This window comes from Chionomys nivalis, chromosome 1 (genome assembly GCF_950005125.1).
Source record: "Chionomys nivalis chromosome 1, mChiNiv1.1, whole genome shotgun sequence".
Classification (NCBI taxonomy): Eukaryota; Metazoa; Chordata; class Mammalia; order Rodentia; family Cricetidae; genus Chionomys; species Chionomys nivalis.
In genome coordinates, this window is record NC_080086.1 from 27,938,301 (window position 1) to 28,010,389 (window position 72,089).

Below are 72,089 nucleotides of genomic sequence, written 5' to 3' on the forward strand. Positions count from 1 at the left end.
GCCCAGGGCTGATTTCTACCAGGTCTTCCTGACCCCTCTGGGCATTAGCACTGCTTGGATTGTTTTCCTAATGTATGTACAATGTGAATTTGCTGCAGGGAGATGTCTTGCCCAGTATGGATGCTCCAAATGCAAAGGCTCAGAGTTCTGTGCATCCAAAAGACACTGTGCAAGCTGGGTGTTACAGTGCACACTGGTGACCCAGGTACTGGTAAGCCCAAGTCAGGAGGGTCTTGAATTTAAGGGCAAATTGAGCTGCAGAGCAAGACCGGGTTTCAACAACAACAACAACAACAACAACAAATGGAATAAATATTGCATAAGTATATATTGTCTTATAGTCTTCTATTTTTTCCTAAATTCCATGAAAGTTAATGAGTGTTACTAGTATCTTTTGACATTTATAGTACTCTCCTGATTGTTGACAGTTGATGGAGGAAGGTCATTGGTTAATAAAGAAACTGCTTGGCCTGATAGGTTAGAACATAGGTGGGTAGAGTAAACAGAACAGAATGCTGGGAGGAAGAGGAAGTGAGGCAGACGCCATTCCTCTCCTCTCCTGAGCCAGACGCCATGCCTCTTCTGATGTGATGAAGCAAGCCGCCAGGTCAGACATGCTGAATCTTTCCCAGTAAGACTGGTGCTACACAGATTACTAAATATGGGTTAGACAAGATGTGAGAGTTAGCCAAGAAGAGGATAGAGCTAATGGGCCAAGCAGTGCTTAAAAGAATACAATTTGTGTGTTGTTATTTCAGGGCATAAGCTAGCCAGGCAGACACGTGTTCACACGTGAATTTATGCTAACAAGAATAGGGAGCAAGGGAGGTAAGAAAGACCTTTGAATGAATTGCAGCAGTGACCTGGAGATTAGGGTTGGAATTTACAGACCTACCCACGGATTTCCAGAAAAACTCCAGAAGATATCAATTCTGGGATAAGACTTTATCTGCCTTCAAAAGGTAGGTGTACAACAACACACAGAAGTTTGTGTCCTGGACTCTGCCACACCCTAACCGTTCCTGACCGGTCCTGCATACTTCCCCAACTAACTCATCATCTTTAAGAAGTGTAATAAACTGCTAAGTGAAGAGTTCCTTGTCAGTTCTGTGAGAATGGTGGCAGATTCTCAAAGGCAGGGATTAAATTCTCTATTGCTGGGGTTAATGGTATGCACTACCATGTTCAGCTGTGATTAGCATTTCTATACAAATCTGGTATCTTGCTCTAGCAGTGGCATTGCAAGCCTTTAATCCTAGCACTCTGGAGACAGAGGCAGGTGGATCTCTGTGAGTTCAAGGCAGCCTGGTCTACAGAGTGAGTTCCATGACAGCCGGGGCTACACAGAGGAACCCTGCCTCAACAAACCAAAATAAAGTAAAATAACTAAGCTTTCATCCATTCTTGTCATTTTCTCCATCTTTCAGTTCAGTCAACGCCCTAACAGAGTTCCAAACTTTCTACTTCCCTAACTTCCCCCTTCTTTGCTCTTAATACAAGCAGAAATCATTCAACTCTCTTAATCACTAATTTGATGAAGTTTTCCTCAGGTTTAAAATCTGTAAAGACATTGTGGTAAAGATACACATCTTCACTCAGAGCACTTGGGAGACAGACAAAGGGAGATCACTACAAGATCCAGGCCAACCTTATCTACATAGTGAGTCTGAGGCCGGCCAGGGCTACACAGTGAGACCTTCTCTCAAAAACAACAACAGAACAAAAACAAAAGAAGAAAAAGTCAAAAGCAATCCACACCAAATATCCAAACAAACAACAAATCTCCCAAACTGTAAAGCCTCGCCATCATCCTTAAGGTGTGGATAACATCACACAGCAGTCTATATATCATATCCACATTATTTTTATCACACATTCAAAATGTGAGACTATCTACCCTAAAGCCCTAAGCTCAGGGTCTGCGGAAATGGCTCAGTCTTTAAGAGTACTGCCATCTTTTGCAAAGACCTGGGTTCGATTCTCTACACCTACGTGGTGGCTCACAATCATCCATGATCCCAGTTCCAGGAGATCCAACAGGCCTTTACAGGTTGCACATAAAGATATGGTGGCAAAAATTCATACTCATAAAGGAAAACTAAATAAACCTAAATATTTAAAAAGAGAGTGGTATAGGAGGGTCTTCTGTCTATGCGTTGCTTTCATTGGTTGAATAAAGAAAACTGCCTTGGCCTTTTGATAGGGCAGCCCTTAGGTGGACATAGTAGACAGAACAGAATTCTGGGAGGAAGAAGGAAGTGTGGCAGATGCCATGATTCTCCTGCCCCTCTCCGAGATGGATGCTGGTTAGACTCATGCCAGTAAGCCACAGTCAAGTGGCGATACACATTAATAGAAATGGGTTAATCAGGATGTGAGACTTAGTCAGTAAGAGGCTAGAGCTAATGCGCCAGGCAATGTTTAAATAAATACAGTTTCTGTGTAATTATTTTGGGTATAAGCTAGCCGGGTGGTACTGAACAAAGGGCCTGCGCTCCTCTCAGGCGTCCGGGACACAGCCTGCCGCTGCTCTCCTTACTACAAGAGAGTTCTAAGCTTTCTCTTCCATCTAAGCTCTTATCCATGCTTCTATTCCATCCTTAATTTCCTGGCTAATTTGCTTCAGTCCCACAGCACACCCTTAGTTCCCTGGCTTAATGCCACCTAGATAGTTTATAGTAATCTCTTCTCTCCTCCCATTACTTCTTCTAAGTTTCATATGGACAAATAATATTGAATTCCTATTTTTTCTCCCCTGCCCTTTCTTCTTAACATCTAAGTCTCATAGAGACAAAAATAACATTGAATTCCTTCCCCCCTTTTTTAGATAAGATTTTCCCACTGTTTAGGTTGTGTTTTTGTTTACCATTGGTTTTAAAAGAAGCTGCTTTGGCCTATCACTTGGCAGAATATAGGTAAGGGGGAAAAACTAAACAGAATGCAATGATAAAGAAGACTGAGCCAGGAGATGCCATGTAGCTACTGAAGAAGAAATATGCCAAAACCTTACACAAAAGCCACAGTCTTGTGGGGATACACAGATTAATAGAAATGGGTTAATTAAAGATGTAAGGCTAGCTAGATATATGCCTGAACCGTTGGCCAAACAATGATATAGTTAATATGGTTTCCATGTGATTATTTGGGTCTGGGTGGCCAGGAAATAAAAGTACAGTTTTTGTTTACAGATGTACAAATCTTTTGGTTTTTTGTTTGTTTGTTTTGTCATGCGACAGGGTTTCTCTGTGTAACATTCCTAACAGTCCTGGAACTAGCTTTGTAGACCAGGCTGGTCTCAAACTCACAACGGTCAGCGTGCTTCCACCTCCTGAGTGCTGGGATTAAAGGCATGTGGCACCATTGCCCAGCAGAGATACACAGCTTTAATCTCAGTTTATGAGAGGCAGAGGCAAGCATTTCTCTATGAGATCCAGGACAGCAGTGGGTCCACAGTGAATATCAGGCCAGCCAGGGCTAAAGATAACTTGTCTTAAAAACAAAAGCAAACCAGAACAAAAAGAAAAAAAAAACAAAAAAATGCAAGTCAAACCAAAATCAACAAACAAACAACAGCAACAACAAACTCCTGAACTGGAAAGGCTCACATTATTGTTAAGGTGTGGATAAAATCCCCCAGGAGTCCATAAGTCATATCCATAACGTTTTTATCAAACATTCAAAATTTGACACGATCTATCCTAAGCCCTCATCTCAGCGGCTACATAGGTGGCTCAGTCATTAAGAGTACTGGTTGCTTATGGAATGACCTGGGTTCAATTTTCTACACCCATGTGGTGGCTCACAACTATCCATGATCCCAGTTCCAGGGGATCCAACAGACCTGCAAAGGATGAACATACAGGTGTGGAGGCAAAACTTAATAGTCATAAAACAAAAATAAATAAGCCTAAATATTTAAAAAAGAGGGTTCTAAGCTTTCTCTTCCACATAAACTCTCACCTCTGCTTCCATGCCAACCCTAATTTCCCGGCTAATCTGTTCTCTCAAGGGACACTAGGTTGGCCTTGAACTCACAGGTAATTTGGTGACTCTGCTTGGATTAAAATGTTGACCAAGTGCTGCTGACCGTGAATTCCTGATATATCCCCCCCCACCCCTCTGCTTCTCCAGTGCTTACAGGGATGAATCACCTAACCTCACTAAACCTCAATCTCCCCTTCTCCCTGTGCTGGGAACTGAAGCCTGAGCAGTGTTAGTGCTGTGACTGCTGAGTCTCATCCTAGCCCAGGGCTGATTTCTACCAGGTCTTCCTGACTCCTCTGGGCATTAGTACTGCTTGGATTGTTTTCCTAATGTACGTACAATGTGAATTTGCTGCAGAGAGGCATCTTGCTCAGTGTGGATGCTCCAAACACAAGAGCTCAGAGTTCCTTTCACCCAAAAGACACTGTGCAAGCTGGGTGTGAGAGTGCACACTGGTGACCTCAGACCTGCTACGGCCAAGTCAGAAAGATCTTGAATTGAAGACATATGGGGCTGAAAAGCAAGACTGGGTTTCGATAAACAAACAAACAAAACGCGGAATAAAAACGCTATAATAAATATATAATGTGTTGTACTTATGCCTAAATGCCGTGGAAGTTTCCAAGTGTCACTGGTATCTTTTGTCATTTGTAGAACACTCATGACCTTTGACAGTGTTCACACACGAATTCACGCTAATGAGCCTAGGGAGCATGTGAGGTAAAAAAGACCTTTGAATGAATTGCAGCTGTGACCTGGAGATTAGGGTTGGAATTTTATACACACTGGTTCACGGAAAAACTTGGAAAGATATCAATTCATTGTTAATACTGTATCTGCCTTCCAAGAAGCAGTGGGTTCTGTGCCTGGACTCTATCGTACCCCAGCCTGCCCTGAGAACCTCAGACCAACTCATCATCTTTAAAAGAAGTGCAATAAACTGGTAACTAAGACTTCTTTGTCAGTTCTGTGAGAGTGGTGGCAGGTTCTCAAATGCAGGGATTGAATTCTCAAATGCTGGGATTAAAGGTGTACACTGCCATGTCCAGCTGTGCTTCCCTTTTGTACACAAATCTGGTATCTTGCATCAGCAGTGGTGGCCCACACCTTTAATTTTAGTTCTTGTGTGGCAGAGGCAGGTGGATCTCTGTGAGTTCGAGGTCAGCCTGGTCTACAGAGTGAGTTCCAAGACAGTCAGGGCTACACCGAGAAATCCTGCCTCAACAAACCAAAATAAAATAAAATAACTTCACAATCATGCATCCTTGTCGTTTTCCCCATCCTTCAGTTCAGTCAATGCCCGAACAGAGTTCCAAACCTTCTTTCTCCTTCCTGTTCTTCCCCCAGCTTTACTCCTACTACGAAGCAGAATTTGTTCAACTTTTTTAGCACTAATTTAGTTAAGTTACCCTCTGGTTTAAAATCAGTGAGGAAAAAAAAATCAGTGAGGAAAGGTAGCTATCGAGGAACACATCTTTATCATAGCACTTGGGAGGCAGAAGCAGGCAGATTCCTGTAAGATCTAGGCTTGCTTGGTATACATAATGAGTTTTAGGCCAGCCAGGGCTACACATCGCTCTCAAAAACAGAACAAAAACAAAAACAAACAACAAAAACAAAAAAATAAAAATAAAAAAGCAAGCCAAACCAAAAATCAAAACAACCAAGCAAACAACAAAATCTTTCAAACAGTAAAGCTTCACCCTTATCCTTAAAGTATGGATAAAATCTTTCAGCAGTCCATATATTATAGCCACAATATTTTTATCTCACATTCAAAATTTGAAATTATCTATCCTAAGGCTCTAAAGTCAGGGGCTGCAGAGATGGCTCAGCCATTGAGGTTCTGACTGCTTTTTGGAATGACCTGGGTTCGACTCTCTACACCCACATGGTGGCTCACAGCCATCCGTGATCCCATTTTCTGGAATCCAACAGACCTGCACATGATGCACATACAGGCATGGAGGCAAAAAAATTATTTTCATAAAGTAAAATAAATAAATCTCATAAACTCTCATCTTTGCTTCCACACCATCCTTAATTTCCCGGCTTATCTGCCTCGTTCCACCAGAGCACCCTCAGTTCCCTGGCTTAATGTCACCCAGATGACTTATCGAAATCTTTCTCTCCTCCCCTTTCTTCTAAGCGTCTAAATCTCATATAGACAAAAATAACATTGAATTCCTTTTCTTTTTAAAGATAAGATTGTCACTGTTTAGGGCAGATCTTTGTTAACCTGGACTCTGTGGAGACCAGGCTGGCCTTGAACTCACGGATACACAGCTGCCTTTGCTTGGACTAAAGGGCTGGCAACCAAGTCCTGCTCACCTTGATTCCTGATATATTACACACACACACACACACACACACACACACACACACACACTCCTCTGCTTCTCCAGTTTTGCAGGAATGAATCACCTGACCTCACTAAATCTCAACATCTCCTTATCAGGGGTCCTGAACTTTAGAAATTCCTCACCCCCACCTTCGCAACTATAAAAACTCAACCCCAACTGAGCTCGGGGCTCTCTGATCACCCCAATATGATGGACACATGGAGAGTCCAAGTTTGCTAACTTTTGTAGGAATAAAGGCTCTTTGCTTTTACATATAGGTCTTGGTCTCCTAGTTGGGTGGGGGATCTCCATGATCTGGGCATAACATTATGACTGCTGATTCTCATGTTAGCCAGGGATAATTCCTACCCAGTTAATCCAAGTTAGTACCTCTTGGATTATTTTCCTTAAAGTCTCTGTACAATGTGAATTGACTACAAAGAGGTATGTTGCCCAGTGTGGGCGCTCTAAGCACAAGAGTTCAGAGTTCCATGCACCCAAAAGACACTGTGCCAGCTGGGGGTGAGAATGCACACTGGAGACCCCAGACCTGGCAGGGTCAAGTCAGGATGATCTTGAATTCAGGGGCAGATGGGGCTGCAAAGCAAGCCTGGGACCGAAACAAAAAACTAACAAACAAAAACAAAACCAAACCATTGAACAAATATGGTATAATAGGTTTGTTTTGTCTTGTTTTTATGTCTAAACTCCTTGGCCATTCATGAGTGTTGCTAGTATCTTCTGTCATTTATAACACTCTCCTGATCTTTCACAATGTTCACACCTGAATTTATGATAATGAGATTCGGGTGCATGTGAGGTAAGAAAGACCTTTGAATGAATTGCAGCAATGACTTGGAGATTAGGTTCACGCTAATCTCCTACTGATTAGATCCACCCATTGTTTTCCAGGAAAGTGGGATGGTCTAGAAAAACTCGGGAATATATAAATTCCTGGATAGTAAGCACTGTGTCTGCCTTCAAAGAGGTTGGTGCGCACCAACACGCAGAAGGTTCTGTTCCCAGGACTCTGCCAGAGCCCAGCCTTCCCTGCGTACCTCCTGTACCTCCCGATCCAACTTACTGTCTTTGAGAGCGCTGCAATAAACTGGTAAGTGAAGTATAATAAACTGGGAAGCCGCGTGTAATAAACTGGGAAGCAAAGACTTCTTTGTAAAACCTGAGAATGGTGTCAAATTCTCAAAGGCAGGGATGAAATTCTCAAATGCTGGGACTAAAGGTGTGCACTGCCATGCCCAGCTGTGATTAGCTTTATACAAATATGGTGTCTTGTCCGGGCAGTGGTGGTGCATGTCTTTAATTCCAGCACTTGGGAGTCAGAGGCAGGTAGATCTTTGAGTTCGAGGCCAGCCTGGACTACTCAACAAGTTTCAAGACAGGTTCCAAAGTTACACAGAGAAACCATGCCTTGAAAAACCAAAGAAAAGCAAACAAACAAACAAAAAATCCGAATCTGGTACCTTGCAACAATAACATTGAGTTAGCGCTACGTAGCATGACAGATGATTAAGAAGACGACTACAGAACGGCCATAGGATGACCGTGGAGTCCGGTATAGACCTAACGGGGCTGCAGGAGGACTTGTGCAGAATCAGTCATAAACGGTTATTTCTTCAACGTTGCCTGGTGTATGAGGAATCTCCCCCTCCCTTCCCCTTTCTCCCCTTCTTTTTTGTTGTTTTGTTTAAAATATGTTTTTTTTCTTTTTTACATTTATCGTCTGTGATTGGAGGGATCGAAAGATAACCCATGCGACTTATTTTTCTCTTGGTCCTCCATCCTCTACCTTTCTTTTCTGGGACTCCTCTTTGTGCTGGGATTTCGTCAGGCACCACCGCACCCAGTGTAAAAGGAGGTCCTGAAATTCTCTCCTGGAAGGAGCAGTCTGTCTGTCTGTCAGGAGTCCTTAGCAATTCTCTTCAAGGAGTCCCGGCTCTGGTAGGCAGGCTTCCCTGCTTTACAGCAGCGTTTCCCAGACTTGAGCAGCCCGTCTGAATCCCCCAAGGGCATGACAAACACAGATCTTGCCAGATAACCAGTTAAAAGAATCTCAGGGAAAGAGAAATGGGAGGGCGGGGGGCCCGACGACAAAGTCTCAAGTAGTGTAATCTTTGAGAAATCATTTTTATCTGAGACCAGCTGTACCTTCCTGCCACGCGTCGGTAAACACTTTCAGATTAGTGGCTTCCGTCTCCCTTGAGGCAGGTACTTTTGATGATTATCTATTTTGTCTTTTTAGGAAATTTCAAGATACATAATCGTATTAGAGGGGTTTTCTCCATTACTAATTCTCCTATTAGCCTCACAGACGGAGAAAAAAATCTCAGGAGAAATAGTATAATCTTTCACATGGTCTGTTCTTTTGTCTCGCCTTAATTTTGAAACCTGCCTCGCCACTTTCCCTTTTTTAGCCTCAGCTCATGAGCACCACCATATGGACAGAAGCGGTAGCGCTCTTCTTTCAGATTTAAAGATTTCATTTTGATCTCCATGTGTTTGTGTGAATGTATTACCAGGTGTGTACAGTTGTGAGCTGGCCAACAGGGGTGCTGGGTACTGAACTCAGGTTTTCTGTAAGAACAGGAAATGCTCTTAATCCCCAACCAGCTCTAGTCCACCCCTCCACCCGTATTGGAGTTTGAATTTGAGAGCTCTGTAACTCTGAGCTCTGTACCAGCTCCTCCTCCCCTCTTACGTAGTCTAGGCTGGCCTGGGCCGTGCTGTAAGGCTGAAGCCGACCTTGAATTTCTGATTCTCTTGACTCTACCCTTTACTGGTGTGCGCCATCGCTAGTGCTACCGTGCTAGGGACGTGCTCAGGGCCTGAATGCCAAATAGCTATCCTACCGAATGAACTACACCCTTCTGTCTTTATTTATTTTTTAAATTTTGAGACGATGGTTTTGCTCACTTGGTCAGGCAGGCTTTGACTTCACTCTGTAACTCAGACAAGCCTTGAATTTTTGGTCCTCTTGCCTTAGCCTCCTGGGTAGCTCGGATTACAAGCCTTCGCAGGCTTGTTTCTGGACCCAAAGGCTTTTCTGGTTTTATCCGTAATCTCAATACAGTGAACTTTCTATTAGGGCTTTCTCTGCCTCTCTGCTTTTTTGAGACAGGGTTTCTCTGTGTGTAGTCCTGGCTGTTCTGGTACTCACCTTGTAGACCAGGCTGGCGTCGAATTCGCAGAGAGCCTCCTGCCTCTGCCTCCCAAGTGCTGGGATTAAAGGCGTGCGCCACCATCGCCTGGCCCTGTCTGTTTTTATTTTATGGACTTCATTTTTTTTCTCCCTTCTGCTTCTCCCCTCCCCCCAAGAACTTTTTAATTAAAGAAAGAAGAAAAATTAAAAGCTGAAGAAATAATTCGAAGCAGACTCTGATTGGACTGTCCTTTTGCGAGATTAAATTCCTGGTCAGGGCAAGAGGAGCTTGCAGAAGTTATTGCCTAGCTCGCGGATTTGTTGGGAGATTGATAGATGGCAGGCAGTTCGAATTTGGGACTCCAGTAAAGGAAGCAGAGCCAGGGTCAGGCAGCAGGAAGGGAGGAGGTGTCTGGAAGAAAGAGCCAGTCAGGACAGCTTAGGCAGGGGTGGGGAAAGCATCGCCTGTGTGTGCAGCCGGCAAAGACCTTTCTGCCTTTCTGCAGACATTGTGTCTTTGTGAGCTGACTGCAGAGGCCTTGTGTGGGCAACGTGTATTCGAATGTATGTGTTGTTTCTTTCCGATCATGGGTCTGGGTGAACTGCTGACTGCAAGAATCAGGAATGGGTTGCTGAAAAGATTTTACAGTCAGAGAGCTTGTCTGTGGTTCTGTGGTATGTGTGACTGGCTTTTTGCCAAATGTGCTGTTTCTGGTTCCAGCTCTCTCTGAAAGTTTAGTGGACAGCTAACAGATTAAGCCAAGACACAACAAAGTCAGGATTTAGAAGAAAATACAGGGGCAAAGTGAGGTGGAAATAGAATCTGGTACAGAAGAAAGGAGAGGAGACAGAAAGGGGGGAGGGGAAGCAGAAGATAAATATTTAAGTTTCTTCCATAGGAAGGAAAGAAGTTTCTGAGTGAGAGGGGTAATGAAAACCAGCACACACTTCAGATATGGGTGCCGGACAACCCAGTTTTCCTAGTCCTGGGGGTATCTCCCATTTCTGGGCATGCTTATCTTGAAATGTGGGTGTAATGTGAATATTTAGGTTCCACCAGTATGCTCAGAGTTCTTAGGGGTTTCAAGGCTGTTGCTGGTGATGGGATAGAAGAGTGATTGAACCCAATTGATTCCTGATCTGGGATTCACGCAAAAGGACAGAGGACTGTTTTGGTGATGAAAAGAACGTCTGAGGTGCACGGCTAATTTCAAAAGCAGAGATTCTGAGATGTCACCACATTCCAAGAGCTGACATTAGTGCTAATTTACTTAAATTTAGTAGGGGCCATCCATACCCGGAAGGAGACCTGTAAAAAGGCGGTCTAACCGTGGACAGGTAACCACAGGAAGTGAGGGTGGAAGAGAGAAGTCCTTTCTTTTTCAGACAGGGTTTCGCTGATGTAGACCAATCTGGCTTCGAACTCACAGATTCACCTGCCTCTCCATCTCAAGTGCTAGAAATAAAGGCAGGCACTACCACTATAATGCCCAGCTAGCTATTAAGTTGTTGTTGTTTTCTGAGACAGGGTTTTTCTTTTTTCTTTTTTTTTTTTTGTTTTCGAGACAGGGTTTCTCTGTAGCTTTGGAGCCTGCCCTGGAGCTAGCTCTTGAAGACCAGGCTGGCCTCTAACTCACAGAGATCCACCTGCCTCTGCCTCCCTAGTGCTGGGATTAAAGACGTGTGCTACCAATACCTGGTTGAGACAGGGTTTTTCTAGGTAGCCCTGGAACTCACTTGTAGACCAGGATGGTCTTGAACTCATAGAGATCCACCTGACTTTGCCTCCAGAGTGCTGGGATTAAAGGCAGGTACTGCCACTGCCTGGCCCGATTTATATCCTTTTCTTTCTTTCTTTTCTTTCTTTTTTTTTTTTTTTTTTTTTTTTTTTTTTTTTTTTTTGGTGTTTTGAGACAGGGTTTCTCTGTAACTTTGGTGCCTGTCCTGGAACTAGCTCTGTAGACCAGGCTGGTCTCGATTTCACAGAGATCCACCTGCCTCTGCCTCCCCAGTGCTGGGATTAAAGGCGTGCGCCACCACTGCCCAGCTCCGATTTATATTCTTAATTACAAATTTCATCTATTGTGGTGTCTTCCCAGCACTTTGTTCCTGTCAGTTTTAAACTTCCGAAACTAGAAATCACTACAGTGACACACTCAAGATGACTCGCACTGTTCCTCGTCTGCCTGTCTCTTTTGTTCAGCCATCGCTGCCTAACTCCTTTCCTTGTCTCCTGAGGTCTGGATTAGCTGGTTAATTCTTCCACTTTTTTCTTCCTCTTTTTTCATCAAAAAATCAGCCTTCTGTAGGTTTGTCTTTCTCTCATTGCTTTCTTGGTGTCTCTGTGTCTGGCAGACTGAATGCAGAGGCAGGGAACAGGCCTGGGAGGCAGAAGGGGAGATTCTGCTTCAACTCTTTCTCCCACCAACCTACAGAGGCTGACTTAAAGTGGTCTGTACATCCCCTCTTTCAGCACACAGTCTTCCATGCAGGGTCTCTCCACGCCCCCCACTTAAATCCCACCCTTCCCCCATTTATCTTCTGACATCATTCTCCACCAGCTGTGACAGTCGGGGACACTGACCTACTTTCGGCCTGTCTGTCAGACACTAAATCCTGGTTTTTCTACTCAGCTGGCTTTTCTGCTGAACCCTTTAGGTCCCCCATGTACCAGCGAGTCCCCCAACACCTTGAACTATTTTATGGTGCAGGAAAATAATAGCTTTTACTTTTCATATCAGAAGAGCAAAAACCGTAATGATAAACAAAAGCTTCTATGGCTTTAGCAGATCCATTTATGACTTAAGTGGGTTTATTTATCATTCATCAAAACAGAATCTATGCATATCTGAGGATTCAAGCACCTATTAATATTATTTTGTTGAATCTTTGTAGGTTTTGCTTGGCTAGTGGACTCTTAGGTCTGTGGCAAATTTGAACATACACCACTATTTTTCAAATTTTTAAATGCCATTGAAGAAATATGCCCAAACAGTAAGCACAGATGAGACAAACTCAAGAAGTGAAAAAACCTGAAGACATCAAGTCTTTAGTCTCTAGATGGATGATGAGGGGAATTGGAATAAACTAGAACAAAATTTGGCTCTGCCACTTACAGCTGTGTGACTTTGGACACGATACTTAACATCTCTGTGTCTTGGGTTGTTTATTTACAGAAAGAAGATACTGAAATCCAGCAGGGTTGTTGGGAGACCTAAAAGGGCTTAATGTCTATTAAATTTTTTTTTTTTTTTTTAGAAATGACCCCAGGGACAGGGATAACTACACATTCCAAATATTTCTGCGGTCCTTTTTGACACGCCTAAGTGTGCAGGAGCCTGTATCTTGTGTGTTTAGCTGTTGAGAGAAGCTTTTGGAGGCAGAAGTCAGCTAGCAATTCTCCACTGATTTTCTTTCCTTTCTTTTGGAAACAGTCTCCTTGGCCCAGGCTGCCTTCAAACAAACTTGCTTAAGATGACCTAACCCTTCCAGCCTCCGTATCCCAAGAACTGAGATTCTGTGGGCATTTGTCACCAGAGCATATTACCAACCGAGCTCCATCCTCACCTCCCCCTCACCGATTTACTTTCATTTTCTGTGTATGTGTTTAGATGCATGTACCTGCACTGCATGTATGTATGTATGTTTGTGTAGCGCACGTGTGGGTGGCTCATTCTGAGGGAGCCCTTCAAACGTAGTTCCAGACAATTTTAAGCCGCTGTGTGGGTGCTGGCAATCAAACCCTGGTTTTCTGGAAGAGCAAGTGGTGCTCTTAAACACGGAGGCTCGGACACTCTTGGGGCTCTTGCTTTGGACTCTCTTGCGACTGACTCTTGCCTTGGTTTTTTGAGTCTGGAGATTATAGGCATGTGACACCTCACTGGCTAATCCTATTTAATTTTACTACATTTAGTGTGTGTTTTCCTCTTTCTTGAGATAGGGTATCATGCAGTGTAGGCTAGCCACCATTTGATAGGCAGTTGAGGAGGTCCTTGAACTCTCTCTCCAAGCCCGGTTTTCCTCATTTTTCCTTGATATTTTGTCTGGCTTTGTATTTGCCTGTTTAGGATAAAACTCAGACTGAAAGAGAAGAGAAGCCAAGAAAAGGGGTTGTTCAGGGATTCTGGAGCTGATGAAAGAACCGGGTGACCAATAGTACAATGGTTTTTTTTTGAAGCCAAGAGAATAGAAACAATTTAGGAGCAAAATGAGGAGGTAGAGCAGCAGCGAGAAGTTGGGCACAACTTTAGTCCCAATACTAGGGGGAGGTAAATGCACGTGGATCTACATATAAGACCTTCTCTCAAAAAGAGAAAGGAAGGCCGGGCGGTGGTGGCACATGCCTTTAATCCCAGCACTTGGGAGGTGGAGGCAGGTGGATTTCTGTGGGTTCGAAACCAGCCTGGCCTACAGAGTGAGTTCCAGGACAGGCTCCAAAACTACAGGGTGTCTTGAAATACCAAAATAAATAAATAAGAATAAATAAGTAAATAATATCCTTTTATTATATATATATATATATATATATATATATATATGCATGTATGTATACGTATATGACAAAGCAAACCCAAACAATTGCGGTGGTGCCAAGCCTTTAGGATGCTTGAATTAATTAAATTTGCATGTTTATTAGTCATTCAGGGTGCTGCTGGGTTAGGGTGACATCTGCAATAGCTGTTATGTAGTTCGAGTATAATCACTTCTGTAGTTGAAGCCCATTGGTAAATTGTCTCCCAGGTCAACCTGGTTTTCTTTTTTTTTTTGTTTTAATTAATTTATTTATTATGTATACAATATTCTGTCTGTGTGTATGCCTGCAGGTCAGAAGAGGGCACCAGACCTCATTACAGATGGTTGTGAGCCATCCTGTGGTGGCTGGGAATTGAACTCGGGACCTTTAGAAGAGCAGGCAATGCTCTTAACCACTGAGCCATCTCTCCAGCCCCAACCTGGTTTTCTTGTACCAAGTGGGGAGACACCCTTTCCTCCCCCTTCCCACTTTTAGTTGGCATTACCCTTGCTAGGAGAGAACATGTTGCCTCTTCAAATTTCTTTAACCCATTGTTTCCCTCAAGTCTTCCAAAATGGATTTATTTGAAAATACCCCAGATGAACAAGCAGTCAAGAGAGCAAGATGATCACCAGGGTTTTAATCTCATTGTCTCACCTTTTAGCTGGGGGAGGGGCTAACACTATTTACTCAACCTTATGAGGTTGCTGGAGGCTACAGTGAGTTTATAAATGTTGAGGGCTTTAAATATACAGCGTTTTGGAGATGGTTATCTAGCTCTCTTCAGGAACTTCCATGTGCACACAATCACTTGGCGTGGCTATTAAAAAATGCAGACTTGGGAATAGTTTTAGAAGCTTTATTGGCTCAGGTCGGAAACCACATAGCGTGCTTTTTAAGCAAGCATCCCAGGTGATATGATTCCTCGGGAGCTGGCGGGGGCGGGGGAGGAATCTCACAACCAGAGGCGATTAAAGGGGGCTCGCCCCGCTAACATGTCCGTCCTTTCAACCACATTCTGTGATTCTGCCACTACGGGAGCTTTCGTTCTTTTCCCGACCCTGGCTCCCTTTGTGTCTGCTCTGAGCGTTACGTGGGCACAGTTAGAGAGAGGCAGAGAGTTTAATGTGTAGAAATGCAGTGCAGCCAAAGGAGGAGGGGAGTGGGTGGGGAAGGCTTGACCAGTGTTTAGCTGTTCTAGCCGGCTGACTCTGGCAGTGGAAGCCGCGGGGAGAAGTAGATTCAGCCGCTCCTTGTCGGCCGGTGGAGGTGCTGACACAAGACACCAGCCCCTTTTCTCTAGACACATAAATTTTGCAGTCAGATGCACCTAAAAGAGCACCCTGTTTGGTGCGGCGAGCACCCTGAGATCCAGCGATTGTATGCTACTTTACAGTTCTCCTTTGCTGTTTTGAGTGCTTCATTTTTAATCAAATCCCAGCTTGTTTCCCCATCTTGAACCCCAGAAGATGCGCAACAGATGGTGCCTACAGGGTACTTTAAAGAATTTTACTAGCTAGAAAGAAAGAAAACCCGCAAATTTTACTGTTGCTGGGTGGGTGTCTTGTGCTTTTTGGGGAGGTAGGGTAGGGTGATATCAGTAGACACCTAAGCTGAGAAGTAGATTCAAGAGTTACCAGGATCTAGTGGTCGTCCGTGCCTGTAATCCTTCCCCTTTACAGAGAGTTCCAGACCGGCCTAGGCAAGACCTTGTTCCCCTCAAGCCAAGCCCAACCCAAAATAAAGTCAAAGGACTGGTTGGGGTTCAGACAAATCTTATTTGATATTGAAGAGAATCAAAGAGGTCCAACTCTATGGGTAATATCTTTGAGATGAACTCAAAATTCATCTTTTCCTCTGACCAAGCATTTCCAAACTTAACTCTTTATTGAGCTATTAAATCCAACTGGATAGAGAGAGCACTTATTGGATTCATACCCAAAGACACTCATTTGAATATAATTATCTGTACAGCTGTCACACATCTAAAAATATTCCTCTTTGCTATTCCGCTATTTTGGAATCAACTTGAATAATAGCCAATATTTACTAAGCTCTTGCTATGCTTGAGTTATGTTAAACTGCATTAAGTTTGGGTAACTTCATTAATCCTCATAATTTAATAAATCAGTGCTAATAAGATATTTAACTTATTGATGCAAAAAAAAATTGAGGTTTGTGGAGGTTAATAAGCAAAGGTCTGGTGTAGCTAGTAAACAAAGCTGGGGTTCTGACTCCAGGGTTGTAGCATTACCTACATAGTATGCCTTTCCAGACATTCAGCTGACCTCTAACCTTCAGAACAATATTAATTCACCAGAGAATAACGAGCTGGGAGGCTGGAGACGGTTGCTCAGCAGTGAAGAGCACAGTTCAGTTCCCAGCACCCACATGATGGCTCACAACACCTGCAAACAGGACTGCAGGTGGCACACAGACATACAGACAAAAAATCCATGCAAATGAAGGAATAGTTCAAATTTTAAAAAAGTCGAGAGGTGGTGGCACACACTTTTAATCCCAGCACTCCGGAGGCAAACGCAGGTAGATCTCTGAGTTGAGGCTAGCCTGGTCTACAGAGTGAGTTCCAGGACAGCCAGGATAACACAGAGAAACTCTGTCTTGAAAAAAACCAAACCAAACCAAACCAAACCAAACCAAACCAAACCAAACCAAACCAAAACCTAGTGGGCATATAATGAAGCCAAGACTAACTACCCAAAATATTTATAATAAAGCACTTTTTTTTCTTTTTTTCTCCTCCCCAAAAAAGGGTTTCTCTGTGTAGCTTTGGAGCCTGTCTTGGAACTCACTCGATAAACCAGGTTGGCCTCTGATGCAGAGATCCGCCTGCCTCTGCCTCACAAGTGCTGGGATTAAAGGTGTGCGCCACCACTGCCAGGCTAATAAAGCGCATCTTAAAGGAGATGTGAGACATAGCGGTCTAAGCAAACCGACCGTGAAGCCTCAGCGATGTGACTGAGTCCTGTATGGCCATTCTCATGGTTTCCCATAATGGCACGGGGGAGATTCCAGCACCATTACTTATTCAGAAAAGTGCAATGATTATTTGTTCATCCAAGTACCTCGGCAGTTTAAAACACGCCATATCCTTAGACAGACCCGAGGCAGGGTCTTCTTGAGTTATCTCTGAAATCCCATAAGGAAGCTCTAGCAACCCAGTTTAAGAGCTGACTGTTGTAAAGCTGGGTACCAGCGTGTTTGAAGTGTTGATTCCATTACGCTTAAGGCATAACCGGGAACTGAAAATGGCCCTATTAACACTGGGTCTTTGCTTGTGATTTACTTATGACAGTGACTATTCTGCTTGTCTTATCTGCCCCTTAGGATTTTTATGAGCATAAAATAACCTATTTTGCTGTTCAGATACGATTAAGGAAAAGTTCCTTATCAAAACCAATGCTGTACACATTCAGATACTGTGCAGGGGGTGGCAGTGTGGTGGATAATAGAGGGCATTTTTAAACTGCAAGTGGCCAGGGAGTTGATTGAATACCTACAGCTCAGCTTCCCCTGCACAGCCTACTTTTTCTGGAAGGTGTACGGTTACTATCAACTGGATTGAGTTACAGTAGGAGGAACAAGCTATTCATGTTTTGTGCAACCTTTCTCTCTGCCAATTTCTCTCTCTCTCTCTCTCTCTCTCTCTCTCTCTGTGTGTGTGTGTGTATGTGTGTGTACATGATCCACGCAATCCCACGTGTATGTGCGTGCTTGCTAGATTTTCATTATGATCAAGTTTCCCTTTATTACAAAATGCTTTAAGAAAGCATGGTTGGGGTGGTATTTTGTATGTGCTTTAACAAATAAAGCTTTCTGTTGGGCAGTAGTGGCTCACGCCTTTAATCCCAGCACTCGGGAGGCAGAGGCGGGTGGATCTCTGAGTCTGAGGCCAACCTAGTTTATAGAGTGAGTTCCAGGACAGGCTCCAAAGCTACAGAGAACCCCTGTCTTGAAAAAACAACAAAACAAAACAAAAGAAAAAAAAATAAAGCTTGCCTGAAGAGAAGGGTGCAGAACTAGCCGCACTCGTTAGCTATAGAGACCAGGCAGCAGTGGCACACGTTTATCATGGCAGCACTTGGGAGATGGAGGCAAAAGATCTCTGAGTTCAAAGTCACCCCGAGTTACAGGAAATTGATCCTGTTTATTTAAAAGATAAACAGAGCCAGGCAGTGTTGCTTCACACCTTTAATCCCGGTACTTGGGGACTCAGAGGCCTTTAATCCCAGTTCCGAGGAGGCAGAAACAGGGAGGGATATGGCTGGGCGGAGAGAGGAATATAAGGTGGGAGGAGACAGGAGCACGTGGCGTTCAGACTGAGTATTCCCAGAGACAGGCTTGCCCTTTGGTCTGAAGTAGAGGTAAGAACTTGGGGCTGGCTTCTCTAATCTTTCAACTTTCACTCCCGATAGCTGACTCCACTTTTATTATTAAGACCAATCTGAGTTTGCCTTACTCATGGTCTTTGGTTAAACCTGCTTTATGTGCCAGGAGGCTGTCAGAGTAGCCCCTTCCCTGTTTTTTCTCTGAAGGCAGTATGCCATACTGCACATTTGCTCCTCTGAATGCGTCCTTTGTAAAGAGGGTTCGCTACCTTAGGCTGCTCTCAGTGGCATAACGAAGAATAGATGTAGCCACTCAAGCAGATGCTCTGTGTCAGGAGGTGTATCCTATAGTCGGCCTTCTTCAGATTTAACCGACTGTAGCTAGAAGACACTTGAAAGACTGCATCAGTACCGGATATGCTCAGTGTTCTCTCTTGTCTGCACAGTATTGTATTCAGTATGACTTCATCTAGAGATGGTTTAGGGTGTGTATAGGGTATAGGCAAACACTACCTATCATTTTATATATTGGACTTGAATATTCCTAGAGTCCTAGGTCCAGTTCCCATGGATGTTGAGGGCCTGCTGTGCTTACTAGAACAGTTCTAAATAAAGCATGTAACTCCTTTTTAAAAATCACTTTTTCTTTCTTCAGGCTAGGATAGAGGGAGGTGAATTTACTTCAGATCACATAGTTAGTGGAACCAGTAGTCCAATGCCAGCAGTGTGGCTCCAGCGGTTCCCTCCCTAGGTTATGGTACAGCTCCTAAAATGTATATAATCTCTGTACACACACCTATAAAGAGAGAAAGGGGTGAGATAGGTCATGCTTGTGGGAACTGGTCCTCTTCGTAAATTATTATTATTTGTTTTTTTTGAGACAGGGATTCTCTAGCTTTGGAGCCTGTCCTGGAACTAGCTCTTGTAGACCCGGATTAAAAGCGTGGAATTGGTCCTCTTACTTGGCAGAGGTGTACCCACTGGGTCTTTATGTACCCACTGAGCAATTTCGCCCACCGTCTAGGCCAGTGATTCTCAACCTTCTTAATGCTGCGACCCTCAACATTGCGCCTCAGGTCGTGGTGGCCCCCAACGATAATTATTGTTGGGACTTCTGTTATGGATCGTAATGTAAATATCTGTGTTTCCCCATGGTTTTAGGCTATCCCTGTGAGTTGGTCGTTTGCCCCTCCCCCCAGAGGGTTGAGAACCACTGCTCTATGCTGCTGGGACTCTAGGACTGGCCAGATGATTAAATGAAGAAGCATAGAGCTGTTGGTTGACATGATTTGAGATGGGGGGAGTACAAGGCGCTTGAATTGTAGCTCATATTTGCGATCTCTGATGACTGAAGTTATTTGTGGATGGATTTTCAGTGTAAGGGAGGTCACTCCTCATCCTTGGTTTCATTCATGGTGCAGAAACGGGAGTTAAGCAGCGGAGCGTGATCAAATGTTTAGCCTCTGTTTGAGACAATGGTTTTTTTTTTTCAACTAAGGAAACGCTTCTAAATGCATGATCTGTTTATTCTGACATCAAGTCGGAGCTCCTTGTAGGTTCATACAGGCTTCTAAGAGACCGAGCTGGCTCTAGCTTCCCTGTCTACCTTTGAATCTGTCCAGTCCACAGAATCTATGATATCCTTTATTTTCTTTTGGGGCACAGGGTCGCCTGTGATCCTCCTGCCTCAGCGTCCCTTAGCGTAGCACGCTCGGCTAAGGCTGCAGTAGTTATCGCGCCTTTCGCGTGCGTTCGGAGAGGTATTGTCTTCCGTGTATCCGCAGACCGGGACCATTACAGTTACCATCATCTTTTGTCCTGAAATCGCTGCCTCCTGGTGAGGCGGGACGCCAGGGAAGACTGTTGGCGCCACGGCGGGACGCCCGAGTCCCCAGGCCGGCCCTCGCGCGGGAGGCTCGGCCGGGTCGGCGGGCATCAAAGGGCGCACGGCCGCTGCCCAAAGCGGGGGCTGCGCGGGCGAGCGGGAGGGCGCACAACGGCAGGGCCTACTCTCGCGGTGCCGAGCGGAACAGACCTCGCCCCCCAACCCGTTTTCCCGGCTCCGAGAGGACGGTTTGGGGGCGGGTGGCGAGGCGCGCGTCCTTGGGGCGCCCGCGTGGCGATGCGAGCGAGCGAACGAGCGCGCCCGCGTGCCCCGCGGCTCTCGTCGGGCCGCCGGGCGGCCCCCTCGCAGGTGTCAGTCCCGCGGGCGCGCTCGCCGCCCCGCCCCTCGCCGCCCCCCGCCCGCGTCGGCGGCGCTGCCGGGGGGCGTGGCCGCGCGGGTCCTCGGCTCGGGCGGGGGGCGCGCAGCGCCTCGGTCTGGGGGGGGATGCGGGGCGGCCTCGCCGGCGTCGCGCGCTGTGTGAGTGTGTGTGAGAGCGAGTGTGTGAGCGGGGTCGCGCGCGCGCGCGAGCGGGAGGGCGAGCGACAGGCGAGCGAGGGAGCGAGCAGCAGCGGCGGCCGGGCGTGAGCGTGTGGGAACGAAGAGTGCGGGCGTGGGGGGAGGGGGGGAGGGCGAGCCGCCGGGCCGACCCCCGCGAGGGCCGTGAGAAAGTGGGCGAGCGGGCGTGGACGCGCGGCCTGGCTGCGGGAGCCGGCGGCGAGGAGAAAGGAGGCGGCTCCCCGGCATCCCGCCCCCTCCCCCTCCTCAGCGGACTTCCCGCGGCCCGCGCTTGCTTCGAGGCGGCGGCCCGCCGGGCGGGCGAGGGAGGAGCCGGCGGCCAGGTGAGCGGCAGGCCGCGGGAGGCGACGGCGGGGCCGGGGGCGGAGGCAGGGGCGCGCCCTCGAGCCGGGGGCTTCGGCCGCGGACCCGGAGCGGGCGGGCGCGGCGCGGGGGGCGGGCTGGCGGGCGCCGGAGGCCGGTGGTCGCTGGGTACCCGAGTCGGCGGGGGAGCGAGGCGGAAGCTGGGAGTCGCCTGCGTGCGGGAGGGGGGCGTGAGGCGGCGATCGCGCCGTGAAATCCGCTTGGTTTCCCGTGTCGCCGAGGGGGTGTGGTAAGCCTGGGAATGCCGCTTGGAGTAAAAGCTGCGGGCTGCTCGCATTCGGCAGGGGTGTGGTTGCCGCCGCGGTCCCTGATTTCCTTCGAAGAATTTGTGACCGAGGCAGGCGGAGGCTGTGAGCCTCACCCTGATGTTACTATGTTCCTCCCAATGTGTAAGATTTAGAGGAGCGATCGGCTCTTTCCATTTTTTTTTGTCTTTAACAGCCGTCTGAACAATAAGAGTGACTAAGTAATTGAAGGCTTGACTGTAGTAGAAATAGCCCCTCCCCCCAAAAAATTCCTGGTAGAGGACAACTTCAGTCTTAATTTACTGTTTCTCATCCCAGGTTTGTAGTCGCTGTATTCTGTCCGGTTTGTATTCATGAACAGAGAATGGGGTGCTAATTCTGTTTTATCAGTGGGGTTTTTATACTAACCAAGCTGTGTGTAACTCGAATGTAAATTTTTTCAGTATAATTTTATTTTCCCCAAAATTGCCTACAGTTTTCCCAGCGTTTCTGAAGTTGGGTTAAATTCCAAATCTGTGTGGAAAGTCTTAGCAGTTTACTATGGAAGGTTTTCTTTTCTCTTTTTGCTGTTGGCTTTTTTTCTTTTCTAGACATTCTTAATAATTAAGTGTAACCATGAAGGTTTAAATGCCACTTACGTCTATTCCTTTCCACAATGGGTAGCTTGAAGGTTATGTCTTCTGCTTTCAGATGATCTCTTAAGCAGTTAATTGACAATACTTTTTGAGATATTTGGGATCAAACAAGGGGATTTCAGACACGGAGATTAACCCTTTACTTTTTTTTTTTAAAGAAGCTGTTGTTCTCTCCTAGTAGTCTGTACGTTATTTTGTCAGGGGGTTTGAAGTGGCCTGTTTAGTCGCTGTCAGTACGCCTTCTTTTGTGTGTGTCGTCATTGTAATTGTTAGTTTGGACACCCCCTCCCCCCGTGTCCCCGTTTTCTTCCGTCGTCGTAGGTAGCCCCTTTAGGTGCTGGAGTCCATGTGCTTTGTCTGACAGCTAAGGTAAAGAGCGAGTCCTCCACTCAGCCAAGAGCCACTGCCTAGTCCTCTTGGCCGCCGCGTCGGATGGCGAGCACAGGACCTAGCCTTAATTTAGCCGTTGCCCACCAGCTGCCATCTGGCTTCTGTTAGTTTAGGCTGGACAGTTTTATGGAAAGCCATTTTTGAGTCCCTGTTGAATCCACTCACTTCAGTAGTTGCATGGGGGTTAGGGGAAGAATGACAATGAGAAGTTACCCCTCCCAGGGTTTCTCCACCCAAAAGCAGGAGTAGCTTTTACTGGTGGGAAGCAGGCATAGCAACACAAGCCGAAGAAAAAGTGGGTGGAGGAAAAACCATGACTAAGTGTGAAGAGTTAGATAAAGCAAATATAAAGGGAATGAGTTTTCTTGTAAGTTGTGATTGTTTTGGGAGCTCTGTAGTAATGTGAACTTCTGGGGAGCATTATGGCAAGTGAGTTTACAGAGGATTCTGTAAGTGGGATTAAGTCATAAACATTAAAAAAAATTGGAGGAGAGCAGGGTGGTAGTGGCACACGCTTTTAATCCCAACACTTGGAAGTCAGGTGGGTGGATCTCTTGAGTTCAAGCCAGCCTGGTCTACAAGAGCTAGTTCTAGGACCCTCTAGGGAAGTTACACAGAGAAACCCTGTCTCAATACAACAACAGCCACCAAACAACAACAACAAAAACCAAACTTTAGAAATTACAATCATGCTATTTAAAAATCTGAGGGAGAAACCATTAGCTGTGCTGACATGAGTTGTTCTAAGAGAAGCTGAGAAAGATAAGGTGAAGATGTTAGAGAAACTGTCTTTCCTTCCTTGGAATGTTCTTGTCATGTTAAGATTCTTGAAGTAATATGGAACCTCTAAAAATATCTGTACGTAAGTATTTTAGATCCATGTGCCATATGTATCAGTACAGTTGAGGTTTATAGAAAGGACTTTCTGGCTTCTTGGGAACGAGTGCCAGGCTGTTATTTTTAACATTTTCCAGTGTTTTCCTTCTCAGCTGGCTTAGACACAAGCTACAAGCGAGTCTCCCGTTTCCTAGATCCTTAGAAGAGTGCATGGAACCCTATGTACTCCCCCCCCCCCCTTTACTAAAATTGTTTTTGGTCTTTCAACTTGAACTGTTAGGACTATTTCAGAATCAGATCTATGATCATGGATAGTGGCATCAGGCTATTTAAAGATTATTATTATTATTTTTGAGACAGAGCATCACTATGTAGCTCTGGCCTGAACTCATTATGTGAACCAGGCTATGCTCGAATTCTGCCTTGACAGGTGCTGCCATAAAGGATGTGTGTCACCGTGGCAGCTACATTAGGCTTTTTTCTTCCCCAGAGCTGAGGATTGTAACTTGGGCTTTGTGTATGTCAGGCACTGCTGCCCCTCCCACCCCATTAAGATATTGGAAAAATAATCTATGAATATTGGCGGTATGTTTTGTTGTTGTTGTTAACAGGACCAAAAATACCTGATGTGAAGTAATTTAAAGGAAGGGTTTAATTTGGTTTATAGTTCTAAATAAGTGGTTTTCTGTGGATATTTTGTTTGTGTGTGTGTGGTTTTTTTTTTTTTTTTTTTTTTGCTTTATTTTTTTTGAGACAAAGTAGCTTTGGTGCCTGTCCTGGCTTGCCCTGTAGACCAGACCTTGTAGACCTTTAGACCTGTAGACCTGTCCTTGCAGCCTTGTAGCCCAAGCTGGCCTCGAATTCTCAGATCCGCCTGCCTCTACCTCCCAAGTGCTGGCATTAAAGGCATGCGCCACCACTGCCCGGCTTTCATATTTAGTCTTTAGACCAGTCTGATCTCGAACTCAGATCTGCCTGCCTCTGCCATCACCACCTGACTGATCATAGTAATTTTTGATCTTCCAGTTCAACGAGTAATGTCTATAGAATATGAAATTCTCACAAGTTATATATACCAACTGAAAAAAAAACCTTAGGTGTTTATTTGCCTGATTAATTTTACTATCCTTTTGTAGTGATAATTTTGTTTGTATAAGTAAGTAAAGCTTGCCTAAAGATTAGAGAGTAAAAAATAGTTGCCCTAGTCAGCCTTACAATCAGGTGTCGTGACACACCTTTAATCCCAGTAAGCAAATCCCTAGTTTGCCTTAGAAACCGTGTTATAGTGGTGCACGCTCAGTCTCACTCTGAGAATTCCTGGAAGCGGTATCACCACTTGGGACTGAGGTAGAGGTAAGAGCCAGTGGCTGGCTGTTTTGCTGTCCTGGCCTTCAGGTTGAACCCCAGTATCTGTCTCTGGGTTTTTATTAATTAGGCTACACCCTTTTCTCCCAAAAAATGTCAGTATGTCATGAGTTGTGACAAAAAATTGAAAGCAATTCATCACCTAAATGCTTCCTACTGTCTTCTGTAGCTTTCACCCTTCTGTTGCTACTAGCTACCTTCATGCTCTTGGCACTAGCCAGAAAGTCTGAAACAAAAAAGGTATTTTTTCCTCCTCTTCCTCTCTAAGTAGTATTCTCCCCCGCCCCCTACCTTTCTCAAACTCCTCACTTAAGCTTTAAAAAGACAAGGAATTGCTGTGTGGTGAAAGACCACTTGTTTTATATTGCCATCCTTCCATTTTGGTAGCATTTGAGTTTTTTGTACTTTGTCAAAACCTACATTTTGGAGCCAGGCAGTGGTGGCGCAAGCCTTTAATCCCAGCACTTGGGAGGCAGAGGCAGGTAGATCTTTGTGAATTCAAGGCTAGCCTGGTCTACAGAATGAGTTACAGGACAGCCAGGGCTACACAGAGAAACCCTGTCTCGTATATAAAAAAACAAAACAAAACAAAAAACAAAATCCTAAAAAACAAAACAAAACTGCATTTTGGAAGCCTTAAGTAAATTTCCTCCAATAGTGTTGGTAATTCTTTCCTAGATGTTTTTGAGCGCTCAGTTGTTAGCTTACTCCATTGACATATAATTTAGTCATCCTGTTGGGCTCCAGTAAATGAGTAGTTTCACATTCCTTTATCAAAGCACAGTAATGTCTGGGAAGGAAATTTGGGGAGGACCTTTGAGCTACACTGTGTTTGTACCTTAGGAACTTTGTCTCGTTTTTTTCTAAAGATAAAAACCCTGTTTTTTTCAAGACAGGGTTTCTCTGTGTCACAGCCCTAGCTGTCCTGGAATTGCTTTGTAGACCAGGCTGTCCTTGAACTCACAGAGATCTACCTGCCTTTGCCTCCCGAGTGCTGGGATTAAAGGTATGTGTTGCCATCACCTGGCCTTTAGAAATCTTTTATAATTTGCTATAGATAATGGATCAAACTGGAAATTTAGTATTGAAAGCTACATACTGTAAAAGGTAATGTTTTTCTGATTATAGAGTTGGAAGTGTGTAAAAACTTGCAGTTCACTTGGAGTTTATTTCATTTTGTCTAAATTTTTTGTATTACAATAAACACTACCATTTTCACTTTATAAGTGCATTTTGTTTAATGGCTCTAAGGACATCATTGTACATCATCACCATCTATTTTCAGGATCTTGCTTACAGAAATAACCTATCCATTTGATGACAGTTCCTTGTAATGTAGCCCCTTGATAATTATCATTCTACACTTTTTTTTTTGTTTTTGTTTTTTTGTTTTTGTTTTATGAGACAGGGTTTCTCTAGCTTTGAAGCTTGTCCTGGAACTAGCTCTTGTAGACCACACTCACCTCTAACTCACAGAGATCCACCTGCCTCTGTCTCAATGTTGTGATTAAAGGTGTGGCCTCCACTTCCTGGTTTACCATTCTATATTCTGTCTCATGATTTCAACCAGTGTGGGTACCTCATACAAGTAAAACCATGCCTTGTTCTGTAAATGTCATATTTGATTTAACATATTCTAAGTGTTGATTGTAGTTGTAGCCTTTATCAAAGTTTCATTTTTATAAAGATTTATTTTTTTCCTATGTGTATTATTTGCCTGCATGTGTATGTGGTTCCCAGTAGAGGCCAGAAGGGGATGCCAGATCACTTGGAACTGGACTAAGAGCAGTGGGAGCTTTTTTGGTTTTTCAAGACAGGGTTTCTCTGTAACTTTGAAGCCTGTTCTGGAACTCACTCTGTAGACCATACTGGGCCTCCAACTCACAGAGATCCACCTGCCTCTGACTCCCAAATGCTGGGATTAAAGGCATGTGCCACTACCACCTGGCAAGTACAAATTAATCCAGTTGATTGCATGAGGCTTTTCCACATTTTGGAAGATAATCTTTTATTTAAATCAATAATTATAGCTGTTAATCACTTACACAAAATACCTTGAACAAAGACCAGAATATGGTCAGACAAATGGACATTATAGCCTAGCCAAGCATTTCTAAAAATTTTAATGATCACAATGGGGGGTGGGTGGGTGCAGAATATAGGTGCTAAAGCGGGTATATAATTTAAGAAATTAAAAGCTCAATGAAGCAAGAGGATGACAGTTAGGGAAGCCAAATAACTTCATTTCAGTTGGATTTGAAATTGAGTCATGAGTTCATAATTGGAATGAGATACTTAGGTCTGTGTTTCAATAACTGCCAGAATCTGGATGAAAATGACGTTTTTAGTTAGTAGAAATGGGTTTAGAATGGAAACCTGAGATTTATGGACAGGGGAACTGCCAGAGACAAAAACTCTTGAAGGAGTGCCTAAAACTCAACAGACCTCTACAAACCAATCTAGCTCCCATTTCTCACACTGAAGTAGATGGCATCACTTGAACAAGGCCATAGCCATTTCTGGATTGTTTAAATGATCTTAGAATTTTATTGTATATTACAGTAAAGTGATATACAAATTCTGTTCCATAGTAATGTACAGCCATCCCTTTGTATCCATCTGTGTATTGAAAATATTTGAATAAAAAGTCTGCATTGAACATGTTTGATATGTTCAAGCATTTGGATATTTGGTCCCTAATTGATGATACTGATGGGGTATGGGTGTGGCCTTGCTGAAGGAAATATGTCACTGGGACAGGGTTTTGGGAGCATCAGAGCCTTACTTTGTTATTCCCAGGTTGCTCTCTCTGCTTTGAGCTTGCCAGTCCAGATGCTATTTGCCACTTCTCCACTATGATGGACTCTTACCTCTCTGTAATCCTAAACCCAAATATACTTTCTTCTAAAACTGCCTCAGTCATGGCGTTTTATCACAACAATAGAAAAGGAACCAATACGTGTACAGAAATAAGATGTGAGAATGTCGCTTGGTTATATTATGCATAGTATTCTGCTTGCATGTATGCCTGAAGGCCAGAAGAAGGCACCAGATCTCATTTTAGATGTTTGTGAACCACCATGTCGTTGCTGGGAATTGAATTCAGGACCTGGAAGAGCAGCCAGTGCTCTTAAATTTATTTTTTTTATGTGTTTGTGCACCTTATGTATGTCTGGTACCTGCAGAGGTCAGAAGAAGACATCAGAAACGTGGGGACTGGAGTCACAGATGATTGTGAGCCTACTTGTGTGGGTACTGGGAATTGAACCGGGGTCCTCAGAACAAGTGCTTTTAACCATAAAGAGTCAACTCTCCAACTCAAGGAGTAAAAGGGTTTTTTTGCTTGTAGAAGTGTTTTAATATCTTTAGAGAGTACATTATGGTTTTGTTCCCTCTTTTCCCTCCTTCAACCTTCTTTCTAAGGGTTTTGCTAGTGCTACTATTCCCTGTCCCCTAACTTTTATTCCTTTGCTTTTTCCCTTGAGACCATACAGCTGTGGGAGAGGGAAGGGGAATGTGGTATCCTTGATTTACTTATTTATTTTTTGTGATGTTTTAAAAACTGTCTTATTCCGTATTGGGTAGTTATAGCTCTTTGTGTTCATTAGGCTCAAGGATTTTAACTTTGAGTTTTGAGAACATCTGTTTATTAAGGGAATTAAATGATAAGAATTAGAATGCTAAGCTTTAGATCCTAGAAAGTTTTAGTTGAAATTATCTGAAAGGTAGAAAGAGTACTTTTACCTTTACTGTAGTCTGAGAATTAAAATTTTGAGAAAATAAAGACATACTTTAGAAACAAAAAACAACAACAACAAAAACCCCAAAAAACTAGAGCTAGGTATGATATTTGCCTGTATTCCCAGCCCTGGGGGTTGGGGTTGGGGACAGGAGTAGGGGTGGGTTAAGGTCATCTATAACTGCTTTCTAAGCCTCCATAGGGACCAGACATGGGTTTGGTGTACATAAACATGCAGGCAGACATGCACACTAAAATTAAATTAAATTGAAACCAGAGTTTATAACTTGGTATTTATACATTATTTTCCTTGATAATTTAAAAGAAAATTTAAAAACTGATAAGAATTAGTTGACCCTAGTTTACACTATAAAAAGAAATGAGTAGATGGTGGTAGTGCACACTGTGGTGGCATAGACTTGATGGTGCACACTTGTCTTTATAGTATTGTGGAGATGGAAAGATTGCTAGCTGGAAGCTATTCAGTGAAATTCTATTAAAATGAGGATTGATATGGGATTTCCCTCTGTATGCTGTGATTACCATTAATGTATAAAGAAATTGCTTTGGACCTATAGCAGGGCAGAATTTAGGTAGGCAGGAAGATGGAACTGAATGCTGGGAGGTGGAGACAGATGCAAGAACTTTAGCCAGTAAGCCACAGCCATGTGGTCATACAGAGATGAATAGAAATGGGTTAAATTAATATGTAAGAGTCAGCCAATAAGAAGCTAGAGCTAATGGGCCAAGCAGTGTTTTAAATAATACAGTTTCTGTGTGATTATTTCGGGCCTAAGCTAGCCAGGCAACCGGGAACCAACAAGCGGCTCCCTACAACAGACGATACTATGCTTTTAGACATTTCCTGACTTTCCATTTACCTTACAACTGTACTTTCTCACAGATTTTATTAGATAAGCAAGCTCCTTTAAATGCTAGGAAAACTGGGCTGTGGTGGCGCACGCCTTTAATCCCAACACTCCGGAGGCAGAGGCAGGCGGAACTTTGTGAGTTCGAGACCAGCCTGGTCTACAAGAGCGAGTTCCAGGACAGGCTCCAAAGCTACAGAGAAACCTTGTCTCGAAAAACATCTATCTATCTATCTATCTATCTATCTATCTATCTATCTATCTATCTATCTATATTAAATAAAAATGCTAGGAAAACTAACCACTTCATTTTACAGGAACTCTTTTAAAATAGTAAATATTGAGGCCAGTGAGATGCTTTAGCTGGTAAAATTGCTTTACCATCAGAAAGACAGTAAATCTGGGTATTCCATGGACATGACATGCGGAGTCTTGAGCCCATGAGGCAGAAATGGACCCTTTCCCTGCCTAGGATCAAAGAATGAGCTACAGGACTTAGAGATACTACATTGACCATTTCTAGCTGTATAAACTGTTGAGGACTATGTATGCCCTCCACAGATATACACCTGCTGTTTTTCTGGTCATGAAGCTGAGTGTGTAGCAGCACCCCTGTGATACTCTTCACAAAGGTTCCCATCTGCCTGTGCTGAGACTTTCTGGAGTCTAGCCTGGGTAACAGGTGTCTGGTTGGGGATGCTCAACAAGTGTAAAGTCATACATCTTCAACAATACCTGCTATCTAGAGACTTCTTTTTTTTTTTTTAAGATTTATTGTGTATATAACATTCTGCCTCCATGTATGCCTGCACACCAGAGAAGGGCGCCTAATCACTATATGATGGCTGTGAGCCACCATGTAGTTGCTGGGAATTGAACTCAGGACCTCTGGAAGAGCAACCAGTGCTCTTAACCTGTGAGACATCTCTCCAGCCTCTAGAGACTTCTTATGGAAAATGTGTTGCCAATTTTTTTTCTTAAAGGAAAATATTTATAGTCACTGAAAAATTATGTTATCTCTTGTGATTTACAACAGTTGACATTACTATTGACAAAATGTTTCTGCTTCCCCAGTAACATTTTATTATGATTGGGGCAACAGTTGTCACTTATTAGAAAGTTCATCATACAGTAAAATTAGTCATCCCTGAAAAGATGAGGTTCAAGAACCCAAGTGTGAGACCAGGTACTGACATGGTTCTTGAATAAATACAGTGAATACAAGTGTTGTTTGCTCAGGAAAACTAAGACTGTCTCAGTTGTTTTGTGTGACTTCCTGTGTCTTTGTCTTCTGAGTGAGCCCTTGTAACCATGAAAGCCCTGTGTGATCATGACTTCCTAGTGAGCACTTGTGCTATCTGCAGCAGATAGAGTGCTGGGTTGGCTACACACTTTGGCTGGCCTGTGTGGTTGTCCACAGGGAAGAGTGCAGCATAACACTTTAGAAAACATCTTTAGTGGGGCTGGAGAGAGGCTTGGTGGTTAATAGCACTGACTGCTGTTCCAGAGGTCCTGAGTTCAATTCCCAGCAACCACATGGTGGCTCACAACCACCTATAATGAGATCTGGTGCCCTCTTCTGGCCTACAGGCAGGATACTGTATGAATAAATAAATAAATCTAAAAAAAAAAACATCTTTAGTGAAGATGACAACAGTGTAGGTTTGCTTTGTAATTTTTCCACAACTATGGTTAAAGTAAAAATCTTTATGTTTGTAGCTGGGTGCGGTGGTGCATGCCTTTAATTCTAGCACTCTTGAGGCAGTGGGAGTCAGAGGCAGGCAGATCTCTCTCTCTCTTTTTGGAGCCTGTCCTGGAACTAGCTCTTGTAGACCAGGCTGGTCTTGAACTCACAGAGATCCGCCTGCCTCTGCCTCCCAAGTGCTGGGATTAAAGGCGTGCGCCACCACCGCCAGGCAGGCAGATCTCTTGAGTTGGAGGCCACCCTGGTCTACAAAGTAAGTTCCAAGGCAGCCAGGACTACACAGAAAAACCTGCCTTGAAAAAAACAAAAAACAACACAAAAATTCAAGCTTTGTAGAAAGGATGTTTTGGCTAGGCCTAGTTTGTGTGCTTTTAATCCCAACAGTTGAAAAATTTTGCAGGAGAATTGTGTTTTAGGTTTCTGGGCTACATAGTGAGACCTTGACTCAAAGCAAAAAAACATACAAAAACTCTTTTTAAGGAAAGGAAACATAAGTTTGTAACTTGTAGGCTGTATAGGGTATCCCATATGGGGAAAATAAAACATTTTGTATTTCTGTTACAATAGGTGGTTATCTTCTAATAAGATTTAAGTATCTCAATTAGCACATCATTGTAATTTATAATTTGCCAAAATTGGGGATGGTGTGATATTGTTGGCTGGATTTCTTCTTAGCCTAAATTGAGTTATTAACTTTCTATCTCAGAACGGTTGGCTTAGACCTTTGAGGAAATGGTTGGTGTAGGCGATTTAGGCATAAGTGGGTGTGTCTAGGTGTGGCAAGCCAAAGTACTGAGAGTGTATACTGTGTCCCTTTTAGCTGGTCTGGGAGATCAGAAAGTTGCTGATCTACCATGCCTTGCTTTCTTCCAAGCTGGACCTTTGTTCTGGGTTGGTTTCCATGACACTGGGCATGACACTTAACCGTCATACCTCAGTATCAGTGACTTCTCCTAACCAAGAATATTTACTGAACAATTGCAGGCTTCTTTTCTTGCTTTTTGAACAGTACAGGCAATTCTGTGCATTTGTACTGTATTTGATCTAGAGGTGATATAAAGTATACACGAGGATGGATGCAGGCATACAGAATACTTTACACTTTACTATAAGGGCTTTGAGCATCTGTGGATGTGATCGGGAAGTGAGGACTGTGGCTGGGATTGGGATCTAGAGGTAGCCTTCTCTTAAGGGGCAGCGCTTCTCAAAGTTTATTAGGGTTTTGTCAAATTTGGGAGTGTTGGGGGTGAGATAGGGTCTCACTTTGTAGCCCCGGTTAGTCTAGAATTCACTGTGTAGCCCAGGTTAGCCTCAAACTCACAGAAGTCTACTTGACGTAAAAAAGACCTTGTAAACTTTCCCTGCTTTATTATCAAATTGTGTTTGAGCAGTAAACTATTTGCTTTTCAGAAAGACACTTTTCAACTATTTGACTCATAATTCAGACTGAGAAGTAGCACTCCGGGAAAGGCATTCTCTTTTTTGCATTCTCAGTAAAATATGTTTGTTTCAAATGTTTATTTAAAGAAGGGATACAAACACAGAGTAAATGTGCTGTCCTTGAAATAGTGGCACACAGTGATGGACAATACTGCACTTGTTTGCATTATGTAGAGACCTCTTTGTTCATTCTTTTTTTTTTTTAATTTTTAAAAAATCTCTATTAAAATTACTCCTAAAATGCTACTGTTTACTTGTGTAGTAATACATGTATTTTATTATCTACATAACAATAAAGCAACAGAAATTTTAAATATGCAGATAAAATAAACTTAGTGAGTTATCTATTGATGGGGAATAGGATAAATATTGTCGATGGCTTTTTGTTTTGTCTTTTTGTCTTTGATGAAGAAAAATTTATTTTTACTTTTTGTGCATTGATGTTCAGTCTGCATGTATGTCTGTGTGAGGGTGTTAGATCTTGGAGTTATAGACAGTTGTGAGCTGCCATTTTGGGGCTGGGAATTGAATCCTGGTCCTGGAAGAGCAGCCAGTGCCCTTAACCACTGAGCCATCTCTCCAGCCCCAAATATTGTCAATGATTTTTAACACCTATTTTATACTAGGAAGGGAAATTGATTTTATATTAAAATTTTTAGGATTATTATACATATGAGTGTTTTGCTTACATGTACATATTTGTGCCATGTGCATGCCTGTTGCCCACATGTGACACCAGGTCATAAGAGTGTTGAATGGAACTGGAATTGAGGATGGTTGTGAGCCAGCATGAGGATGCTGGGATTTACCTCAGGTTATCTGCAGTAACAAGTGTTAACTGTTGAGCCATCTTTACTGCCCCCAAGAATTGGAATTTTAACAGAAGGATGAAACAGTGAAAATAGAAATAAGCAATCAGATTAAGTATATTCCTGGACAGAATAGAATATTAATATAGGGAAATTGTAATGGAAATATGCTGTGTGACCTGTTGTACTACCAGCTTTCTTAGAGGAAGATGGAGAGATCTTTCTTGAGGATGTTCGTATTTTTAGTGGTATACCAGTGAGGAGAAAGCATAGTATTTCTCCTTTGTTTTTGATTTAAATAGGGTTACTGAGGCTGGCCTTAAATTCTCTGTGCAGCTAAAGATTGAGCTGATCCCCCTGTGTCTGCCCCTCCTCCTACTTCCCCAAGTACTCAGATTGGCTGGAAGTATTTCTCTCCACGTCTTGTTTGTTTAATTAGCATAAAACTACATTTATTTGAAATCATGAAATCTATATTATTTCATCAATCTCATGTGTATTTTCTTTTCCATCTAGATAAAAGTTGACATTCAAATAATCCAGAAAAGGAACAGCAAGTAGATCGAGATGTGTAGCTCCGTGACTGCCAAACTGTGGTTTTTGACAGATCGACGGATCAGAGAAGACTATCCACAGAAAGAGATCTTACGCGCTCTGAAGGCCAAATGTTGTGAGGAGGAACTGGACTTCAGGGCTGTAGTGATGGATGAGGTGGTGCTGACAGTTGAGCAAGGAAATCTGGGTAAGACTATATATAAATGCTCTTTCAGACTTTGCTTAGAATGTGGTAAGTTTAAATTTCTGGAATAATGAGAAGTGAAAAGTACCATCACTCACAGAGACATAGGAGCGCTAGTATTTCCTAAATTCTATTATGTATGAAAGAGTGGAAAAGAAATCTTAAATGATGTTGTAGTTTTTATATGTCATTAATTCCTGTCTTATTTTTTTTTTCCTTGAGGCAGGGATTCTCTGTGTAGCCCTTGCTGTCCTGAAACTCACTCTGTAGACCAGGCTTGCCTAGAGCTCAGATTGACACCTGCATCTGCCTCCATAGTACTGGAAATAAAGGAGCGTGCCACCACTGTCCGGTTGAGAAACTGTGCCTTTAAAAACACTATTTTTTTTAACTTATCCACAAACTTTAAATCCCTTTAAGTACTGGTAAGAAAATTTGTAATTAACCAGTGGGAATTCTGTTGATTAATTAGTTTCCATGTGATTCTTATTTTCATTTTTCTTACATAATATCTACAGCATTGATTGAAATAGCTTGTTATTTAAAAAAAAACAAAAAGCAGTGTGCACACCTTTAATCCCAGCACTCAGGAGGCAGAGGAAGGTATATCTCATAAGTTCCAGGCCAGCCTAGTCTTCAAAGAGAGTTCCAGGACAGCCAGACCTGTTACACAGAGAAACACTGTATCAAAAAAACAAAACAAACAAACAAAAAGGATTTAATTCAACTGGTGATAGATGTATTTCTAATATTTTGCATGTGTTCAGAAAATAGCCCGGACATGTGGTTCATTAGAGGTCAGGCCAGAATGAGCTGCAGAGTAAGAAAGAACCTGTCTCTACAAACAAAAATAAATAAATATTAAACAAAAATAAGAAAACCAGGTGGTAGCCTTCGGTGTTCTAACCTTTAAAAAATCTGCTAAGTAACCAAAATTTGGGAGGTAGACTTGAACATCACTCTGATTGTTGGCTTCACGGGACCTAGAATTTCCCAGGACACATGCTTCTGTGCATTCCTGTGAGGCATCTTCTTAACTAGGTTAGTTCATCTGTTAAAACCCACATAAACTGTCTTTTTTTTTTTTTAATGCATGAGTATTCTGCATGCATACCTGCAGACCAGAAGATGGCATCAGATCCCATTATAGATGGTTATGAGCCACCATGTAGGTGCTGGGAATTGAACTTAGGTCCTAAGGTCCTCTGGAAGAGCAGCCAGTGTTCTCAATCATTGAGCTATCTCTCCAGTCCCCATTTTTAGACTTTTACATTTTTTATATTTATTTTGTGGGTATTTTGTCTGCATGTATGTATATGTGCCATGTGTATGCCTGGTGTCTGTGGAGGTCAGAGGAGTGCTTTGGACCCTATGTTGATGCTGGAAATTGAACCCTGGTCCTCTGGAGGAGAAACAAGTATTCTTAACTGCTGAGCAACTCTTCAGCCTTGTATATTATATTAAATGCCCTCCTCTTGTAGAAAGGTGATGAAACAGCTTTCAAGAACTCTTTGCTCTCTTTTATTTCCTTTGGAACATTTTCCTCAGTATATTAATTACAAAGCAACAAAAGAAAACTACTGTCACACTAAAGTGGAGTTGATCGGCTGAACCTGCCTGTGGGTGTCTGTCCTTGGGCTGTCAGTTTTATATTTTCCCTGCTTATCTCTTAGTTTTACTGACTGGTTTTAACTTCAGGATCCCTGATTCATCTCAAAGCCACCCTGTTTGATAACAAGGCTCCTTGTTTTCAGAATTGACGTACTTGAGTCAAACTCTGTGTCAGCTGAGCTGCCAGTAGGAAGGGGAGTGAAAACAGCCCTTTTCAAACAAGTGGTAGATTTCTGCTCTGCATGCTTATGGTCAGGCTCTTGTAGACCAGGCTGCCTCAGTTCTGCATGCTTGTAATGTGGGCTCTTGTAGACCAGGCTGCCTCAATTCTGCATGCTTATGATGCTGGCTCTTGTAGACCAGGCTGCCTCAGTTCTGCATGCTTGTAATGTAGGTTCTTGTAGACCAGGCTGCCCCAATTCTGCATGATTAAAATGTGGAGTATTGTAGATCAGACTGTCCTCAAATATCTGATCCTCATTTCCACCCCTCAGTGTCGAGATTAATGGCATGTGACCCTCCTAGATGTGATTTATATAGTATTAATATTTCTGTTTTTATGAGCTTTTTGCTCTGAAATGGCACCTGACACTAATTTGAGAAAAAGTCATAGTTATTATTTAAAATACTATGTTTATTTTTCAGTTACATGTGATTTGTGCTATTTATGAATTACAATTCTTGTTGCCTTCCTATAGTTTTGGATAATCTCTTTTAGAAAAAGAAAATTTCTTTTTTGGATGATTGGCATGATTATCAAGTTCTGAGATTCATTTCTCTACTAATTCCATTAGAGTGAAGTTTCTACCAAAGGCCTTTTTTATTTGTGTTTTCAGGATGTCCCACTTTTTATTTGTTTCTGTCTGTTCCTGCATGCTCTCTGCTTCTTCCGTAGAAAGTCTTATACTGCCGTAGCTGTTTCATTCTTGCCTAGGCTGACTTGGAACTCTTATATAGCTTAGATCGGCCTAAAAGTTGTGGTGATTCTCCTGTCTTAGCCCCCCCTTTCATGTGCTGGGGTCACAGGTGTGAGCCTCTCTGCACAACTTCCTAGTGTTACAGTCTGATACTTTGGCATCTGTCTCTGAGTCTTCAAACAATTTCTTACCCTTCTGTTGGTATACTCCAGCTAAGATCCTCAGCTTACAGAAGTGGGCTTACTTTTAGCCTGCTGTTCAGTCCGGCATTGGAGGCAAGTCAAGTCAGGAACTTCAGATTGCTAATCTTACCCACAGTCTCGGGTAGAGTGAATCCATGGGTGTTCATTTGTTTGCTTGTGCTCAGCTAGGAATTCTGCCTAGGGAATGGTGTTGCCTTTAGTGAGCTGGGTCTTTCTTCCCATAGTGTTAAGATAATTAAGACAGTTCTTCTCCATAGATTTGCCCACAGGCAGTCCTCTCTTATCAGGTAATTCTAGGTTATTAGTATTTGTGAACATGTAGAAATTCACCTTCAGATATTATGCTTGTCATCTCATTCTTTTGTGGTGATTCTTAAGCCCCTTTTATGCAAGGGAGAAGTTAAAAGGTGGAGGTGTGGGTTATAAACAGTGCTCAGTGACCACTTGAAGTGTGAAACTCAGTAGCTTAGAAAATGTTACTGTATGTTCTTACTTTTTGCTATCAGTCATTTTTATATTCTAATACAAATCACAGTTGCAGCACATGACCTGTTCTTGTTTTTGTTTGTGATTTCTGGCTGTAACTTGCACCCCCAGTATCTTTCTTTTAAACATAGAAATACCACTCAAGGCTTTTGCCCTCACCTTGTTGATGCCACCTCACTGACCACTATCAGAATTTACTACAATAACTAAATACCATAAAATGGAACATAATTTTTTTCCCACTAGAATGAACTCTTGAAAACAAGGAAAAAAATCTGTCTTGTTCATTTATACTGAGAATTTGGAGAATTGTAGCATGTAGTAATGACTTAATATTTATAGAATGAAAGTTGTTCAGGAAGGGATTAATCATGACATCTTAAAATCAACCATTAAAAAGCCAGAGAATAAAAATCTCTAATGTAATTTTAAGTGATGAGAAATTTATGTTAAATAATATACAAAACTTATTTTTTTCCAAAAAAAAAAGTATGAGTTTTATATATACTTAGATGACCATGGAGAAAGCTAACAGTACCCAGGATGGGGGAGGGGGTGTCAGGTAAAATGTATCCTGATGTTTTATATTTGAGTGTTTTAAGCAACATGTGCTATTTTAAAATCAAAAGATTTTAAGGAGTAATTCATATAAAAACCCACCTAGAACACAAAGTGGAAAGAAAACTGTGCAGAGTACAATGTTGAAATTCCCTATTCTACCTTATCTCTACTTTGTCACCCAGGCACCATCAGAAGTCAGCCCAGTTGTTTATCTTTCAGAATATTTTGTAGTTATATGTGCAAATAAATTTATTCTCAAGTTTCCCCTTAATACACTATATAAATATATATGTATATTTGTACTTTTCATTTCTGATTGTAAATATATTATGTCATCTTTTTAAATAGTAGTTATATTATTCTGGCATGAATAATTTAGTTAATAAGTCAGTTAGAATTTTTGCTCTTTTTAAAGAGAAAAATGTCTATCCCAATCCAATATTAACAACACAGTGCATTTGATTTTGAGATCTAAGCTTTTGTATTTTATTTTTATTTATTTATGCAAGGTTTCTCTGTGTCATTTGGTAGTCCTGGAACTCAATCTGTAGACCAGGCTGCCCTCAAACTCAGACTGACCTCTGCCTCCCAAGTGCTAGGATTAAAGGTATCACCACCGCCTGGCTTGCTTTGGTATTTTATTGTTCCTTTATATTATTACTTTTTTGCATTTAAAAATACTATTTAAATATAAGATTATAATATAATTACATTATTCCTTCTAATTCCTCCTTCCAAACCCTCATATCTTTCCTTGATCTTTCAGATTTATGTCCTTCATCAGTTATTGGCACATGAATATATGTATATATACATGCATATTCCTAAATACACAAAATACAACCTGCTCAGTCTATAATGTTACTTACACGTGTTTTTAGTGCTGACCATTGGTATTGGGAAATTAATTAGTGTGTTCTTCCTGGGGAAGACTTTTCCCTGGCTCTCAATTCTTTAGTTGCCTATAGGTCTTGTTTAGGGTTGAGGCCTCTAGGGCTTTCTCCTGTCCACATTAGCATGTCTGTTGCTATTGTCCTTATTTAGCCCATGTTTAGACAGTCATGTTGGTGAAACTTAATGGGTGTAGCTTCTGACATTAATAGGAGACACAATTTCACAGCAAACACCTTGATCTTAACATCTCTCGATCCCCTCTCCTGTGATTGAATATTATTTTTTTAAATTATAAAGAACTTACAAAGAAAAACCAGGATCTCACTCTCTAGTCCTGGCCTTGAACTCCTGGAGATTCTCCTGCTTCAATCTCGTGAGTGATATGGTTACAGGATTGAGCCACCATCTCTTTTATTGCATACTTTTCCTGTGGTTTTAGCTTCACCGTTCTGTTTTTTTTAGGTCTACGGATCAATGGAGAGCTCATCTCTGCCTACCCACAGGTGGTGGTAGTGAGAGTTCCAACCCCATGGGTGCAGAGTGATAGTGATATCACTGTTTTGCGCCACCTAGAGAAGATGGGGTGCCGACTGATGAACCGACCTCAAGCTATCCTGAACTGTGTTAATAAATTCTGGACATTTCAAGAGTTAGCTGGCCATGGTGTACCTCTGCCAGACACTTTTTCTTACGGTGAGATCACAAATGAGAATGTATAATGGGGGAGAGGGGTAGAGATATGGCTCAGCAGGTAAGAGTGCTTGCTTCATAAACACTAGACCCTTCCTGAGTTGAGATCTGCACTCATGTAAAGATGGGTATGGCCACATGTCCTATAACCACTGTGCTGTGGATGGTGGACAGGAAGATCATTGGGGGTTGCTGGTTATCAGCTACGCTTTGAGGGAGAGACCCTGTCTCAGGGAATAAGGCCCTTTCTAGTGATAGAGCAAGACGCCTAGCATCCTTCTGATGTATACATATGCTAATGCTGCATCATTAGTCCATATTTAACTTACAGAATAAATAACAGATGCAAACTGTGATATTTAAACAAGTATATCTCTGTTCCAATGAAACTTCATTGTAATAGACCAGAAGTTAGCCCACAGCCCTTAGGTTTGAGGTAAAAGAAAGCTGTTTGGTATTTCTATTTAATGTCTTGTCTTTGTTACCATTTCATAACTTAATATACTATTTAAGAAAATGATCTTATTAGAAGATGGGCATTATGCTTTAAAGTAGCACTTAACTGTTCTCTGAGAAAGGATCATTTTAAGTCAGTTTGATGTGATTAATATTAAAGTGAAATTTATACAGCATAATAAAACTTGAAAAAGTTTCTAATCCTTTTACTTGATCACTTGCCAATAGCAAACATGTCATAAGAGTAACACTGCTATAAATATTATCTAATTTTCTGCCCTTCCAGTTGGAAAAGTTGTTCTTTTCTTTTTTGATTTTTGTTCTGAACTTGCTATGTAGAACAGGCTTTCCTCAAATCCTCCAGCCTCTGCTTCTCTGGTGCTAGAATTACAGGATTGTGCCACTACGTCCAGCTTTCTACAGATAATGTTCAGTAGAGTGCTTAGAAATTTTATGAGGTTTTAAAATGCATTTGTCTTCCTATAAAAGACTGAACCTCAGGTGCTGCATTGATATAATCACTGCCTCTTTTAGTATTTACACAGGACAGAATTGCTGTGGATTCCTTAAAGACTGCTTTCCTAATGCTCTTGGGGTTTTAATTTGGGAAGGAGTAACGGGGTCACTAGCCAGTAAACTGTACCTTCAGTGGTGAGGGATTAAGATTTTATAAGTGAATAATCTTAATTTCTGTAAATGCAAATATTCATATTATACTGATGTCCCCAAGCCTTTTCCTGGCTTAAGTTTCTATCATGTTGATTCTTTTTTAATTATAGACCATTTTTTCCATCTTGCTGCTCCTTTTTTTTTTTTTTTTTCTGAGCAGTGAAAACAGTAAGAAGCAAGTAAGATTAGCCAGGCGGTGGAGGTATGTATCCTTAATCCCAGCATTTGGGAGTCAGAGACAGACAGATCTCAGTTTGAGGACAGTCTGGTTTACATAGCATGTTCCAGGACATTCAGGACCACACGGAGAAACTCTGTCTCAAATAACCAAAACCAAAGCAAAACCATGCTGGACCTAGTGGTACAGGGCAGTAACCCCAGCTGTGTAGGAGGGAGGCAGGGGAAGCACATGCTGAAGCACAGCTTGGACTGCACAGTGAATTCACTAAGGTACTTGGGCACCTTAGTGAAACTGTCTAGAGTGAAAAATAAAAAGGGGTCTGGAGATACAGCCCAGTGGTCGGTCGTCTGTGCATGCTTAGCATGTATGAACTGTGGGTTAAATTCCTGGTCCTACAAACAGAAGCACTAACACTAAAACAGATGTGTTCATGGAATATTAAGAGGACTCATGTAGCTACAGCCATCTGATTGTCAACAGAAAGAATGGCCAAGAACATGCGTCACAGAAAACAGACTATTGCATTCTGGGAAATCTAGATAGTTACAAGTAAAAACTACTAAATCCCTATGCCTCACCCTGCAGAAAAATCATTTCTTTTGCGGGGTTGAGGGGTATAGAGTTTATTTAGTGGGTTATGGAGGGAAAAGGAAAGGGGGAAGAAGAGAGAGAGAGGCAGAGAGAGGGACTGGGGAGGGGGAGAGAGAGCAGAAGTTACCTCTTCAGGAGAGACTGAGAGCAGGAAAATCATTTCAGAAATGGTTAGAATCTTAGTGAGACCTGAAACCATGTAGTCACTAGAGGAAAACACATGAAGATAATAGGTGCAGATAATCTCTCTCGCATACACAGTATTTTATGTGTGTGGGTGTTTTATCTGAATATATGTCTCTGCACCAGGTGAGTGATGCCAGTGGAGATCAGAAATGGGTCCTCTGCAGCTGGAGTTTTGAACAGCTGAGAACTGCCGTGTGGGTGCCGAGAATCAAACTAGGTCATCATGAAGAGTAGCCAATGCTTTTAATCACTGAGCCATCTCTAGCCCCCAAAGGTGCTGTTTCTAAGGGATGGTCAGTTTGACTTACTAGCCGTCAGTCCTTTTCTTCACCTCCCTTGTCTTGTGCTTAAAGTTGGTCCCAGCATACTTAGTCTTATATTTATTTTTTTCTCAAATCAGGTGGCCATGAAGACTTTGCTAAAATGATTGATGAAGCAGAAGTCCTGGAGTTCCCAATGGTAGTGAAGAACACACGAGGTCATAGAGGTATGTAATTTGATACGCTACATACTTTTGAAATCACTTTTACAAATTATCAATTGAAGAACAACTAACAAGTGTTTGGGATCACAAACTTCTGGATTTCTACAAGTTCACTTAGGTGAGATTTCTTTCTGGTTAGAGGTTATGGTGGAGATTTTACATGCATGACTAAATCTCAAGTTAGTGTTTTACTTCAACGATACATATTCCCTTGATTTTTTAAATATGAACTCATTCGACACTCTCCAAGGCACAGTGACATTAAAAGCATTTTAAATCTTAAAATATATCTTTCTAGGAAACCTAGTTGGCTGAACTTTGACTCTTCAAGTGTAGATGGAAGTTTCTGTCCTGCCTGGTCCTGCAGCCATTCAGTCCCAAAGAAAAACACAGAGGTTTCTATATAAACTGTTTGGCCTGTTAGCTCAGGATTATTATTAACTAGGGCTTACAACTTAAATTAGCCCATAATTCTTGTCTGTCTTTAATGGTGTACAAGAAACCTGTGAACTTATTTCTTAGCATAAAGATTCATATTATGTTACTAATCATAATTAAATCATTTTGTTTTTAGTTACAGCAAAGAATAATCTAAAAACATACAAGTATAATTAGTTCTGAAAGAGTATATTGGACCCATGAATGTATATTTATCACTATCCACAGTTTCATGACTTACATATATTGTATATTTTTATTCTTTTTAAATCCTAGGTAAAGCTGTTTTTTTGGCACGAGATAAACACCATTTAGCTGATCTAAGCCATCTTATTCGGCATGAAGCTCCATATCTATTTCAGAAATACATTAAAGAGTCTCATGGAAAGGATGTACGAGTCATTGTTGTGGGAGGCCGCGTCGTTGGCACCATGTTACGTTGTTCGACAGATGGAAGGATGCAAAGCAATTGTTCACTAGGTAAAGACAATGTAGCGTCTTTGTGTTGGTATGTAGCGTGACTGTGCTTTCCACTTTTATCCTACCATCACTGTTAGTTGTCTTCTTATTGAATCAGATTTCACCAATTATGAATTCACTTTATTTTTGTGCTAACAATTTTTTTCATTTCTGTTGAAGATTTTCAGGCTTGTATGTATATTACTCATGCACAGCCACTTTTGCTTTCCTTGCCTGCCTCTTTCTTCTCCATTGGTTCCCTTGTTACCTTAGTGCCTCTGCACTAAGTGCTTTAAACTCCTGAGCCATCAAAGTGGGCCTTGCCACATCTCCAGTGCTAGGATTAAAGGCACATGATCCCACGTGCGGCTACCATTCCCACTGTTAACTTGGGTTTTAGTAAGCTATCTACAAGTTCTAGAAAATCTCTCTCTCTCTCTCTTTTTTTTTTTTTTTTGTTATAAAGTGGTTTTTATTGTTGGTTTCATTTGGTTTTTTGAGACAAGGTTTTTCTGTGTAGCCCCACCTACACAGTGTAGCCCTGGAACTCATTCTATAGACCAGGCTGGGCTTAACTCTCAGAGATTCATTTGTCTCTGCCTTCTGAGTGCTGGGATTAAATGTTGCATCACTACCGCCTGGCATGCTTTCTCTGGCTCTCTGGCTCTTTCTCTCTCTCTCTCTCTCTCTCTCTCTCTCTCTCTCTATATATATATATATATATATATATATATATATATATATATATATATATATATATATATGTTTTGCCTATGCACCATGTGCCCGCAGAGACCCAAAAAGTGCATTGAATCCCCTGGAAATGCAATTGCAGTTGTGAGTGAGCTACCATGTGGGTGCTGGGAGTCAAATCTGGGTTCTCTATAAGTGCTCCCAACTGCTGAGCCATCTCTCCAATGTCCCCTTCCCGTTTCTCTTTATTATTTCCTCTTCTCCATCTGCTTATTTCCTTCTGGAAGATTTATTTTCTGATTCAGTTTCTAGATTTCCTACTTTGTTCTATGATTTCATTTTAAGTTTTTTGTCTGTGCTTAAAAGATATTCTCTATATTTGATTATTTCTGCTCTTCTTTTTGTTGTTTGTTTTTTGTTGTTCTGTTTTGAGACAGGAACAGGGTCTTGATGGGTAGCCCAGGCTGGCCTTGAACTCACTGTGTATCCTAGACTGATCCTGAACTCTTCTCCTGCCTCAGCCGCTCAGCTATCTTTTCACCACACCTGCTTCTTTGAACTTTCGTAAATGACTGTACGTTGTGGGATATTCTGTAGAAAATTTTTGTCCCGCTCAGGCCAGCAGCCGTTCAGTCCCGAAGAAACACACAGAGACTTATATTAATTTTAAACTGTTTGGCCTATTAGCTCAGGCTTATTATTAATTAGCTCTTATGTCTTAAATTAACACACTTCTATGTATTGCCACATGACCTTGGCATTTCCTCATTTTCTACATGTTTTGTTTTCTCGGTGACTGGCTGGCAGCTGCATCTCTCCCATTGGTCTCAGAATTCTCTTAGTCTAGTTGCCTTGCCTATACTTCCTCCATGGCTACTGGCCAATTAGCATTTTATTAAACCAACTCGAGTAATAAATCTTTACAAAAAAGCATTATCTCAGCAATGTTCAATCATACTGTGAACACTGGGTTTGCATTTGTATTAGTAAAATAAAATCAGCCTTGGGGGTCATGAAGAAGAGCTAGCAACTAGTTGACAGCAGTCAGAGTCAGGGAATTGAAGATGGAGAGATGCACAGAAATAGTAGGGAGGGACTTTGAGTAGGGTGGTCTTTGGTGTGGGCAGAGTAGAAAGATGCTCTCTTTCTGAGATACCAGCAAAAAGGGAATTAATTCAGTTAGTTGCTTCTCAACCTCTGAGCTAGCAGGTTTTCACCCCAGCCTCTGACTCCCAGGTCTTACTGATAAATAGAACAGTAGAGGTTTAGTTAAAACTACATTTGGTTGCATCGGCAGGAGGCAGATCCGTTGAGGCGTAAAAATGACACAATTACTGGCTGAAACAGCAGTGGATTCAGGTTCAGACACTGTGCTGATGGTAAAACAACTGTACTGTCCTCATTTCCTTGGTTTAATGTTGAGTTGCTAATCATTTTGTTTCGGTTTCAGAAAATCTTTTTGTCTGGGCAGTAGTGGTGCAAGCCTTTAATCCCAGCTCTCCAGAGACAGGTGGATCTCTGAGTTTGAGGCAAGCCTCATCTGAGAGTTCCAGGACAGTCAGAACTTCACAGGGAAACTCTGTTTTGAAAAACAAAACAAAAAGCCCCACAACTTTTTTTGTTGTTGTTGAAGTTGAATTTCTTCAGAGTATTCTTTCTTCTATTAGTTATTTATCTTGTCATGGGCTTATTCAAATTTGTTGTTTTTTGGAGCATTTCTTATTGCTTTAGTCCTCCAGGGGATGGGAAATGGTACTGGTTCCTGGACTCTTCTTATCTTCCCAACCTGTGGGTAGTAAGGACTTAGCTTCATTGGTCTGTCTACTTTAGTCATTATGCATGACATTCCTATGGATGTTCAAAGTCTTGTCAGGCTTCTGTGCATTTTGGTCTTCTTGAAGCTAGGCTCCAAGTGAAGATGCCATGATGTCTTCTCACTCTCACTCTGTACCAGCAAAGCTCAGGCCTTACCTATGTATTTGATTAGTGATCTGAGAACTCAGAATAGAACCCATAGAGAAAGAGTGCCTTATTTGGGTTGCCATATTCCCAGTATGCACCATATTTTTTATTCCTATTTTATGTATGTATTAAATTAACTTTTAAGACAGTGTCTCACTATGTAGCCTTGACTAACCTGGAACTTGCTCTATATACTAGACTGCCTCAAACTCACAATTTCGCTGGGCTTCTCCCCTTGTTATATATAAAATGAGCTGGTGGACTGGAGAGATGATTCAGTGGTTAAAAGTACTGGCTGCTCTCCCAGAGAACCTGAGTTCATTCCCAGCACCCACATGGCAGCTCATAACTGCCTGTAACTCCAGTTTCAGGGAATCCAACACCTTCACAGAGGCCTACATGAAGGTAAAACATAAGTAAATGGGCATGAAATAAAAATTAAGTAAATTATTTTTTAAAAAAATCAGATGGTCTAATTATATTTATACAACATTTTAACATAATTTTTCATTTGTGGACTCAAATGGTTTAACTGAGGACTTAAAATATTGAAACAGCCAAACAATCCAGAGTTGATGGTTAGAGCTCAGTGTGTGTTGCTTCCTAAAGGTTCCTGAAAGCAGAACTCTGTAGAAGCCGACACTGCTACATCAGCTGGAATCGAGTAATACTCAGGCCTTCTACACTTGAGTCCCCTGGGGTCCTCATCCTTTCCCTGGCACTTTCTGGGGGTCGTTTGAATTGAGTTTATGGACAGGGAAGTTGAGGCTACAGTGGTTGCATCTGTATTGAACATATACTATTGTTCCTAAGCAGTAACGTTGTAACAACTCTGGGTGTTTGCATTGTATTAGGTGTTGTACTATGGAGCTGATCTAAAGTATGCAGCAGGTTGTAGACTCTTGAGGGCTTGTGACTGTTTGTAGGTTTTGGTGTCTGGTGGAGATGGGAGGTTCTCAACCCTTGTGATGCTGAGGGACACTGTTTGGTCCATGTTATAGGCAGGATAGATAGAGAAGTTTAATGTCTAAGACTTCCTCTTGGAAGTTCTTTCTCACTTTTCTTTAATCTATGTTCTGGCATATTTAAAGACTTAATTTAAGCCTGTGGTGGTAGTGGATGCCTATAGTGCTAGCACTCTGGGGTCTGAGGCAAGGGATAGTGAGTGTGAGGAGGTCTGAACTAAAGAATTATGATTTGGTCTTAATAGGACAAAATGAAACCAGTTTCACACTACTAGCATGTTTCGTTGTTTCATTAACCATTTAGAAGAATTGCTAACTCTCTCCTCTTATTTGCCAGGTGGTGTGGGGATGATGTGCTCATTGAGTGAACAAGGGAAGCAGCTCGCTATCCAGGTGTCTAATATCCTGGGGATGGATGTCTGTGGCATTGACCTATTGATGAAAGATGACGGCTCCTTCTGTGTCTGCGAGGCCAATGCAAATGTAGGTTTCATCGCCTTTGATAAGGCTTGTAATCTAGATGTAGCTGGTATCATAGCAGACTATGCTGCCTCCCTTCTGCCCGCTGGCCGGCTCACCCGGCGCATGTCCCTGCTCTCTGTGGTGTCCACCGCCAGTGAGACTAGTGAGCCGGAGCTCGGTCCCCCTGCCAGCACTGCTGTCGACAACATGAGCGCAAGTTCCAGCTCTGTCGATAGTGACCCTGAAAGCACCACCGAGCGAGAGCTGCTCACCAAGCTCCCAGGGGGGCTGTTCAACATGAACCAGCTGCTAGCCAATGAAATCAAACTCCTGGTGGAGTGACTCCACTGGTAAATAATTAACCAACAAAACCCTTGTAAAACTGTCTCCCCTCACCCCATCCCCTTCCCCCTTTAACCAACTTGCAATGCTGTTCATGGAGAATGCTCAGGAGGTTGAGAGAAATGTATAGCAAGATTGGTTAGAAGAAGGGAAAATAGATGAGACCTCTATAGGATACTTACCTGACTTACAGATTCTACAGAGAGGAAGAATAGGTGATACGCAGAGAAATGGCAGGCTCTCTTGCTAACCATCTCAGTTACTAAACCCTGCTCTTGGGCCATGAGGAACATGAAGGTTTCTTTTTCCATGGTCTCTTGCTTTTGTTTTTATGTAGAATGGTTTTGATTCAAGTACTAGTAGCATGACTCCACACAGTTTCAAGATTTGAAAAGAAGAAACATCTGCTTAAAATACAGAAATGTTTTAGTAACAATCTGAAAATTCTGCCGTTTCTCTGAGCTAGCATTTAAATGCACATAGTTGTTTATGGACTCTTAAGGGACTCTGACCGGGATTTCTTATTTTCATGTTCGTCCTTGTTTTTTCCCCCTTAATTTGGGTGGGAGGGTAATGTGATTATATTCCAATAAAGATTTTTATTAACAAAATTGGCATGTTTGCATGATGAAAAGGAAATGAACAGTATTGCAATGTCTGGTATACAAAGTAACACTCAATGTAGATAAAGTTACACTAGTTAAAGTTTGTGCATTGACTTGTATTTGTTAGTGTTTTAGTCTTTTTTGAAAGATATATGCTCTGTTAATGTTGCATTTTTAATACATGCTGGTAACATCCCTTGCTCTATGACTTCATCTTTAACCATGGCCAAAGTAAACAAAATGCTACTTTTTTGGTTAACAAGACACTGACTCAACATACACATTTAAAAGTCTCCCTGCCCACTTTTCTCTTGATGAGTTGAACATTTAAAGGATAAGTACAGGGACATCATTTCCGGGAGGCAAGTAAATGTCATTAGGTGTAAAACTGAAATGAATTCTTAATGCTATTTGTATTTGCATTTTTCACATTTTAGGAGGGTTTATATATATATATATATATATATATATATATATATATATATATATTGCATGCAAGTGTATGTGCTTTTTTTTGTTGTTGTTATTGTTGTTTACACCAAACAGAAAGAATAGATTCTAGAGAATGGCATGATGGGAAACAGTTTTTCCTTAAAACAAAGAAAACAATTGAATTGCTTTAGACACTGATAGTGTAGAGATACTCCCCTAAAGACAATAGGAAAGTAGATGTTTCTTAGGTTTTGTGTGTGTGTGTGTGTGTGTGTGTGTGTGTGTGTGTGTGTGTGTGTATGTGTATGTGTGTGTGTATTTGTAGACTGGCGTATGGTTTATTCCAAGGCTACATACTTTTCTTAATGTTATGGTTGTGCATTTTCTCTTTATACACTTAAGATTTGGAGGGAGGTAAAGTGGATGTTTAATTGAGGTTTATTTAGCGTGTTGAGTCTCAGAGCCCTATTCTTAAGCCTTCAGTACTGACCACTCTATATTCCTTTTCTGAACTGGTGAAAGCCCCCCAATCTGCGTATAATTTGAGCCTTTAAGACAAGGATAAAGCTAATCCAGTGATTGAGTTTGGAAGATGTGTTAAGAAATGGAGATACTACAGGTTCATCATACTTTTTAACAAGCAAGCTCCATCTCCCTACAAATTCTCTGCAGCTTCCCCAAGCTTTTCTTGCCTCTCCAGTACTGCTTCCTTTCAGATGGACCTTGCCATAATTTCTTGGACACTACTTAGAGACTTGAAGGTGATAATAAAACATGAGTTTTATCCAGCTCTAACAGGTTTGATCACGATTAACTGTACAGTTTTCTCCCATTTTAAAAAAGAATGTAATGAAACTTGGTTTATCCCCATAGAATTAAATAATATTAAAATGGAGTGAAAGGTTGATTGTTGAAATAGAATAGTACCTGTATTCTGTGAACTCTAATTTCATCTCAGAAAAGACACATCATGAGTTCTGCTTTATCTTAGGGTACTCTCATTGCACCTGCACCATTTGATTGCACAGGGTCATTGGGAGCCATAAGTACCTCTGATTCACTAACAGAATAAAAGTACTTGGTACTTTGCTGAATGATCATATTTTGGAGGGTGCATACTATTTGGTACAGAGAAATATATGAACAGTTGTGTAATCAGATCCTAAAATAGATTATCTGGTTGCCACATACATTATGATATACATGTAAATCCATGGTGGGATAAAGAAACAGAAAAATTATAGTTAATCTATTTTAAACCAAGCACTATTTGCCAGTTTTCACTGGTAGTTCCACTCCCTGTTGATGCAACCACTGGGCATCATCCATAGTGTCGAAATGCAGCTCTTCACCAACCATCCTCTGGGTACCAACACTCACACAGTAGAATGAACACAACAGGTAAAGATAAGAACAAATCATTCTGAAATGATAGTTGACTTATTCTTGTAATTGTTTTCATAACTCTTGTATAATCTTCATCTATGAGATAAAATGTATTTACTAAATCTGTAATGTCAAAAATCTGAATTACTGTAAATTTTTGGTATGTTAAAATTGTAATTGTTGTATTTTTAATAATTCTGTTTTTATGTTATCTATAATGAAATTTGGACTCAATAGATCTATACATATGAACTATACCATTTAAAATTTCTAATAAGTATTTTTTCTTTTGATACTTATAATTGATCATTTCTGCTGGCATTTCTCCAGTGGACTTTGAAATCTTTCTTTATGCTATCAATAAGAAACTACCCTGGAACGCTAGAAAAAAAATCCAAGAGACTTGCTTTCATCAAGCACTTTATCAGACTTTAAGAGAAAGCACTGAAGGCATTGGAAAAGGCCACTGACTACCAATCATCTTTTTCTCAAGAAGGAAAACAATGGAAAAGCAAATCTCTTCTCAGTGAACCCCCAGCTTGGGAATGGGGGTGTTAGAGACATTGTGAAATCAAATCTTGTGTTATATTTTTCTCCTGGTTCGCTGTTTTTGAGAAGGTTTATGGGCTATTTGGCTGGTGAGACACGATCCCCTCCTAAGAAAATGTAGGTGCTCAGACAGGTAACCTCTGCTGCTGTTTGTTTGTCTCTTTGTTTTGGTTTATTTAAAATTTACTTTTGTGCGAGGACTTAAAATAATGTAATATATCACAGGATTTATAACCAGGTTCACTGCTTTCTTTTGTTTCTTAAAAAAGTTTCACTTAAAATATAATCTAGGTACCTTGGATTTTGAATGTTTTAATGATGGACAGAAGTCTGCTGTTGGAATCATCTAGTCTTCCAGATTAGATTTGAAATGTTTTCATTTCGTTTTGGGGTTTGTGTGGTATTTTATTTCCTTTATCCCAGTGCGCTTTGCCATGCCTCTTGGGGTGGCTGCCTAACTCTAGTGAAATTTTTTTCAATGTTAAAAAAGTTTGGTTTTTAAAAATTCCTTAATGTTTTACATTTTTAAAATTGTTCTTGAAGAAATATTCTAATTGCTTGCACTGTTACTGTTCTTTGCCAGCCCTTTCAGGAGCCAAAATATACAAATACAAACAAACAAACAATACTCAGAGAAACACTTTCCTTCTCCCCCTTCCTGATGCTGAGTGAGGAGTTTTGAGAGCTTTGGGGTCAGTGCCCTTCTAAACTTCCCCTCCCCCAATAATGCAGCTCTGCAGTGGGCACTCAGTGCAGCGGCTTGGACCAGCCACAGCCCAGCCTGCTAGCAGGTAATTGGAGTCTCCTTTGTTTCCATCAGAAGGCTAACATTTTACTTTGTTAAGTTTTCTTTCTGTTACACTTTAAAGGCAAACATAAGTTTATCATAACTTGGTTTTTACAAATGAAACATAAATATAATAGCAAGTAATTTAAAGAAGAGTTTGGGATAAAGTTTGAATCGATTGGGATGAACTCAACATTTGGGATTTCATTTAGCCGTTTAGATACTCCATTCCTTGCACATATGTCTATAATTAAGTTTTCAGAGTGACTTTGGCTTTGTTTTGTTGTGGGTCTGTTTGTCTCTTCCTTTGTCCTACTCTGGCTTAAGCTTTTTCAGGGGTTGGTGTTCCGAATACAAAGTGAGCTCACAATTTAAAGACATCAATTAGGAGTTGACAGGTATGGAAAACTAGAGTTGTGTAAAGTAAATTAGGTTCTAGGTTTATATATATGGTTTAAAGTACACTGCAGTGTTGAGTTGGCCTTAGTGATGTGCAAGGGGCTTGTGAAACCAATAGAGCATTTTAGTCACTTTAGAAGTAATCACCGTAGCCCTTCTGATACAATAACCCTAACAGATAATGTGTAAGTAGCTGCAGATTATCTTATTCTAAAGAGTATACATTGTAGGTTTGAACATATAGGGGAGTAGTTTCTAAAGCACAGCATATTTAACCAGATTAGCCAAGGTCATAAATGAAAGTTAGTGGCAGAATGGAAATACAGTTTGTTACAATTTGGTAGTCTTGTGTTAGTCAGCTCTTTCCTTTAACTATCCTAGTTTGCTTACTGTTTTCTCCTTTCCTGCCCTTTCTAATGTTTCACTCTGAAAGCTAGTTTTCTAGTTTAGATTTGGGGCATATTAATCTCTCTTTATTAAAGGATTTCAGAGACAGTAGCCAGCACCATCCCTATGTTTGCATAATTTTATCTGATAGCTTGTATTGCCCTCCACAAAGAATGTATACATTCAGCAGACCACTGGTTAGTGAATAAGAAACCCTGGCCTCAGTGCTCTCTACAACTAGAGAGGCATGTAATAAATCATTAGTCTATTCTGTGCTTCGGTTGACACACGATACGGGGACATCCTCTGGCATCTTGAACTGAACTGAAATTTACTTGTCCGGGAATCCCAGCTGCACTCCTGTAGGGATGTTATGAGGTGTTCCGAGGAGGACTCTCAGACTTTTTTGTTCTCTGGCCTATGAGCATGGCCACCAGTAGAATGTTTGCATTGCACAGGGTGTGGAGAGGTTAAACAACCTCCATTCTGATGCCCCATTAGATACTGCTGACTTGTAAGGAATCTTGATTTTATCGTATTCAAACTTACTAGGTAGACCTTATATAGTATATTTACCTGGCTGCTATTTGGGGTTGGGGAGACATGAGGGGTGGGGTGAACTGTTGTTGTTTTAGGTTTCAGTCAGACAGACATCCCTGTGCCTCAGTTCCCAGAAGCACAGCAGGCCTCTAGGAGCATCTGTGGGAACGGCGCAGTCCTGACATCACCAACTTCCTCCTGCTCAGGCTCATCCCATATGCAGAGGTTAAAAGGGTGGGGTTTAAGATGGGGGAAGGAATGAGAAAGTAGAAGCGATGTCATTGCAGTGCTGCTGTTGATCAGACTTTTGGTGCTTATGTCAGTGTTTATTGTTTAAGTTGGCAAGTCTGTGCATACATTTATTTGGGGTGAAGGTAATGGGAGGGTGGAAAAAATAAGCCATTATTGCTAGTCTGTTCTTGGATATAGTTCCTTAGTGTCTAATATCAAATTTCAAATGTAGGCTCCAGTGACAAAGAATAATAGAAGTGAGTCATAGATTTTTAGAAAACATTAGACATTATGCTATGTTAATTCCCAATTCTCCTATAAATACTATTTTGTCATTCTTTTCCTTCCCCTTAATTTTTCTATGTATATATTAGTTTAAGGAAATGTACATTCATGGGCAGTCCTTTTTAAGGGACTTAATGAATATTAACTTTTACAAAACGAAATACCCAATGCTTATGGGTATACAAATGCTACCCTATTTTAAATGTAGGTGGCGTATGTGTTCGTGTTTTATTTTATTCAGAGCCATTGGGCAATAAGCAGTCCAGAACATTGAAATCTCAAGCAGGTAAAGCACCTAATACCCTTAGTTTCTAGAATTACTTTGAAGGCTTTATATTGATGTGTCTTCTGTGGTTCTTTGGGTAGTCTCTGGATTTGGAATTTGTAGGAGCTGTAGACTACCTAGTTAACATTTAAATCATGTATTTATTTACAGCTTATAGGGATGCATCTGGATGGAAAATAACAGAACAGAATGTGGCTCTTGTGAGATAATGACAGAGTGTATAATCGTTCCTCTTCCTTTCTTTCTACTTTTTAATTTTCCTAGCTTAGCATGAACATTGATCATACATTATTTGATTTACTGTGATTGGGTTTTTTCCTGGTTAATGAGGTGGGATGGGCAAGATATGGAAATGTTGATACACATGCGAAAATATGAAATGTTAAAGCGTTTGCTTAATTTGAACAATAAGCAAGACCTTTTTCTATATGCCCTTCTGCTGCAGCAGAGAGATAAACGGGTAGGTGGCAGCAGAGAAAGGAACTCTTGAGAGTGGCCATTGACATTAGCCCTGCATAGGAGAAGATAGCAGGTGACAGACAGACCAAGTGGAGCGGGGAAGGCAGAGATGGAAGCTGGACTGGGATGGCTGCCTCCTTAACTCTGAATGGTAAGTTATTTCCAGCCAGAATGTGTTCTTAGACATAGAGCAGTGCTGTGAAGGCACCTTGCTACATCCTGTGGTGGGATGTGGACACGGCATCTGTCATTCTCTACTAAGGTTGAATTTGATCTTGATGTGTTACCAGTTTTTATTTTGAAAAATTACTAGCACTTTGTAATTTGTAAAATTATCTCCAGCACATTGAAACACACTGACCTAATGATGGCAAACATGTTGAATGTAGATTTTATTTTTAAACTAGTTTGTGGAATTAAGACCTCCCCCTTTAGTAAGAATGCTGCAGGGGCAGATAAAGAACATAATATTCAAGCCAGCTGGTGGTGGTACAGGCCTTCAGACCCCGCACGTGGGAGGCCGAGGCTCTCTGCATGCCTGTCCGTTCTTCCCTCCTGCTCATGTTTCTGAGTCTTTCCTCTTTTTCATTCCTCATTTCAGTGTTTGTATCTCTCCTTCTGCTCTTCGTTCCTCTTTTCCCCTCTCATTTTCCCTGTTGCCTCAAGATTCTTATTTACCGCTGCTGTCCTGCTGCTTTTGTTTGTTTTGTGACAGGGTCTCTACCTATCTACCTAGCCCTGGCAGTGTGGGACTCACTGTGAAGGCCAGGTTGGCCTTGAGCTCAGATCCTTACGTCTCTGCCTCCAGAGTGCTGGGTTTAAAGGCATGTGATTTGTTTGTTTGCTTGCTTGCTTGCTTGTTTTTTTGGGGGATTTGTTTTCCTTGAGATAGGGTATATAGACCTAGCTGACTCAACCTGTGGATCAGGTTGACGTCATTCATAGAAGAGCTCTCTCTGCCTTCCTCCGCCCCATGTCTGTCCACATCTGTTTTTACTTCTTATTTTTAAGAGTTAAGGTATTAACACTGTGGCACTGCATTTCTGTATCCCAGCACTTGAGAAATAGAAGCAGAAGGAGCAGAAATTTAGGGTCATCCTTGGCTGCATTGTGAGCATTAACTATACGAGAGAGAAAAGAAATAAGAGAAACCGGGGAGAGTAAAAAAAAAACCCAAATTTTAATAAGCAGTCATATTTACTGAAACAAGTATTTAATTAGGCTCTCTTTATTTCTGGTATAACTGAATGGTTTAAAATAATCTCAACAAATGAAAGACCAGTAGATGATTATTGATGCACACAGGACCTCATTGCTGACCCAGTGCTCTACCATTGGTGTAGATAAACCCAAGTCTTTGTTAGACATTAGCTTCAACTTAAGTTTTTTGGTGGGGGAGGGGAGTATTGAGACAGTCTCTCTTGTAGCTCTGCCTGATGAGCCACCACATCAATTTACCTCCTGGTTTTGTTTCTTGTTTAATTTTTTATTTTTTGTTTTTTGATACAGGGTTTCTCTGTGTATCTGGCTGTCCTGGAACTCGCCCTGTAAACCAGGCTGGCCTCAAACTCACAAATATTCACCTGCCTCTGCCTTCCAAGTGCTGGAATTAAAGGTGTACACAGCCACTCCCAGTTTACCTCTTGATTTTTGAAACTAAAGGGGCTCTGCTCCTCTAGAAGTCTATGCATTGGAGATGAAGTTTTAAGTCACATAAAACCTTTTGGGTTTTTTCCCCTTTGTTTTATTTTTTTGTTTTTGTTTTTGTGTGAGGCTGGCCACAAACTCCTGATCCTTCTGCTTCTCCTGTCAAGTGCGTGTGTGAGCATGAGGAGTGGCACAGAAACATGGAGATACTCGTGGAGCTTGGTGTTTCCATAGAGAGCTGCTCAGGAGCACGTTTTTTAGGGGCCTTGTTAGATGGAAGTAATGTTCTCAAGTCATACAGTAATAGAGACAGACTCTCCAGACTGCTGCTGATCATGCCCACTATAATAGAGTGAGTTCCTGGTCTACAAATACCTGCCATAGACATTTGCAAAGATTATTTACTGTAGTCTTCAATTCAAGATGAGGTTAGTCAGGCTTGCACTTCCAGCACTTTTACATGCTGGGCCATCTCTTCGGTCTTCAGGCAAGCCCTATAACTCCTGAACTTGAGCTTTATCCCTGGAACCCATGGTGGAAGGAAAGAACCAGCTCCCTAAAGGACATTTGATCTCTGCATGTTCATGTGCTGGCATAATGAACACAATAATTTAAATAAATTACAAAAAGATTTCCCAAGATTACAGAGCCAGAGCTAAAACCCAACTCTAAAGTGTTACATTATACACCACTCGTTCTTTTTCATCCATCCATAGTCACTGGGCGCTTCTCTGCAGTGGGAGCTATTCTTACCCTGGGTACATGGAAGTCTTTTCAGAAAGCTTGCTAAGTTGATCTGTAGGGAACCACTTCTGGATGTTTTTGTATGCATGCTTACTGGTTACAAGTGCTTTTACTTGGCTCAGCAGTTGAAAGTGCTATCTGTTCTTTGCAGACCTGAGTGTAGGTCTTACTCAGTGTGGGTCTTACTAGCACCCATGTCAGGTGGCTCTCAACCACCTGTATTTCTAGCTCCAGAGGATTCAACTGGCATCTGCCCTCACTTGTATTGATGTGTGTGTGCATGCACACACACACACACAGACAAATATAATGAAAATAAATCTTTTGAGTAAGGAAAGATACAAGGACACCTTTGTGTTCTCTAGAAAATCTGCTCAAAGGAGAAAACATTGGTTCCATGAGACCTGCCTCTCTTCTGCACATTCCATTCTTTTCCAGAAAATGAGTCAGTCTGTCAGAGATGAAGTCTATTCTCAAGTTCTTTCTTTTCCTTATAGATTTTAAAACCAAAAGAGGGACAAGCAGAGTCAGTATTATGAATAATAACACAATAGTGGAACAATTGTCTAATATATAGTGAATTTTGTTGTCTAAAAATTTGTTTAAATGCTATCACCTGTTTTTTTTTAAATAAGAATTGTTCTAATGTTAAAATATTCTACTGCCTTAAACAGTTATGTCCCAATCAGTAATTTTGGCTAGTATATAGGAATGTTAAAAAAAATTTCAAGACTGACAAAGACAACCAACTTGAATATTAATCTGAAATAAAACGTATTGTATATATACATTATTGAAAATTTAGGGGACAAGAGTAAGAGAATTAAAGAATTTTCATTCTTGCTTCAGTTTCTTATGCTGGTGCAGTTCTGACTGCAGCAACACAGAGACCAGCTTTGTGAGGAAATAAATAATACTGAGCCAGGCAGTGGTGGCGCATACCCTTCATCCCAGCACTTGGAGGCAGAGGCAGGCGGATCTCTGAGTTCAAGACCAGCCTGGTCTACAAGAGCTAGTTCCAGGACAGGCTCCAAAACCACAGAGAAACCCTGTCTAACCCTGTCTCGAAAAACCAAAAAAAAAAAAATAAAATAAAAAATAAAAAAAAAATAAAAAACCAAACCACAACAAAAAAACTAATAAAACTTCCTAGTTTTAAAAGATTATGACTGTTCAGTACCTCAGGTTGCATTTGTTTTATAAAACTGTAAGTTATTCCTGTTGGATATCTTTTTAAAGACAATTTTTAAATTTTACTTTGTGTGCATTGATTTTTTTTGCCTCCTTGTATGTCTGTGTGTGGGTGTGAGATCCCCTGGAACTGGAGTTAGAGACAGTTGGAGCTGCCGTGTGGGTGCTGGAAACTGAACCTGCCAGTGCTCCTAACCATGGAGCTCTCTCTCCAGCCACCCTGCTGGACATCTTAGTCTCTGAGAAAATATAATCAGCTAGATAATTTGCTTAAAATAAGTTACAGGCTGTAGGAAGGAAAAAAAGCAAAGTGAAAAAAGCTGTAGGACTGTGCTGCTTGTATCCTCTAGGTTTTGTGAGCTGGAAACTTCCGTGTCATTCATTGTGTTGCTTAAGTACCAGGATCTTGCAGGCTGTCCTGCCTCAGCATCCACTTGCTGAGATTAAAGGTGCACTGCAGCGTGCAGCCTGTTGGCAGTATTATGTATGGATCTATATATGTATTCAGGGATTTAGAATAATTTCTCCTGGAGAAAATCAAGAGAATTTGGGAAGGAAGCCTGTATTTATTTATAGTAATAGGTATGTTCACTAAAATTTTATGAACATTAAATACTTTCTAAGTTATAGAGTATATATTTTTGTTAACTTGGATTACCAAGTCAAAGAATGGAAATAACAAAAATTGAAGTTTTGTGATATATTGTAATGTTGTTTGGCATCCTGTCTTTCCTTTCTCTTTTCTCTTATCCCCATGATAGAGACTGTAAAATCTGATTTAAGTGAATTTTATTTTTCCCCAGGTTTTCTTGAAATAATCAGTGGTATTCTGGATGAAGACAGATTTGAGTTTGCTTTTTACAATGGAAGAATAACACAAAATAAGAAACCAGTAGTCCTATCTTGTTGGAATCAGTGTGGTTTCTTTTTCTAAAATAAAAGCACTGAATGGAAATGAAACACGTGGAGTGTCGTGTTCTTTTAGCAGCTTGTATACCCACGCCATCATACGTGTTATTCACCTAGTCCAGGATCCTAGACTCAACTGAGTTTTCCCATGAGTTGTCTTCTGCAAGCGAAGTCTTGCATTCTTTAGTTCTGAAGCGAGCGCTCCTTTGGACACATAAGCATGTATTTGGATGGTGTTGGATGGTCTCCTGAGTCCCTTTCCTTCAATACTGAAGATCCGAAAAGCATAACAGCCAGCCACTGACTCTTTTCTTACCTTGACCTCAGTCTGAAAATGGTGATTCTGCCCTCAGGAATCTGAAAAGGAAACTGAGTTTCTGGGAAGTGTTTCCTCCCATTTTATAATTATCTCTGGGATTAAAAGGTGTGCACTACCATCATTAAAGGCATGTGCCGCCCAGTTTCTAAGGCAGCTAGTGTGGCTACTGGGGTTAAAGGTTCATATTACCATAATCTGGTCTGTAAGGCTGGCTAGTGGGACTGTTTACTCTCAGATCTTCAGGCAGTCTGAAGATTTAATGGTAACAAGGCCTTTGGACACATCACTTCTCTGTGACGTAGAGTATTTATTTCAAAAGAAAGTAAATGAATTTTGTTAGATTAATATGTAAGGATTACTATGATATGGTATATCACTTCACCTGTTGTTGAGTACTTAACACTGTCAGTTTTCTGCATTTGATTATTGACAACTAATTCAAAACTACTGATTAATTTGCCAAAAATTCAACATGGGGTCTTGCCCATATTGGCAAGCACTCTACCACTTAAATAAATGTATTCCTAAAAACCAAATTTCCTGTTGTGGAAAAACAATGTTTGTGATAGTGAGGCACCTGTGTACTGGTTACCCAACCAAAGCAGTTCAAGCAAGGGTGTTTGTGTGTTAATGGATTACAGTCCAATGGGATGCAGTTCGTCACAGCAATAAAGGTGGATGTGCTGTTGATGGTGCATCCTCATCAGGAAGCAGATACAAGAGTGCTGGTGTTCCTTTTGCTTTTTATTCAGTCCAGGACTCCGTTGGAATGTGCTGCCTGCATTTACATGTGGGAACAGGGTCAGGGAGCCTCCCACCTCAGTTTACCCAATCTAAGAAACCCTTCACAGGCATGCCCGGAGGTTTAACTGTCATACCCAACTATATACATCAGTGGAACCTTAAAGTAGCAGGCCATAATTAGCAGTCCAGTGAGAAGTATCCCAGAACTAGCAATATCACAGCCCTGAAATTACTTCTCATGTAGATTTTGTAACCTTACTAGACTGAGACGGGTTGCCACACTTCTGAGGTGTAAAAGTTCTGTTTTGTAGAAAGAAAACATACCTGTTAAAGAATAAATACGTTGAATGTCTTATGAAATGACCCATAATTTGAGACCTGGTAGCACAGCACAGTCAAAAAGGAATAGTTGATATGAAGTTAGCCCAACTAAATCAGTAAATCAAAAGCCTCCCTTTATAATAAGATACTTGAGGATAAGCAAAAAGCAACAAGGCATCAAATCTCTTCAGTGTTCTGAAGACTAATAAAACAATCAGTAAATGTCAACTCTTTCACTATTGACTTTTGACAGGTTCAGGAGGGTTTTGCTTGTTTTTTGTTTTTGGTAGTTTCCTATAGTCAGCTCCAGTTGCGCAGGAAGACTGTAGATCAAGAGCAAGACCTCATCTGATAGGTGCCAACATCTCTCAGCTTGTTTATGACATTTATACATGGAGTAAGAGTGGTAATGAAACTCTGGGTAGTCGAGATAGTTTTGAGGAAAAGATACAAAGGAAAGAAAAAAGCAGTAGACAGGAAAGCTTTTTGGTGTGCAGACTTCGTAAGCCCGCTACTCTGAGCAGGTTACCCATGAGCTGCTGTAGTGCTCCCTGGGTAGGAGCCTGACTAATTTGCTGTAGGAATCCTTGTCTGACCCATGAAAGAGAGGGTTGTAAGCCAGATGTGCTAGTTACATCCACTCTCCTTTGAAGAGACTAGGTGGTACAACCCCATGGCAACTGTGTTCCACTCCTTAACACTACACAGACCTGCTTCACATATTTTGGGAGCCCGTTATGATTTAATGGTTTTTTTTGAAATTCCCTGTGTCATTACTACTGACATTTTTTGTGCATTTAGGATTTGCTGCATACAGTTTGGTTTGTAAGGCCTACTCAAATCAAGCAGTGTTTCTGGGTAGGTTGTGGCACCCCTCTAAGGTAGAGTGATCACCAGGTGGTGTTTGCTTCCTACTAGCAAGTGATGGAAAGTGTAGTCACATCTATTTTATAGGGAGTCTTTGCTGGAAGACCCTTGACCTCTGGCCTCCTAAAGACATTAGAGGAATGGCAGAACCCTATATCTTTGTAGACTTTACAACTACAGAGACCACAACTCAGCAGGGTTTTCATTTTTGTTAGCTACCTCATGCTCGTTTTACCCAGTTAACACATCACAGATAGAATGGATTTCGTAATTCGATATCCAAGGAGCTTAATGTCCCAAGAGCAGTAGATTAATGAAACAGCAGACAGTCCCCATTCCTGTATATTCTAGTCTTCCCCGAGTTAATTTTTCGGTGTTTTGTGTCATGGTGCCTCCTTGCATCATCATTCTTGTGCTTTGGGCCATTATCAGGTGAAATAAAGGTTACTGAGACACAAGCATTGGGTGTTGGAGCAGCCAGCTAGTCAGCAAGAGAGCGGCCTCCCAAGTAAACAGTAGTATGCTCGGCATTGGTATGCACTGAAAGTGGCTGCTTAGGGTTGGGCAGCAGAACAGCACAGTTTTCGTCTTGATACACAGAGGTGTGCAGTTTAAGACTTATTCTGTGGTAGAGTGCACACTTCGCATGTACAAGGGTCTGGGTTTCATCCTCAGTGTTCCAAAAATAATAACAAAACTTAGGAACTGTTGACTCCATGGGATATTCCAGTTAATACTTTCAGACCAGTTGATTATAGGTGGTTGACTAGAATTGTAGATGACTGAGGGATGTTTGTGGGTCATACTTGAATATCAATGATGTAAAGATAACCCGTCCCCAGGACAAAACTAAATATTGGCTATGCCTCAGGCGTGGAAACGTTTCTGGTTCTCTTTCCTGATATAAAAAATAAAATCCCAAATTTACTAAAGCAAAGACTTTCTGTGTATTTTATAACTGAGAATATTACCCTCTTCTGTGCAAGTACTGGCTCTGAGTAAACCAACAAATTTGCCTTTGGGTACTGAAGTAGATCCAAAAAATGGCAGATGCCTGCTAGACAACTACATTTCTTATAATTTATTTTATTTTTGAATAAATAAACTCACTGTGAATCTTAGACTGATCTGAACTTGGTTCCGTAGACCAAGATGGCCTCAAACTCAGAGAGATCTGCCTCCAGAGTGCTGGGATTAAAGGTGTGCACCAACGTTCCTGGCTTATTCTTTTTTTTTATTTTGTCAAGACTTAAATAAAGGGGTTGGAAAAACTGACTTGGTTAAGAGCAATTGCTGCTCTTGCAGAGGACCTGAGTTCTGTTTCTAACAGGCATATCAGGTAGCTTACAACCACCTGTAAATCTCAATCCATAGAGTCAGATGACGCCCACTTCTGACCTTCACAAGCACTGTATCACACATACACATAACAAAGATTGATTGATTGATTGATTTTTCAAGACAAAGTTTTTCTGTGTAACATTTGTGGTTGTCCTGGAACTCACTCTATAAACCAGACTATCCCCAAACTCAGAGATCCACCTGCCCCTGCCTCCTAAGTGCTGGGATTAAAGGCATACGCCACCACCGCCTGGCTAAAATTTTTAATTATGTGTGTAATTTGGTGTTAGGACAAGATGAAATCTCCATGGGTCCTTTGCGTGTGTAGTAACATCGTTGTCTATATGCACAGGTTGTGTAGCAGGTTTCTAAAACTGTGTACCCATTCTTTGCGTGTCAGTTCATTTACCACTACCCCAGCCTTGGCAGCCATCTCTCTCTGCTTCCAGGGTAGTGCAAGTGGGATCACATGAATTTATCCTTTTGCATCTGGCTTATTTGACAGCATATCCTTAAGGTTTATCATACTCAATGTCACAGAGTTTCCTGTGTGTGTGTGTGTGTGTGTGTGTGTCTGTGTGTGATTTTTGTTATTTTTTTTTATACAGGGTCTCATTATATAGCCCTGGCTGGCCTGGAACTCCCTATGTAGACTAGGCTAGCCTCACCTCTAACTCTCAGATCAGCCTGACCCTGCCTTGCTGAATTCAGAGATTAGAAGCTTGCACCACCACCATAGCCCAGCAAGCATCTCCTTTTCTAAAAGTTTAGTTATATTTTGCCAGGCAGAAACAGGTGGGTCTCTGAGTTCAAGGCCAGCCTGGTTTATCGAGTGAGTTCCAGGACAGCTGGGACTGCACAGAGAAACCCTATCTCCCCCAATACCCCCCCCCCAAAAAACCCAAAAAACAAAATCTAGTTAAAGCTTAATCATATCTCAGCTAATTCAAAACTTGTTTTCTGTCAACGGAGGGAGGTTGTTTCCATAGCTATGCTCAAAGATTGCACAATAAACATAAGGACAGATCTCTCTCTCTCTCTAATTTTATTTTGTTTGCATTGGTGTTTTGCCTGCATATATGTCTCTGTGAGGGTGTTGGATCCCCTGCAACTAGAGTTACAGACAGTTGTGAGCTGCCATGTGGGTGCTGAGAATTGAACCCTGGTTCTCAGGAAGAGCAGCTAGTGCTCCTAACCACCGAGCCATCTCTCCAGCCCCAAGAACAGATCTCTTTATTGGATAAACACCCAAAAGTACAATTGCTGGACCATTTAGTAATTGTAGTTTAATTCAGGAGTGGGGGAGGGAACTCTATGTTCTCTATATTGTAGCCCCACTGTTTCTCGGTGAGTCTTCTTTTCTTTTTTGGTTGGTTTTTTTTTTTTTTGGTTGTTTATTTTTGTTTTTTGAGACAGAGTTTCTCTGTGAAGCCTTGGCTGTCCTAGAACTCTCTCTGTAGACCAGACTGGCCTCGAACTCACAGAGACCTGCCTGCCCCTGCCTTCTGAGAGCTGGTATTAAAGGTTGTGCACCTTCACCACCCTGCAGTAAGTTTTCTTACAGGATGCCTTCCGTACTTAAAGGAGACACAGTTTTCAGTAGGAGAGACTTTATTAAAGTAAACTGCTGCTCCTTGCCTTCTGTTGACCTTGTTGTAGAACAGTGGTTCTTAACCCATGGGTCATGACCCTTTGGGGTCCAAAGACCCTTTCACAGGGGCCGCCTAAGACCATCGGAAAACATAGATATTTACATTACAACTCAGAACAGTAGCAAAATTACAGCTACAAAGTAACAATGAAAACAATTTTGTGGTTGGGGGCCACCACAATATGAGGAGCTGTATTAAAGGATCCCAGCATTAAGAAGGCTGACAATCACAATCTAGAGGAAATTACTGCTTGACCTTTTCTTGCATATCTTTCTAAGACAAGACCTCACACATCCTAGACTGGTCTTGAACTCACTACATAGCAGAGGCTGGCTTTGAACTCTTGGTCTAATTGTTTCCACCTCTCAGATGCTGGAATTACATGTGCAGCACTAGGCCAGATCACTTATTAGTATTTCTTTCTTGTGTGTGTGCTTTTTGAGGCAAGGTCTAATGTAGCCAAGGCTGACCTCAAATTCACTCTGTAGCTGAGGATGCATTTGACCCTTCTTACCTTCCTGCTTCCATCTCCTGAGAACTGGGTTGCAGGTGTGCACCACCACACCTGTGTGATATGGGATTCCCCTCTGTATGCTGTGAATACCATCAGTTAATAAAGAAGCTGTTTGGGACCTGTGCAGGGCAGAATAGAGGGGGGCGGGGCGGGGAGGACAGGGAACTAAACTGAGTGCTGGGAGAAAGAAGGCAGAGTCAGAGAGCAGCCATGGAGCAGCCAGAGGAAAAAGATGTGAGCCACCAGCTGGAACCTTGCTGGTAGGCCATGAGCCTCATGGTAAAATATAAAATAATAGAAATGCCTTAGCCAAAGATATAAGAGCTAGCTAGCAATGTGCTTAGGTGATTGGCCAAGCAATGATTTAAATAATATAGTTTCTGTGTGATTATTTGACGGTCTTGACAGCCAGGAATGAACAAGTGGCTTCCTCCAACACCTGTGTATTAGACCAAGTGAATCATTATAAAAAAAGCAGTGTTCTTGAATATTTTGTCATACAAGCAGCTGTGCTGCTTTCTCTGCATTTTAAAGAACATGTGATAGTCCATATTTGCTTCAATTATAATTCACCTCATTTTAGCTGCATGTAGTATCCTGATACTCTTTTAGTAAAACTCCCTTTTTGCTTAAATCTTTTTGTTGTTTTTAGATGCATCCAAGGAATTTTAATATAAGAACATTAGCTTTATTTAGCATCTTTAATTAGGGTGACCAATTGAAACTCATTTGAAGACATGACCATTCCCAGAGCAGTAAGCAATGCTTGCGGTCTGGATTCTATACACTTATGTTTGACAAACGGCACCTGCAAAGGTGTGGAGCATAGCAGGGACCATACCATGGTGAGGTCCCAACTTGAAAATAGTCATATGGCCAATTATAAGAATCAGGAGAGAAGCCAGGGGTTAGACAACAATAACAATTGCTTTTCTCTACCAACAGAGTCAGGAATTGTCCTGGAATCTGCTAAGACAGCTGGAGGATAATGGACGAGACAGGAGGAAAGAACCGCCAGCTCTAATTAACATACAGGGGCCGTAAAGGACCAGCAGAAAGAGGAAAGCCATTTGCACTTGTTTAATAAAATCAGTTGAACCCTTGAACACACACTTGGGGACTCTAATCCAACCTCATATTTAGTGTAACTATAGGATATGAGATCATAATGAAAGCCTGAAGGAAAGAAAGTCTGCCAAGAATTCAATACAATGTAGTTCGAAAGCCATTTTTATAGTCTTAAGTATTTCCACTCTATTCCCTATTCCATCCCAAACTCTACAAGATAATCAGCCCGTTTGAGTGAGAGCACAATGCTAAGATTAGCCAGTCCAAAGCAACGTGTGTTTGTGTTAAATATTTGTTGGCCACAACGAGCAAATTCAGTTGATGTTTCAGCTTAGGGGGTCACCACAATTCTGGACCACTTCACGGATGGAATCCCTGACAAGGAACCCGAAGTCTAATTCTAGGGGCTCTCGTTTGCACGAGTACGGATTCTCAGGGGTTCCAGCTCGAGGAGCGCCTAATGAAACCAGTAAGTGCAATCAGTGGCCTCCCCAGACTGTCCTTCCTATCTGACCCAAATAGTTGACAAATCTACTGGGCAAATTCCAGGTAGAATTGAGTAAATTTGAGCTTTTGTAGCTGGGCATGGTGGCGCATACCTTTAATTTCAGCACTCCAAGGCAGGCAGATCTCCGAGTTCAAAGCCAGCCTGGTCTACAATAGTAAGTTCCCGGACAGTCAGAGCTACATAGTGAGACCCTATCTAAAATAAATAAGTAAATAACACCCACATACATATAAAAATAATATAAACAAAGGCATGTTGCGGGGAAAATGGACTGGCCTCATGATAACTGACATGCAGCGGGTTCACAGACGTTAGAAAGCTGGGCACACCCGTAGAAGAACGGCAGGAAGCCTGCTGTATTCTGTAGCTAAGGGGACAGAGATGGAGAAGGGCAGTTTTGCAGAGGCCACGGCAAGAGAACTCAGTTTGGATCGTACTAGTAATTAGTTATTAGTTATAGTAGTAGTAAGTAGTTACTAGTTATTAGTTATGGTGCTAGTAATTGGTTACCAAGATGTCCTTCCACTCTTTCTTTATATTAAAATTTTATTACAAAAATTTAAATTATTTATATTTTTTATGTGTGGATGTTCTGACTGCACGCATGTCTGTACACCTCATGTAGGCAGTGTCTGAGGAGGCCAGAAGAGGGCGCCAGATCCCCTGGAACTGGAGTTACAGATGGTTCTGCCTAGCCACGTGGGTGCTAGCAAGGGTCACGATTAAGGGACCTGGAGGATGCTTTGCCCTAACCTGTCCTGAAGTCACGGGACCGAGGAAGTGAATGGAAGCAGGGGCGCCCCAGGGTCTGCTCACGGGCAGAACGGGCCTCATTCTGCCCTTTCCCGTCCTCCTTCAACACTGTGTGTTATTATTTTTTATGGGGGGTTGTTGTTCGGGAGGGAGAGACACGAGACACGCGGGGTTGGGGAAGGAGAGACAAGACACGCGGGGTTCCACGTGGGTAAACTTTAATGGGGGAGGGTAACATACAAGGAGCGGGAGTGAAGAGACGGAAGGGAAAAGAAGAGGGACGGGCGGGTTGGAACGCCCATTTTTAAAGGGCTCTGGGCATTCTGGGAGAAAATGTCCTGCACATGCGTGGTTTTCCACTGTACCACTGGGGTTTGTAGTCCACTTGGAGACTGTATTTTCTGCGCATGCGTGGCCTTGTCTCCAAAAGAACAGCATTCCACCCTTTTGGTTTTATTAAAAAAACTTGAGGGGGGGGGGTTGAGGGTCTTAACGGGTAGGGAATAGGGGCATAGCCCGGTCTCTCATGACTGCTTCCTGCTGACTTTGGGCGTCGAGGGGTCCGGGGAGCGTCTTATTGTCCTGATGATGTCCTATCGATGGTTTGTCCGCTGGCATCAAGTGGCTGATTGAAGAAATCGCATCTGTCTGGAGATCGCATCTGTCTGGAGATTGTATCTGTCTGGCTCTTGAGTAGCTGGGTCACCGTTAGGATGCTGGAAAACAAAAGTTGCATTAGTAGAGAGAAAAAAGTTAGAGGGGAAATTTGGGGTGGAGGGGGTTGGGGTGGAGGGGGGGGCTTTAGGAGGCCAGGGGTTAAGAATAAGAATAAAAAAGGTAAATGATACTTATTCCGTTAATTGAATGATACTTATTCCGTTTCGCTTGTGTCTGCTTTGTTCAGGTGGGTCAGGCTGGTGTCTTGGAGCTTAAAGAAAATGTCTTAAAAGAAATAGATTTTAATCATATATTCCTTAACATTTTAGGAGTCACTGCTGCAGTCAGTGGCAAACCTGTTATGTCAGGAACTTGGTTAAGAATTTGCTTATCACCTGAACCTCTTGGCTCTGTGTTTGATGATGATTCCTGTAGAGACAACTGGATGGTTATTTAGGAATTTAGAAAAGGGAGGGTGTATTAGCACAGGAGGAAAAAATGAAAAATGAGACCATTGTTTTCCTTAGGGTGGAGTAGAGGGGGTTGGGCCTGTTGTCCTTTGGAACTTGAGGGAACATGGTCCCGTCTGAGTTACCGTGTAAGGAGGATTGTTTTGAGCTGTGGGGATGAACGGTTTCAGATGTGACAGGTGAATCCAGTGAGGAATTCCCTCGAGCTTGGCAGCTGTGGGAGTTAGAAGAATTACCCTGAGGGGACCCTGCCATTTAGGGGAAAGGGGTGAGGGACGTTGACCTGGAGGTGAGAATAAAACCTCATCTTCTATTTTAACCAGTGGTGGACATGTGTTAGCACATGGTTGAGGTAGTGAGTGATCTGTGAAGTCCCACAGCAGTGAACGTAGGTGGAAAAGGAGGGGAGTGAGCAGGTGATCAGGAAGGGGAGAGGTTCCCAATGGGAGGCCAGGGGTTAAAACTGGCCGCCCATACATAAGTTCAAACGGTGAAATGAAAAGAGGGCCCTTTGGGAGAGCCCGAAGCCTGAGAAGGGCCAGAGGCAGAAGCCTTATCCAGTCGAGGTGAAGTTCTTGTGACATCTTAACGAGGGCATCCTTTAAAGAGCGGTTAGTCCATTCTACCTTACCTGAAGACTGGGGGTGGTATGGTATATGAAAATTCCAGGGGATTCCAAGTGCCCTAGACAGATTCTGAGAAATCTGGGAAGTAAACTCTGGGCCGTTATCTGACTGAAGAGAAGTTGGAAGCCCAAACCGCGGAACAATTTCTCGGAGGAGGATATCAGAAACTGTCTGGGCTCTCTTGTTAGAGGTGGGGAAAGCTTCAACCCACCCAGACATTGTATCCACCAACACCAGGAGATATTTAATTTTTTTAACTGTGGGCATATGAGTAAAATCCAGCTGCCAGTCAGTTCCCGGAAGGGAGCCCCTGGCTTGGTGAGTAGGGAAAGGAAAGCTACAATATTTGGTCCTGGGATCTGACTTTTGGCAGATCTCACAGGAGGCAGTGGTAGCCTTTAGGAACCTGATAGCCTCAGGGAGTGAGCGAGGCAGCGGGCGGGAGTGGAGCCCAGAGGGGCTTTGGAAGATCGCGGCCGAGGGACGGGGCGGGAGGGGGATGGGAAGAATCCGAAGACGTTTCCGACTGTCTGCATGTCCTGCGGTGGGAGCGGGTGGAAGCCTCCACCCCCACCCCCCCCCCGCGACCTGCGGTGGGGGTGGGGAGAATCTTCCAGCCGCTCCCGTGACCTGCGGGGGCGGGGGGAATCTTCCAGCCGCTCCCGGGACCTGCGGGGGCGGGGGGAATCTTCCAGCCGCTCCCAGGACCTGCGGGGGCGGGGGGAAGCCACATCGGAGGAGCTGGGCGAAATCCCTGTAGATCCAGAACGGGAGCTTGTTGGGGAACTAGACGGAGAACGGTTAGGTGACCTGGAGGAGGATTTTTTGTGCCTAAAAGAAACTTTGGAGGAAAGGGGAATGGAGGAACCATCGTTAGATCGGGCAGAACGGGAAGGAGTAGCCCCGCGAGGCCGGGGAGGTGGAGGTTCGTCCGCGGGGTTCATAGCAGGAGCAGAAGGTTCCGGGTGGGGTGGCATTGCTAAGAACATGTGAGCAGGTGAGCACTGAGAGACAGTAGAAGGATCCGTTTTTAAAGCCATGTAAAAGAATGCCATAATATACATCATTTCTTTCCATTTAGCAGAACGGTGGCAAAAGTTAGCTAGTTCCCGTAGAATATCGGGGTCAAAAGACCCGTACGATGGCCATTTAAAGTTTCCCTGCAAGCCGTAGGAGGGCCACACCTTAGAGCAAAGACGGATGAGTGTAGATAATTTAACAGAAGGAATTAAGGCGTGGGGCTGTAGAGCTTCCAACAGCTGTCCCAGGGGAGAAGAAGGGGGAATTGGTTTAGCAGGCTTAGCACCCATGGCTAGAACCGTGAAAATATCCGCAGAAGGCACCCGAAGATGCTCCGAACACAGTTGCTCTGGACACAGGCGTCCGAGTACCCAGCGGACCGTGCTATGGGCTAGCTGACCCAGTCCTAGTTTTTGACGGGAGACGGGGGTCTCGGCTAGGAGGGGACAGTTAAGCCCGAAGGCTGCCCGTTGCAGCCGAAGCCGTAGATGGCACGAACACCCAGGCCCTGTGAAAAGGCGTCCGATTTCACAGGGGGGGTGCTAGAACCTGGCTGAGTCGAATTCAGCCAAGGTCAGGCCGCACCGTAGCGGCGTGCCGCACCGTAGCGGCAGTGACGATGAAAAGAAGGAAGAAAAGGAATGAAACGAGACGTACAGAGGACAGAGAAAGGACGGAAAGGAGAGGAAGAACCAAAAGCACCAAACTTTTGGGCGCGGATAAAAACAGGTCTAGCCTAGGGCGGAAGGCCGGGGGAAGAGGGGGGGGTTAGCAACCACACCCAGGACACGCCAGAGGAAGCCGGGAGCTCGGCCGGCCTCCTCCAGGTGAGAGGGGATGGTTAGCCAGCCCAGGTAAACTCACGAATTAGCCGCTGACGGTTGGAGAGGGCCGTGTCGAGATGGCTGGAGCACGTGGAGTGGTTGCAGGTCATTCGGTTCTGACCTTGTCCCGGGGGAGGCCCCGAGCTCCAGGAGGCGCCAAAACCCAGAGTCAAGGCCTCAGGTGAGGGCCCCAGGGCGAGAAGGTCCCCGAGCAGACGGCACCAAAATGTTATTATTTTTTATGCGGGGTTGTTGTTGTTTGGGAGGGAGAGACACGAGACACGCGGGGTTGGGGAAGGAGAGACAAGACACGCGGGGTCCCACGTGGGTAAACTTTAATGGGGGAGGGTAACATACAAGAGACGGAAGGGACGGGCGGGTTGGAACACCCATTTTTAAAGGGCTCTGGGCATTCTGGGAGAAAATGTCCTGCACGTGCGTGGTTTTCCACTGTACCACTGGGGTTTGTAGTTCACTTGGAGACTGTATTTTCTGCGCATGCATGGCCTTGTCTCCAAAAGAACAGCACTGTGTCCCATGTGTTTGTTCCCGGGAACTTCATGAGAAGTCTGGTTAGAGAAAGGGAAAGAAGCTTTCCTGTGGTGGCCTAAGATTCCCGCCCGCTGAAAAGGGAGGAAAGCAGACAGACACCGCCTCTGCCTGATGCTTTCTCTCTGTTTGGAATTCAAAGCTAAGGGCAGCATAAAGTCGCATGCTCAAAAATGACAGCAGCAGACATTATCCCATCGCCTACAGGGGGGAAACTTCCCGGAAGACTCGGGGCCAAGGACGATCAGCCAGGTCAGGAGACAATACTTGAGGAGATGACTCTTAACCACTTTGAAAGGGTACTACAGACCCCGTGTTTCATTTTTTTTTTTTTTGTTTTTTAATGGTCGACTGATTTAAATTCTGCCTAAGGACTACTATTGATCTGATAAACGAATGTAGTTTGTCCCAAGAAAACAAATGGATTTTAGAGACAGCAACAGAAACTTAAGTTTAAAGGTCTATTAAAACACAGACAGCTACTATAGACTCCAGGGTACATGCTGGCTGGACAAAGTAACGAAGCCAGGGCTAGATTAAAGGGCAGGCATAAGCTGGATTTTCAAAAGTCGGGGAAAGCCCTGGACTCAGGGAAGGAGGCATTATACTTAGGCTTCTGGAGATAGAAGAGGCAGATGGATCGAGGACCAGAACAGAGCTGACTGAAGAGTCAGGCCAGAATCCAGAGGATGAGAGGACCCAGTTTGTGCTGACCCTTGGAAAGTGATCTCTAGGGCAGGCAGTGGACTCTCAAAGGATGGACTTGCAACCATTACCTACCAGTCGGACAGAAGAAAATATCATTTCAGCCACCCTACAACTCGGTCCTCTCCTAAACATCGTACACACCCGCACTGAAAGAAGAAATGTGAGGGGCGAGAGAGACGGCTCATCCGGTCACGGCATGTACTGCTCTCGCAGAGGACTCGATTTGGGTTGCCAGCACCCCAGTTTAGGTGGCTCTCAACAGCCTGTATCTCCAGCTTCAGGGAATCTGACACCCTTTCTGACCTCTGATAGCACATGCAAATAATCAAAATTTTAAAATCTTTAAAACAACAATAGTGGTTTGAAGAAGAGGACTCCACCAACAAAGTGCTCCAGGTGTGCAAGTCCCAGCAGAGGAACAAAAGCAACATGGAAACCACAATGGCACGTCCTCCCCCCAAATTACTAATGCAGTAGTCACTCACCCAGTGAAAATGACCTGGAGGAATTACAAAGAATGACTACAACTGTGTTCAAACAACACAAGGAGTAAAGAATATACACCAGAGAACAAAACTCAAGCTGAATGAAAGAAGAGAGTTCACTCAAGATACACAAAGAGCCAGGCGGTGGTGGTGCACACCTTTAATCCCAGCACTCAGGAGGGGAGGCAGGCGGATCTCTGAGTTCGAGGTCAGACTGGTCTACAAAGCAAGTTCCAGGACAGCCAGGGTTACACAGAGAAACCCTGTCTTGAAAACAAACAAACAAACAAAGATACAAAACTAGAGTTCAGTAAAGAGAGACTTGCTGGAGTAAAGCCAAACTGAAGTGATGCTGGAGATGAAAAAACTCAATAAACAAACCCAGCCTTCCTGGGCAGCTCCGTGTATAATATATCATGTGGAAGCAATGTCAGGGATGGAGGACAAAATACAGGAGTTCTATCACTTGACCTTCAATCATTGACCTTCACCAAGTGATCCAAAATGATAAATTTACAAAGAAATGTGAACAGAACATGGAGAGGTTTGGATACAGTTAAAAACAAAACAAACAAACCTTCAATTTATGGGCATAGACGAAGAAGACAACATTAAAGGCACACAGAGCATTTTCAATAAAATCATAGGAGAAAAGTTCTCAAACCTGAAGAAGTGGTAGTTTGAACGTAATTGG

General features: G+C 42.4%; 1 protein-coding gene across 1 annotated transcript; it reads left to right on the forward strand.

The window, feature by feature from the left end:
* Window positions 1-20,754: 20,754 nt before the first annotated feature.
* On the forward strand, window positions 20,755-47,932 carry Rimklb (ribosomal modification protein rimK like family member B). The gene is made up of 6 exons (XM_057773264.1): window positions 20,755-21,069; window positions 33,660-33,885; window positions 39,017-39,247; window positions 41,728-41,814; window positions 42,526-42,729; window positions 46,666-47,932. Exons 2-6 carry the CDS (start codon window positions 33,711-33,713, stop codon window positions 47,130-47,132), a joined length of 1,164 nt encoding a protein of 387 aa, XP_057629247.1. The 5' UTR covers window positions 20,755-21,069; window positions 33,660-33,710; the 3' UTR covers window positions 47,133-47,932.
* The last annotated feature ends 24,157 nt before the right edge of the window (window positions 47,933-72,089 follow it).

Bases quoted from the DNA above. Each gene is read 5' to 3' on its own strand.
- Rimklb (XM_057773264.1), top strand. From the start codon at position 33,711: ATGTGTAGCTCCGTGACTGCCAAACTGTGGTTTTTGACAGATCGACGG. The intron at 33,886-39,016 runs GTAAGACTATAT...TGTTTTTTTTAG, and splicing joins AGTTGAGCAAGGAAATCTGG to GTCTACGGATCAATGGAGAG. The intron at 41,815-42,525 runs GTATGTAATTTG...TTTAAATCCTAG, and splicing joins GAACACACGAGGTCATAGAG to GTAAAGCTGTTTTTTTGGCA.